The 72,089-nt window shown below is 45.3% G+C and overlaps 1 long non-coding RNA gene and 1 other non-coding gene across 2 annotated transcripts; one reads left to right on the forward strand and one right to left on the reverse strand.

Moving 5' to 3' along the window:
- Positions 1-2,853: 2,853 nt before the first annotated feature.
- Positions 2,854-29,069, reverse strand: LOC121002070. Its single transcript, XR_005779209.1, has 5 exons — positions 29,058-29,069; positions 15,933-15,938; positions 15,442-15,449; positions 12,468-12,472; positions 2,854-2,986 (listed from the first exon to the last, which is right to left on the reverse strand). It is a non-coding gene; the product is annotated as an uncharacterized LOC121002070 (long non-coding RNA).
- A 6,323-nt stretch (positions 29,070-35,392) lies between these two features.
- Positions 35,393-35,498, forward strand: LOC121002963. Its single transcript, XR_005779365.1, has one exon. It is a non-coding gene; the product is annotated as a U6 spliceosomal RNA (small nuclear RNA).
- Positions 35,499-72,089: the final 36,591 nt, after the last annotated feature.

The following is a 72,089-nucleotide window of genomic DNA, read 5'->3' on the forward strand; positions in this document are numbered from 1 at the left end:
ATCATCGAAGGAAAAATGAATTCCCAATATTATCAAGACATTTTGCAGGAGAACTTAAGGCCATCTGTCCACCAGCTGAATATCAACAGAAGATGGGTGTTGCAATAAGACAATGACCCAAAGCATAGAAGTAAATCAACAACAGAATGGCTTAAACAGAAGAAAATACGCCTTCTGGAGTGGCCCAGTCAGAGTCCTGACCTCAACCCGATTGAGATGCTGTGGCATGACCCCAAGAAAGCGATTCATACCAGAGATCCCAAGAATATTGCTGAACTGAAACAGTTCTGTAAAGAGGAATGGTCAATAATTACTCCTGACCGTTGTGCACGTCTGATCTGCAACTACAAGAAACGTTTGGTTGAAGTTATTGCTGCCAAAGGAGGTTCAACCAGTTATTAAATCCATGGGTTCACATACTTTTTCCACCTGCACTGTGAATGTTTACATGGTGTGTTCAATAAAAACATGGTAACATTTAATTCTTTGTGTGTTATTAGTTTAAGCAGACTGTGATTGTCTATTGTTGTGACTTAGATGAAGATCAGATCACCTTTTATGACCAATTTGTGCAGAAATCCATATCGTTCCAAAGGGTTCACATACTTTTTCTTGCAACTGTATATATATGTATATATATATATATATATTTATATATATAAATATGTATCTTAGGGTGTGTCAAGTTGAGCTAAAAGGAAGGAAATTAGCTGAGGAGTAAGGAGAGAAGTAGTGATGTGTGAGGAGCAAGAGAAGCAAAGTCCAGTATGTAGCTGCTATCTTAGCCCCTTGGCCCTGGCCAAGCTGAGGGAGTAGGGAGAACATTCTTACAGCTACCTAACAAAGACTAGAGTAAACTGTGGATATAGAGAAAGTCTAGTGGAGATAGAAGTAGCATTATCTTTTGGACTCCAAAGCACCAGTGACCGGGAGAAGCCTAAAAGCACCTGGACACAGCCGGACGACTAGGCGCAAGGTTGTCCATTACCACAAGCCTCTATGGACATTGTGGACCAGTGTTTCTGAAAGCAACCAGTGCAAACAACGTAGCAGAGGATTCATGCCTGCCGTTAGGGAGACCGCCCTGTGGGTTGCCAAACCCAAGTAAGAGTCATTATTATATCCAGTATCTGGCGGCTAGAGTGTGGACAAAGTGAGGACAGTTAGAAGGGAACTCTCTCATACCAGCCAAATCTCAATGCACCTATTATCCAGCCTGTTACTAGGATTGCAGCTAAGCCAATTGTGTATGCATCATATGGGTTGTCACTGTTGCCATGTAAATGTACTGCACTAAGTTCCTTTGTTTACAACCATTGACTCCTCATCCTTTCTACCAGCTTCCTTTGCACCTAACAGGGTTGGCATCACGAACACCAGGGACCCTGCCTCCACAGCACCTTAAACCATTCCACCAAGGGCGCCTCAACAACCATCTGGCCGGAGTATCTAGACAACAGAGTGTGCCCCGAAGGAACTGTTGCTGTCCTTCCATTCACTGCACACCGGCCCGGGGAGCTCTACAGAAGTAGAGTATGCAACTACTACCCCCATCGGCCCACCAACACTCACATATAGCCCCTGCGGCCCGGTAGCTGCAAATGTTCCTACCAGGATATGAAAACACCTACTGGTCAGCAAGGTGCAATACAAAAAGGATTGTCGATACAAAGTGGTAGAGCATAGGCTTAACTGCAGAGCATGTAGCGGTAACAGCTGCACTCAGGTTCTGCGCCAAAAGAAGTCACCAGTATTATAAATGGTGCTTGGTAAGTGGGTGCCCTGTTTTGGATTTTGCATTGGGGCCCAGGAGCTTCAATTTATACTTCAATAATACACTGTGTCGTAGGAACATGTGTCCGGATACCATTCTTTTAAATTCTTATTTTCTACCCTACTTTTTCTTTGTACAAGTTTAAGGGCAATTTTTAGTGGGTTTTTTGTTGTGTGTTTTTAATGCCTCATGCAAACAGCGGGTCCGCAATATACGGCACCGGCCATGTGCACACCGTATAACAGATGCGGATCCATTCACTTGAATGGGTCCACATTCCGGAGGGAGCGGTGCGGAACGGAGGCAAGGAACGCCACGGAAGCACTACGGAGTGCCTCCATGAGTTTCCTCTCCTTGCCTACGCAAAAAAATAGAACATTTGTAGTGTCCCACTCCAGTTGGATGGGAACACTCCAAATTGCTATATGTCATTTCATGCCATTTTATGCATTTCCTTTGTCACAGCTGCTGAATTCCTATTTTAGGCTGGTGAATGTATTACATACATCCAACACTAGAGGTCTCTGTAACATCCTTTATTTAGGTCAGCCACAGGAAGTTAGTGAGATATTAGAGGTGAGGAGTTAGGAGGAGAGGAGAGGAGACAGACTTGGCTCTGTTCTCCTGGGCCTAGCCCAGGGGACCATACTACTGCAACCTTTGTAGTCCAAGACTAGGACTTATTGTTCCTTTACTGTAATATCCCTTCCAGGGATCCCTTCCAGGTATTAAGAGAATAATTGCGGTATCTTGTGCAACCTTTTCAAAGAATGGAGCAGAGAGTTTGCCTGCCATGAGGGAGACCGCCCTTGGGTTGCTGAATCACGGAAGAACAGAATATTGTTGAATTGCTAAGTGCTGAATATTTAGTTACATAGGATCCACACTATATTGAAAGGCTGAGTAATCAGAGCAAGATCAGGAACCAAGTTGTAATGGTGCAGAACCCCAAACAACCAGACAGAGTTTAAACAATGGTGGATTTATTAAATGACGGCAGTACAGTCCAGACCAGAAATCATATGCAGGTAATCAATCCAAATAATAACTTGTGCAGGAAAGCTCACAAGGGACAGCCAGACCAGGCCAAAGTTCATATGCACATAAATAGTCCGTGTAACGTAGTATCTAGGGACGAGACATTTCCAGGGTCCGATCCGAGGCCCAACACGAGACAAACTGTTCCGCATAGAAGTGTCCCACAGGCAGTCTCTACAGATGGATTGAGGGTGTCAGAGGTCAGGCACAGGTATTCTGGAAGAATGTGAACAGCAACATACAGCCGAGTTGTCAAAACAACAGAGGGCACTGACCAGCCAGGGAGATCACCGCTTTAACACCTGCTAGCCAATCACAGAGGGCCATGTGTCTATTCCTCATAGGCCATATAATGATCTTAATCCCTGACACTTGTGCGGCCTTGGCTGGTCATTGATCACTTAACCCATGCCTGCCCTCTAATCTACTACAGTTTATGTACAGGTATATTCCCCGTCAGCGGCCGGCGTAACGAATAAGATGCGTGTACGTTCGGCTGCGTAACCCATTGCGAACCTCCTCTCAAGCGTGCACACGAACGCTCAAGCGGCCCAGCATGGATACGCGTTGGCACGGACGCTGGAACCGTGTCCGCCCGCAAAGGAGTCAGAACCGAAGAATCCGCGGGCACATGCGTGACCTGTCCCGCTACTCCAATGGGGTCCCCCGCAGGCCGAGCCCCACGAGAATTCCTATACACAAGTATAGTAAGATCATCACTCCTACACAGTTGAGCTGGAAACCTACCTACACCACCTTACTGAGCCTGCTATTGGGATTTGCATTTCTACCATCTTGATGTATGACAAGGTGCTGCTATTGGAGGATACTTATTGCAAGATTACAATTTACAAGCAAAGTTCCTGTTTAATTCAACTACTGCCTCTTTAATCATTCCACTTCATCTCCTAATTGCACCTTATGGTGCTGGTGTCACGAACAGAAGGGCCCAGCCACCAAAGCACCCTAAACGTACCTATTACCATCAAGGGCACCTCAACTTCTATCTGGCTGGTGTTCCATGCAATAGAGAGTGCCCCAGAGGATTTAGTGCTGTCTTCCTCATCACTGCACGTCGACCCAGGCAGGCTCTGCTAACCGTGAGTAGATGAACTACTACCCCCATCGGCCCACTGTGCCTCACATGTTGCCCCTGCGGTCCGCTCCGCTGCACATTCCAAGTTGAATGGGTCTGGATCCGTCTGCGGCAACCACACGGATGGCACCCGTGCATCGGGGACTGAAAATTGCGGTCCCCAATGTACGGAATGGCGGGCACACATACGTGTGCATAAGGCTTAAATCACCATTATAGCTTGCATATATCAAGTGGAGAAAAACAGAACTGGATCGCACATCCACAATGCTTTGATTTAATTAAACTCACTTCTCAGCGCCATATGAAAGTGTACAGCCCCCCATACTGCATGCTGTACAAGAGGCATTAGTGTACTGTACGTTTTGATCAAAAGGCATAAGCCCACCCACCACGCCAAGGTCACATCTTTGAGTGGGACCTACTCTAACAAAAAGGCGCAGCACAATGCGGTGACAATGCGGCACTGTACTAGAAGGCGGCAGGACCCAGATGTCAAACAGCAACCCTGCTGTCTGACAATGCCACCCATGGCACCATTATAGCTTGGTTTGCTGGAGAGTTGGCCTAATGTGACTCATAGTACAACCGCCACAATTCTTCTTTCCTTTTCTTATCACACCTTTAAAGGGGTTGTCTCATTTCAGCAAGTAGCATTTATCATGTAGAGAAAGTTAATACAAGACACTTACTAATGTATTGTGATTGTCCATATTGCCTCCTTTGCTGGCTGGATTCATTCTTCCATCACATTATACACTGCTCGTTTCCATGGTTACGACCCCCCTACAATCCAGCAGTGATGGCCGTACTTGCACACTATAGGAAAAGTTTCCAGCCTCTCTGTTGGCCGGGACTGTGGGAGCGCACATAGGCTGGTGCTTTATCCTATAGTGTGCAAGCATGACCACCACTGATGGATTGCAGGGTGGTCATAACCATGGATACAAGCAGTGTATAATGTGATGGAAAAATGAATCCAGCCAGCAAAGGAAGCAATATGGACAATCACAATACAATAGTAAGTGCCTTGTATTAACTTTATCTACATGATAAAAGCCACTTACTGAAGTGAGACAAAGCCCTTAATGGCAGACTTTTGAGAGCCGACTATTAACATCGTCATTTTCATTATTTTTATGATATTTTATTGGCTTAAGGTCTGGAATTAAAACAAACCAGAATTAATTTTATACTTGACTATATCATAACTAAACTTTCTACTTGATTTATAAAATACAAAAATGATATTTTAGCTTATTGATCATGTATACTAATGAGACTTGGAAAAGACAATTACAGTATCATAAATACAAGAGGACGATCAGTAAAAAGACTTACAGAGAGAAGCATAGAAATGAGAAGGCAGTATTATAGTAGTTATATTCTTGTACATAGGAGCAGTATTATAGTAGTTATATCCTTGTACATAGGAGGCAGTATTATAGTAGCTATATTCTTATACATAGGAGCAGTATTATAGTAGTTATATTCTTGTACATAGGAGCAGTATTATAGTAGTTATATTCTTGTACATAGGAGCAGTATTATAGTAGTTATATTCTTGTACATAGGAGCAGTATTATAGTAGTTATATTCTTGTACATAGGAGGCAGTATTATAGTAGTTATATTCTTATACATAGGAGCAGTATTATAGAAGTTATACTCTTATACATAGGAGCAGTATTATAGTAGTTATATTCTTATACATAGGAGCAGTATTATAGTAGTTATATTCTTGTACATAGGAGGCAGTATTATAGTAGTTATATTCTTGTACATAGGAGCAGTATTATACTAGTTATATTCTTGCACATAGGAGGCAGTATTATAGTAGTTATATTCTTGTATATAGGAGCAGTATTATAGTAGTTATATTCTTGTATATAGGAGCAGTATTATAGTAGTTATATTCTTGTACATAGGAGCAGTATTATAGTAGTTATATTCTCATACATAGGAGCAGTATTATAGTAGTTATATTCTTGTACATAGGAGCAGTATTATAGTAGTTATATTCTCATACATAGGAGCAGTATTATAGTAGTTATATTCTTGTACATAGGAGGCAGTATTATAGTAGTTATATTCTTGTACATAGGAGGCAGTATTATAGTAGTTATATTCTTGTACATAGGAGCAGTATTATACTAGTTATATTCTTGCACATAGGAGGCAGTATTATAGTAGTTAGATTCTTGTATATAGGAGCAGTATTATAGTAGCTATATTCTTATACATAGGAGCAGTATTATAGTAGTTATATTCTTGTACATAAGAGCAGTATTATAGTAGTTATATTCTTGTACATAGGAGCAGTATTATAGTAGTTATATTCTTGTACACAGGAGCAGTATTATAGTAGTTATATTCTTGTACATAGGAGCAGTATTATAGTAGTTATATTCTTGTACATAGGAAGCAGTATTATAGTAGATATATTCTTGTACATAGGAGCAGTATTATAGTAGATATATTCTTGTACATAGGAGCAGTATTATAGTAGTTATATTCTTGTACATAGGAGCAGTATTATAGTAGTTATATTCTTGTACATAGGAGCAGTATTATAGTAGTTATATTCTTGTACATAGAAGCAGTATTATAGTAGTTATATTCTTGTACATAGGAGCAGTATTATAGTAGTTATATTCTTGTACATAGGAGCAGTATTATAGTAGTTATATTCTTGTACATAGAAGCAGTATTATAGTAGATATATTCTTGTACATAGGAGCAGTATTATAGTAGTTATATTCTTGTACATAGGAGCAGTATTATAGTAGTTATATTCTTGTACATAGGAGCAGTATTATAGTAGTTATATTCTTGTACATAGGAGCAGTATTATAGTAGTTATATTCTTGTACATAGGAGGCAGTATTATAGTAGTTATATTCTTATACATAGGAGCAGTATTATAGAAGTTATACTCTTATACATAGGAGCAGTATTATAGTAGTTATATTCTTATACATAGGAGCAGTATTATAGTAGTTATATTTTTGTACATAGGAGGCAGTATTATAGTAATTATATTCTTGTATATAGGAGCAGTATTATAGTAGCTATATTCTTATACATAGGAGCAGTATTATAGTAGTTATATTCTTGTACATAGGAACAGTATTATAGTAGTTATATTCTTGTACATAAGAGCAGTATTATAGTAGTTATATTCTTGTACATAGGAGCAGTATTATACTAGTTATATTCTTGCACATAGGAGGCAGTATTATAGTAGTTATATTCTTGTATATAGGAGCAGTATTATAGTAGCTATATTCTTATACATAGGAGCAGTATTATAGTAGTTATATTCTTGTACATAGGAGCAGTATTATAGTAGTTATATTCTTGTACATAGGAGCAGTATTATAGTAGTTATATTCTTGTACATAGGAGCAGTATTATAGTAGTTATATTCTTGTACATAGGAGGCAGTATTATAGTAGTTATATTCTTATACATAGGAGCAGTATTATAGAAGTTATACTCTTATACATAGGAGCAGTATTATAGTAGTTATATTCTTATACATAGGAGCAGTATTATAGTAGTTATATTCTTGTACATAGGAGGCAGTATTATAGTAGTTATATTCTTGTACATAGGAGCAGTATTATACTAGTTATATTCTTGCACATAGGAGGCAGTATTATAGTAGTTATATTCTTGTATATAGGAGCAGTATTATAGTAGCTATATTCTTATACATAGGAGCAGTATTATAGTAGTTATATTCTTGTACATAGGAGCAGTATTATAGTAGTTATATTCTTGTACATAGGAGCAGTATTATAGTAGTTATATTCTCATACATAGGAGCAGTATTATAGTAGTTATATTCTTGTACATAGGAGGCAGTATTATAGTAGTTATATTCTTGTACATAGGAGGCAGTATTATAGTAGTTATATTCTTGTACATAGGAGCAGTATTATACTAGTTATATTCTTGCACATAGGAGGCAGTATTATAGTAGTTATATTCTTGTATATAGGAGCAGTATTATAGTAGCTATATTCTTATACATAGGAGCAGTATTATAGTAGTTATATTCTTGTACATAGGAGCAGTGTATAATGTGATGGAAAAATGAATCCAGCCAGCAAAGGAAGCAATATGGACAATCACAATACAATAGTAAGTGCCTTGTATTAACTTTATCTACATGATAAAAGCCACTTACTCAAGTGAGACAAAGCCCTTAATGGCAGACTTTTGAGAGCCGACTATTAACATCGTCATTTTCATTATTTTTATGATATTTTATTGGCTTAAGGTCTGGAATTAAAACAAACCAGAATTAATTTTATACTTGACTATATCATAACTAAACTTTCTACTTGATTTATAAAATACAAAAATGATATTTTAGCTTATTGATCATGTATACTAATGAGACTTGGAAAAGACAATTACAGTATCATAAATACAAGAGGACGATCAGTAAAAAAACTTACAGAGAGAAGCATAGAAATGAGAAGGCAGTATTATAGTAGTTATATTCTTGTACATAGGAGCAGTATTATAGTAGTTATATCCTTGTACATAGGAGGCAGTATTATAGTAGTTATATTCTTGTACATAGGAGCAGTATTATAGTAGTTATATTCTTGTACATAGGAGCAGTATTATAGTAGTTATATTCTTGTACATAGGAGCAGTATTATAGTAGTTATATTCTTGTACACAGGAGCAGTATTATAGTAGTTATATTCTTGTACATAGGAGCAGTATTATAGTAGTTATATTCTTGTACATAGGAGGCAGTATTATAGTAGATATATTCTTGTACATAGGAGCAGTATTATAGTAGATATATTCTTGTACATAGGAGCAGTATTATAGTAGTTATATTCTTGTACATAGGAGCAGTATTATAGTAGTTATATTCTTGTACATAGGAGCAGTATTATAGTAGTTATATTCTTGTACATAGAAGCAGTATTATAGTAGTTATATTCTTGTACATAGGAGCAGTATTATAGTAGTTATATTCTTGTACATAGGAGCAGTATTATAGTAGTTATATTCTTGTACATAGAAGCAGTATTATAGTAGATATATTCTTGTACATAGGAGCAGTATTATAGTAGTTATATTCTTGTACATAGGAGCAGTATTATAGTAGTTATATTCTTGTACATAGGAGCAGTATTATAGTAGTTATATTCTTGTACATAGGAGCAGTATTATAGTAGTTATATTCTTGTACATAGGAGGCAGTATTATAGTAGTTATATTCTTATACATAGGAGCAGTATTATAGAAGTTATACTCTTATACATAGGAGCAGTATTATAGTAGCTATATTCTTATACATAGGAGCAGTATTATAGTAGTTATATTCTTGTACATAGGAACAGTATTATAGTAGTTATATTCTTGTACATAAGAGCAGTATTATAGTAGTTATATTCTTGTACATAGGAGCAGTATTATACTAGTTATATTCTTGCACATAGGAGGCAGTATTATAGTAGTTATATTCTTGTATATAGGAGCAGTATTATAGTAGCTATATTCTTATACATAGGAGCAGTATTATAGTAGTTATATTCTTGTACATAGGAGCAGTATTATAGTAGTTATATTCTTGTACATAGGAGCAGTATTATAGTAGTTATATTCTTGTACATAGGAGCAGTATTATAGTAGTTATATTCTTGTACATAGGAGCAGTATTATAGTAGTTATATTCTCATACATAGGAGCAGTATTATAGTAGTTATATTCTTGTACATAGGAGCAGTATTATAGTAGATATATTCTTGTACATAGGAGCAGTATTATAGTAGTTATATTCTTATACATAGGAGCAGTATTATAGTAGTTATATTCGTGTACATAGGAGCAGTATTATAGTAGTTATATTCTTATACATAGGAGCAGTATTATAGTAGTTATATTCTTGTACATAGGAGCAGTATTATAGTAGTTATATTATCGTACATAGGAGGCAGTATTATAGTAGTTATATTCTTGTACATAGGAGAAGTATTACAGTAGTTATATTCTTGTACATAGGAGCAGTATTATAGTAGTTATATTCTTGTACATAGGAGCAGTATTATAGCAGTTATATTCTTGCACATAGGAGGCAGTATTATAGTAGTTATATTCTTGTATATAGGAGCAGTATTATAGTAGCTATATTCTTATACATAGGAGCAGTATTATAGTAGTTATATTCTTGTACATAGGAGCAGTATTATAGTAGTTATATTCTTATACATAGGAGGCAGTATTATAGTAGTTATATTCTTATACATAGGAGCAGTATTATAGTAGTTATATTCTTGTACATAGGAGCAGTATTATAGTAGTTATATTCTTGTACATAGGAGGCAGTATTATAGTAGTTATATTCTTGTACATAGGAGCAGTATTATAGTAGTTATATTCCTGTACATAGGAGCAGTATTACAGTAGTTATATTCTTGTACATAGGAGCAGTATTATAGTAGTTATATTCCTGTACATAGGAGCAGTATTATAGTAGTTATATACCTCTACATAGGAGCAGTATTATAGCAGTTATATTCTTGTACATAGGAGCAGTATTATAGTAGTTATATTCTTGTACATAGGAGCAGTATTATAGTAGCTATATTCTTGTACATAGGAGGCAGTATTATAGTAGTTATATTCTTGTACATAGGAGCAGTATTATAGTAGTTATATTCTTGTACATAGGAGCAGTATTATAGTAGTTATATTCCTGTACATAGGAGCAGTATTATAGTAGTTATATTCTTGTACATAGGAGCAGTAATATAGTAGTTATATTCTTGTACATAGGAGCAGTATTATAGTAGTTATATTCTTGTACATAGGAGGCAGTATTATAGTAGTTATATTCTTATACATAGGAGCAGTATTATAGTAGTTATATTCCTGTACATAGGAGCAGTATTATAGTAGTTATATTCTTGTACATAGGAGCAGTAATATAGTAGTTATATTCTTGTACATAGGAGCAGTATTATAGCAGTTATATTCTTGTACATAGGAGCAGTATTATAGTAGTTATATTCTTGTACATAGGAGCAGTATTATAGCAGTTATATTCTTGTACATAGAGGCAGTATTATGGTTGTTATACTCTTGTACATAGGAGTCAGTATTATAGTAGTTATATTCTTGTACATAGGAGCAGTATTACAGTAGTTATATTCCTCTACATGGGAGCAGTATTATAGTAGTTATATTCCTCTACATGGGAGCAGTATTATAGTAGTTATAGTCTTGGAAATAGTAGACAGTATTATAGTTATAGTAGTTATATTATTGTACATAAGAGTAGTATTATAGTAGTTATATTCTTTGTACATAGGAGCAGTATTATAGCAGTTGTATTCTTGGGTATAGGCGGCAGTATTATAGTAGTTATATTTTTGTACAAAGGAACAGTATTACAGTAGTTATGTTCTTGTACCTAGGAGGCAGTAATGCTATTGTTATATTCTTTTGCATACAATGCAGTATTATAGTAGCTATATAGTAGCTTGTACATTTGTCATGCTCTTAATCAACTTATAGGTGCAAATTCATCATGAGTCTCATTTTGAAGTCAATTTATCTTCCGTCTGCATTGGCGTAATTTTTAACAAATTAATGAAATGCCACATGTTGTTTTTTAAATTTCACAAGTCTAAACCTACCTACGATTTTTCCAAATTGAGACACAAAGTCTCACAGCCATGTTTTGTAACTTTTTGAAACCAGACCTAGACTCCCAGCATACGATTTACATTTATCAGTAAGAACAGAAAATACAGCACGTCTGGGAGTAAATACTTTTTTTTCATGAAATCTGCTCAGTGCCGGGACCTGATGTCATTCATTTTCAGAATAAGAACATGTTTCAGATGACGATCAGTTTACTGTACAGATCTGAAAGATGAGTAAGTTACATCATTTTAGTGAAATACTGTATAACCGTGGCTCAACTAGCCCACACCACGTCTCCACTAGAGACAAATTTCTCTGTATAACTTGTAGCCTTTGCTCCCTAATTATGTGAATTACATGCATTAAGTGTCCGTGCCATGAGAGCCGGTCACAAAACAGATTAAATGGTTCAAAATTTGTTACGGATTTACTGGTTTGCCTTTACAATTTGTTTTCTTAACAATGTTAAAAATTTTTGCTCAGCAGTTCAATTTTATGGCATTTGATTTGACTTTTATATTTATTAAAGATATGCAACTTGACATCAGGGATCAAGAATACTTTTTCTGCAGTGGATTTCATTCCAAACCCTCAAGGAATTTAAGGCAAAATCAGCATGTTTTACATAAAAGTCTTCCGCATGCTCTTATTGTCTTCATTAGTTGTACTGTAAATTGTACTGTAAACCACCAGCTGCTGCTGCCTCCTGGAGTAGTCTCTGTATGATCGACAGCTAACTAGTGTTGAGCGAACTTGTTTTTTAAGTTCCTCGTCCAAAGTTCGGGTTTGGGTTATCGAAGAATCCCGTTATGGATTCCAAATTCCGTTATGGTCCGTGGTAGTGGAATCCATACCGGGATTCTTCGATAACCCAAACCCGAACTTTGGACCCATAGGGGTCAAAGAAACTGGTGCAGTGCACAGGAGATAAGGCGAAATTGTAGTCATGGACAGGCCGAGGTTAGGGCATTCAGAGTAGGAACAATCTGATAAACAGTCTGAGGTCATTGTAGGCAGCGAAGGGTTAGTATTAAAGGTTAGACACATGTCAGGTCAGGAAGCAGAAGGTCAATATCCAGGAAACAGGCATAGAGTTGGTACACAGGCAGACACTTGCTAGTTTGCAGAAACTAGCAAGCTTAGAACCTATTTCTCAGGTTGTACGCCAGAGGGAGCACTACTATTCTTACATCTATCTACTGTCTCTAATGGTGAGCAAATAATGTCATCTGTGTATCCTCTGATACTGGGCCTTTATAATATTGCTATATAACTGTTATGTAGTGTATTTCATGCACTGTGCCTGGTTGTCCAGCAGGTGGCAATGTATCTGGCAGAGTACCTTTAAATTGAATGGAACTAACCATTCCATTTTCCCTCCTTTTGGCCAGAAGTGGGCTAGTCATGCTTCCCACCAAGGGAGAGGTTGCAGGAAGCTTTATGGGGAATTGAGTTTTAGAGTCCAAAGGGACCAGACATGACGCAGTGAGGGGGAAGTTCTCCCCTCTTGCTGCAGTAGTCTTCCAGTGGGAGCAGCTTGGAAAGAACCCCAACTCCAGGCAGTTCATAGACTGAGTATTACGAGGGGGTCAACAGCTAAAGACAGCTCACTCAAGGGTACCAGAAACTCTAGAGGGTCCAGTAACCAGCCTGAAGCCAGAGATTAGCACCGTAGCAGAGAGATAAAGCAAAGTGTTTGAGTTTACCTGCCAGTTTACCCTTAGTCTGCGGGAGCCAAGAGAAAAATCAAGTATTGTTTGGATGACACAAGTTTATTGCAAGTTTATTTAAGTAATAACCATTGAACTCTACTTACTCCACCAACTGCAACTCCTTTGTTGCTACAAAGCCTAACCCCGGGGAGCGACAGTATCCAGGTAGGAGCATTGTGAAACTATTAGGGCTACAAATTACCAGCACTGGCAGGGGCACTAAATAACCGGCCTGGTGGCAACCCTACATGTGCAGTTCCAAGTTCCTGCACTACCTGCAGTTCCAAGTTCCACCACTAGAGGACACCAGAGGATCACAGATGAAACCTCTACTGGAATTACAGCTGCAGAGAACATAATAGCCTACGACGACAGCAATGAGGATTTCACACCTCCGGATCCAGTTGCTGCAAAAGAGGCCATGGGTTCTGACCAGGCCTATAGTTCTTCAGTAAAGCTGGAGACCAAGGAGCCCGTTGAGCTTCAGGAGGGTGAGATACCTGAGACTGGTCTCTGTTTGTTTGTTTTTAATGTTTGGGCCCTACAGAGCCACCCTCCTGCCTCTCACCTACAAAAGTCACTCCCATCCTCTGTTCCAACGTGGTATTTATTGCGCCTTCTCTTCTCAGGTTAAGCAAAGAAGACCCAACTGAGATCTGTTATGGAATGTTATAAGCCACAAACGCAAAGAATGAAGTGAAACGAGTACCTGAGTTCTTTGTGACCTCAACTGTGACAAGTTTTTGCAACGTTCAAGCACTTTCACCCATTGTATGGAATCTTTTTGTTTGGAGCAACAAACAAGATGATTTTTGATGCACTTTTTGAATGGACTTTGGTTAAATAGTACCGTTAGCTAGATAGTTAGCCACCTCTTGCTGCATTGCTCTCCCGGACTGCCTTTGAGGACTCAAAAGTATAAAATGGTCATTTTGACCTGTGTTAGTTTAGGAAGCCTAGGTACTATACTATGTTTGCATATTAACTGTTTTCTCTCCACAGACTTGGGAGGGGAAGGAGTCAGTATGTCCTGTGTCTTTGGGATCATGTGCTATTGCTACACAGGAGGAGGACCATGGCGTAGAGTCACAAGCAGTACCATTGCTATGAGCAGCACCACTTTAAAGGATAACCCTCCTGTCAAAAATAAGTGCGTTAAGCTATTTATTAGAGAGGCTCGCAGGAGCTAAGGATGGTAGGCTGGTTCCTCCTCCTGGTTCTAAGTGCCTTAAAGCACAATGCTCTACCCCAAGGAGAAAAGTGAAGATCTACCAGGTTTAGTCTTCAAGGTGACAAAGCGTAAAGCATAATTGGACCTTGATGCAGCATAGGGATTACAGGATAAAGCCACCCTTCGATTTGCAGGCCTTCATTGTATAGTGGTGGGATTACAGTTGCAGAAGACTGTTGTAAACACCAAGCTTGTTGCCTGACCTGAGTCAAGTAACGTTTGCCTTGATGATGTTTACACAGCTCGAACCTGTGAATCAAAGTGCACAGGGGCGCAGCAGTTCCAGAGAGAGCTGAGCCTCTAGGTGTAATGGTAACGCCCCCGTTGCTCCTAGAGGCTCATCTGCATATAATAAAATATAATTTTTCTCAGCAATGCGGGCACATATGAACATGGGGCCAACACAGATGCCTTCAGCTGCCAAGCGCACATGGAACAGGTCAGCGAGTGTCATAGGTACAAAACTGCAGTCACTATCCATAGACCAAAGCAGCTACTAGTCAAATCTCAAATAAAGTCTTTAAACAGGATTCAATGTATATGAACATGCAAAAGGCGACGCTTTGTATCCTAGCGTAAGTACAGTAAATGAGACCTGTGCACAATTTGGTGTACACTTCTACGGCTTATACTGCGGTTGAGTGCTATAAGCAGGTATAGATGTCGCACGTCATCACTTACAACATTAGCAACGGATGCTAAAATCTACCGTAAACTGCATCATGTGGGCCTGTGTGTCTAAAATAGGACCGGGACACCTAAACTCTCAGCAGGAGAAATGCATACTAGCCATGAATTACAAATCTGTAGCAGGTTCACCACCGGGTTCATCATGTGTGGCCCCCTGACCATCACATGCCCCATACAGTTTTTCTATCTTCTTATGAGGGACGGATCCCAGGTGCAACTTCTTCTCCTGTTTTGCTCCTGCAGACATGTAGACCTTCCTCAGGTTGAATGTACCAAGCACCAGTTTGACTTGGCCATGGTATTTACATATAGGTCTAGAATAGCAAATTGAATCTTTGTCCCAGGTGAAGAAAGCTGTACCAGAGGAAGGACCCTGGTCCAGCAGAAGCAAAACATTAACCTCTCAAAGACCTGGCCATTTTTGCACTGAAATGGATTTTTCACTGACAATAAGCAGATTACAAAGTCTACCGCTGCTGGACCTCTGGTGATCAGCTTTAATCTCTGGGGAAACCCCAACAGTAAGCGTTAATTTCCGCTGGAGCACCTCCGCAGGAGAAATGAGGTATCACACAAGACCCATTGACATCAATAAGTTGTCTGTGTAATGCAGAACAGGACGGGTCCTCCAAAGCAACGGATGCTCTTTGCAATCGCTCTCCACTCTGGCTAAGAGATGAGGGTCCTGAACAGAATATATGAAAAAGACACTATACTAGACCTCCCCTTTAAGGATCATAAGACTTGTTTTTCCTTTTTGGCATTTCGAGAATCCTAACTTTTCTCATTTTAGATTTCCTCACAGCCTGCTAAGCACAGCGCCGTCCATTGGATCGAGGCTGTATTTGGTATTGCAGGCCAGTCCAATTCACTCGAATAGAATCGAGCCGTGCCTAGGCCACTTGACCGATGAACGTGACATCACTAACCCACAAAGAGGCTGCAGTGCTCACCCCTTCTAAAAGTTGATCGATGAAGGTGCTGAAATTCGCACCCCACCCATCTGATACTGATAACCTGTCCTGGGGATCCATCATCAATACACTCGGACAAACCTTTTAACATTCATTTGATTTTATTGGACCATTTTATTTCTTTTTTTCTTGCTGTGAACTTTATGGGAGCAACGGGCTCACTACATGGCTATGACCACTAGATGGAGCTAATCCTCTAAAATAAATACTGTAGGTTCCTCTCGATGCCACAATTAATCCGAATGAATATGAAAACGGATTCAGGCTAAATTACACATTAAGCAGAATTTATATTTGTCACACAGTTACAAACACACAACAAAAGTATAGTAAAAGGCTTAATTCATGTGTGGGGCATTGCTACCTCTGAATACATTAATTGACGATTAGATATTTGGAAGCTCAAGTTATGGATTTAATAAAGTGAAGGCAGCTTCTCATGTACATAGATTTTCTGATGGTAGACGCTAATTCAGTTCTATGTAAGAGTAATAAAATTACTTTATGTTGACACGAAAATATTTACAAAAGGATCTCGAAACAAAGTAACATTTCCTCCCCAGGAAACATTAAGTCAGACCAATCAGAAGATGCCGCGTGCGATGTATCATTCTGAGGCTGATAATAAGGATACAAGATAAATTCTGCATAATTACCCATTGCTTTAATGTGCATTACACTGTAACAAGTGAAATAAACCCGTCCTATAGTTCCATCAGGCTCTGTGGGTATTTAACCCCTTAAAGGGGTAGGCCCATCTCACACATTGGTGGTAGGTAGCTAGGATATCCCACCATTATCAGAGGTGGGACCTGCACCTATCTCTAGAACAGAGCCCCCAAAGCGAAGGAGAGCGCACTGCGCATGCTCCGTCTGCTCTCAGTTCACTTCTATGGGAGTTCTGAAAAGAGCCGAGCAAGTGCTTGTCTATTGCTGGGACTCCCATAGAAGTGAATGGACAATGCACCGTGCAAGCGCAGCCACCTCTCCATTCACTTCTACAGGCGCCAGCACATGGCTATTTTTTCGGCACTCTCATAGAATGGAGGGTGGCAGCGCTTGCACGGTGAGCCCTCGTTAACTTTGAGGCCCCATTCTACAGATGTGCGAGTCCCAGGGACTATCTGACATTGGCGGCATATCCTAGAGATATGCCACCAATATGTGAGACGGGCCAACCCCTTTAAAAATGCAGCCTATTCCCTATTTTCTCGTCAACCTAGACGTATGCGGGCTTGCTTTTTGCAGGATGAGTTTTGTTTTTCATTGGCACCAGTTTGGGGTAAATATCATTTATTGATTAAAGGGGTTGTCCGGGTTCAGAGCTGAACCTGGACAAACCCATATTTTCACCCAGGCAGCCCCCCTGAGGCTAACATCGGAGCATCTCATGCTCCGACGCGCTCCCTTTCCCTGAGCTAAATTGCGCAGGACACGGGCTTTTCTGTTTACACTGCCGAAGCTTCCGCCCTGCAGTGTGTTCGGTGACGTCACCGGCTCTGATGGGCGTGCTTTAGCGCTGCCCTAGCCGTTTTACTGGCTAGGGCAGCGCTAAATCCCGCCCATCAGTGCCGGTGACGTCACCGGGGTTCCTGGCAGCCCCATGGAGAGCCCTGGTACATCACAGGAACTCCTGAAAATGCCTTTGCCCGGCACAATTTAGTGCAGGGCAAAGGGGAGAAAGCTCAAGTCAGGGGGGCTGTCTGGGTGAAAATGGAGGTATGTCCGGGTTCAGCTCTGAACCCAGACAACCCCTTTAACTTAACTCTTTCTTGAGGGGATGGGAAAAAAGAATGAGATGTCACGCTTATTTCATTGACGGTCATACTAAAGTTATATAGTTTTTTTAATTATGTTTTACTTATTATTACATAAATCACTGAAAAAAGGTGCACCACAATAATATGAGACTGATCATACTGGCTAGACCCTCACGCTGATGTTAAAAGCTTAACTTTAGCCAATATCATAGGTGTCGCTACAGGGGGACAAGGGGTTTATTCCTTGTCCCCCCCCCCGCGTGCCCCCCCCCCCACCTTGATTCCCCTTTAAAAAAAAACGCAGGCCGGCGGCCGCCCAGGCACCCACAAACTATGGAGGGGCACGGGAGCGCATAGTTCCCTGCCCAGCCGATCACCTGAAGCCTATGTGGTAGTAAAATCCCGGCACAGGCGGGCGTGATGACGTCATCGCGCGCCTGTGCCAGGACTTGCACGCCTGCCTAGTATCGAGTCGAGTGAGCGCCAGGAGTCTGGGACATAAGATAAGTATTAGCTTTATTTTTTTTGTGTGCCACTGCCAAGTGCCAACTTTTAGGGAACATTACTGGGGGGCACAGGAGGATCATATTATTGAAGGGACAGTGGGCAGCAAATTACTACATGGGGAGCAAATGTTCCATAACAGTGTCATCTACAGATCCCCCATAACAGTGTCATCTCCAGATCCCCCATAACAGTGTCATCCACAGATCCCCCCATAACAGTGTGTCATCCACAGATCCCTTATAACAGTGTGTCATCCACAGATCTCCATAACAGTGTCATCCACAGATCCCTTATAACAGTGTGTCATCCACAGATCTCCATAACAGTGACATCCACAGATCCCCATAACAGTGTCATCCACAGATGCCCTATAACAGTGTCATCAACAGATCTCCCATAACAGTGTCATCCACAGATCCCCCATAACAGTGTGTCCTGCACAGATCCCCCATAACAGTGTGTCATCCACAGATCCCCCATAACAGTGTCATCCACAGATCCCCCATAACAGTGTGTCCTGCACAGATCCCCCATAACAGTGTCATCCACAGATCCCCCATAACAGTGTGTCATCCACAGATCCCCTATAACAGTGTCATCCACAGATCCCCTATAACAGTGTCATCCACAGATCCCCCATAACAGTGTGTCCTGCACAGATCCCCCATAACAGTGTGTCATCCACAGATCCCCATAACAGTGTCATCCACAGATCCCCCATAACAGTGTGTCCTGCACAGATCCCCTATAACAGTGTCATCCACAGATCTCCCATAACAGTGTGTCCTGCACAGATCCCCCATAACAGTGTGTCATCCACAGATCCCCCATAACAGTGTCATCCACAGATCCCCCATAACAGTGTGTCCTGCACAGATCCCCTATAACAGTGTGTCATCCACAGATCCCCCATAACAGTGTGTCATCCACAGATCCCCCATAACAGTGTCATCCACAGATCCCCCATAACAGTGTGTCATCCACAGATCCCCCATAACAGTGTCATCCACAGATCCCCCATAACAGTGTGTCCTGCACAGATCCCCCATAACAGTGTGTCATCCACAGATCCCCCATAACAGTGTCATCCACAGATCCCCCATAACAGTGTCATCCACAGATCCCCCATAACAGTGTCATCCACAGATCCCCCATAACAGTGTCATCCACAGATCCCCCATAACAGTGTGTCCTGCACAGATCCCCTATAACAGTTTGTCATCCACAGATCCCCCATAACAGTGCCATCCACAGATCCCCTATAACAGTTTGTCATCCACAGATCCCCCATAACAGTGTGTCATCCACAGATCCCCCATAACAGTGCACCTGCGCACTGAGAAGAGACTGAAAGGAGGGGAAAGAATCCGCGGAAACAAGCAGAGGATGGCACAGCAGACGACTGAATAGCTTCTTCAGTAAATAAATTGTTTTATTATAAATGTAATTTAGTTTAATGGCTAATTTTAACTTTTAAGTACATGTAGGTAGGAAGTGGCCGGCTGTGTAAAATTGGTACATGGTAAGTAGTATTAGTTGCACACACCAACACCACCCACAGGGTTATATCACAAAAAAGTTAAGAATTTGGAGAAGTCAGGAGAAGTGAACAATATAGGACAACATGGCTGATTTGAAAAAAATTCTCCAATCCAGCTCACTTTCCTATTCAGTTATGTTGTCCTAGATTGTTCCCTTCTCCAAACTCTTCACCTTCTGTGAATAAGCCTGTGAGCGTCTGTCCATTGGTCTTCTTTAGTGACATGTTTAACATATGGGATTATTTACACAGCCCTGGTGTTTGCTGAAACTGCTTTAAACTATAAATAAAAGTTTTCGAGAGTGTTTCTCTCTTTCTCAGATCTGAAGCAATACCGAGGAAGAAAGGAAAACTCTTGAAAGTGGTGAAAATTATTAGTGCCCCCCCATTTTTGACTGTGGTATCTTCTGTGCCCCCACTATATATTGTTCCTAGAGTTGCCACTGGCCAATATATTGCAGTCAGGAATATATCGGAGCCCTGCGCACCCCGTCAAGTTATCTCAGTGTGGCGTGGGTCCTACCGCTAAACTACCTATTGTGTGTGAACACAGTCTGATAGGTGCTAAGGACCGACTCACAGCCAAACTACTACATACCTCCATAGTAAGACTTTATTCCTCCCATTTAGGCCACTTTATTCAGTGATTTTTCTTTACATGTATTGATTGTGCTAACGCTTGTCATTGGTAACATTCTGGTGCACCTGGTAGCCTGTGTCCCATGGCCTGTTATAGGTGGGGCTCGCAGCCTCCTCCTCCCTTCCACTGTATTAGTTTTTAATTTTTACAATGTTCAATGAATGGGTTAAATAATGAGATATTAATTATGTGAAACTTTTATTTTAATTTTTTGACATATGAAAGCATTTTTAACGATCTTGTAATCAGGCATCATAAATGTACGGACGGCTCTTGGGGCTGGGCTTTATTTGATTTACCTGTTTTCCGTCTGGATCCACTCTGTTACATTTCTAGCCTAGCTGTGCTCCAACTGCGTCTGATAGCCTGGCAGTGCTAAACTTCTTCCGATCCTGCCTATTTCATGTCCAGCCTGGCAGTGCCTATTACTTCTGACCTTGTCTGTTCCTTGTCTGTCCTGCAGTGCCTTACTGCTTCTGTTCCTGTGTTTGTCCTGCCTTCATGAGAGGGTCCCTGGGTTCTCCGGAGGGAGGATCTCTAGTCTGTGTGCAGCTCTGCCTGAAACCGCCATGCTTCCATTCTGCATGGGGTCCAGGCATCTGCTTCTGTGCTGGTTCCCGTTTGTCTTGTTGTCTGTTCCTTGTCCTATGTTTGCTTGGGTTCCAGTTCTGTTGCCTGTTCCGCTGGTGCTTGCACCAGTGTGGCTCTCTGCAGGTAGTGGCCAAGTGTACCGGAACCTTCCTGGAGGTGCGACCATTGAGCCCTTTGCCCAGTACATCCTCACTTCCAGGGGCTCTGTGAAGAACGTGGTTCACTGGCTCTTCGCCCTCTGGGTTTTGCTCTGGTCTGCCGGTGCACTTAGTTCTGTGGTAGTTCTACCACTATTGCCTAACCTGCATATCTTACTGTCATGTTATTTTATTACATGTGTAATAAAGTATTATGTTGGTCCCTGTTCTAAATCTTGCCTGTGCCCTGTTTGCATGACGTCCGAGAGGTCTGCCTTGGGCCTCCGGCACGTGACACTGTTTTCACCTTTAGTGGGGGAAAATGTAGTGTTTTCACATTGTAATCCCTGTAGCAGTTGAGTGATCTGCTTCCATTGAAGCAATGTTTTGGGGTATTGTTCTGAGTGGATGAAGGGCAACATGAAATAGTCATTGCTGGGGTACAAACTCAGACCCATAGCCAGGCAGTGGCTAGAAGATTTACCAAGGAACTGAAGATGAGAAGACCAGCTAAAGGCAGCGTTGTAACTATATTGTCCTGAACATGGGGAAGAGATTCAACTTGAAGTTATGGACATTTCGCTGAATGCCCTGGCCAAGACAGAATGGCTTGTTGATACTTTCCCTGGCACTCAGGACATAGAGCACATACTACACAGCCCCTCTCCAACTATAAAATTGCCTAAAAGACCAATGTGGAAATAGGAGCCAAGAACAAAGACTAGGCTGGAGTCAGTCAAGACACATTGAAGCTCAGCAGAACTTCATGTGGAATGGCCACCTGACACTAGAATTGACCATGAGTAGCATTTATTCTGGTGGAAGATGGTCATTATGGTTCATCTCCTGTACTAGTTCAGGTTCGGGTTCGGTGTTCGGGTGATTTTATTATTTTCCGTTATAACATGGTTATAACGGAAAATAACAGCATTCTTAAAAACAGAATGCTAAATAAAATGTCTACTGAGGGGGTAAAAAAAAAAACCTCACCTCATTCACTCGATCGCACAGCCGGTATCCTCTTCAGGACCTGCAAAATGGTGAGCGCGGTGAAGTCACCACAGGTCATGTTATAACGGAAAATAATAAAGTGAAGTTCGGGTTCCTATTGACTTAGATAGGGTCCTGAAGTTCTGCCAAACCCGACGAACCCAAACTTCCACGGGTTCGCTCAACCCTAGTCAGCACTGCCAGAACTTATTATGCCAGATCCTCCGAGCATCTTGGGCTCCTCTAGTATTTAGGTATCAAGTGTCTTAAGTCTCTTATGTTCTGTTGATTAACTGGACCTCAACAGGCCAAATTCCAAAAAGTAATGGGAAGTCTTCTTAGAAGACTGGAGACCATTGCTGCAGCAGGAGGGTGGTTAGGGTCCTCTGTTTTGAAACCTATGGATGTGATGTTGAAGCATGTGGTGTATATAGCATAGAACCTTTTGTCAAGGATAGCGTTCTCAGGATATGACATCATCAATATCTGACCGGCAAGGTTCCGACACCCCACAGGATAGGCCAGTTTTTGTCAACTAAATTTTATTGCTTAGCTTTTGACCCTACAATCTAAAATAGATAGTATGTTTTTCTATCTAGAATAAAGTCGAATCATGTGGAAAAATAAAAATATGATTAGGAGTAAATCTATTTAGTTATTTATACAGTATGTTATGTGCCCTGCTAAAAGGAATATGTTTGTGTAAAATGACATGAGGCTTTGATACGCCAGAAAAAAGGAGCAGGTGCGTCGCAATGAAGGTTTTTGATCAAAAATTTTATGTATTTCCATATTGCACTTGAAGCTTTAGATCAAATGGGAAAAATGTTTCCAGTTACTGTTCATCTCCAACTCATTTCTAATTAATTTCAATGTATCAAATACATAAATAAAAATGAAATAACACATCTACAACGCGCACATGCTGCACAGAAATTAGAATAGATTTGGCAAGGCTTTCATTCACTTCAAAGTGGAGAGAGAACTGCAGAACGTTCCATAGAAATATCTGTTATTGAGCATTGAATTGTTCCATCAGATCTTTAACATAAAATCAGAGACATATGGGATTCCACCTGGAACTTTGAACAACTTCTTCCTAGTCTCATCATGTAGATATCTGTTCTAGCTTGCACATTTGTCAGTCTTCCATGACGGACGACCAGCAGGATGCAAAGTATCACATACTTACCCATCTGTGCTCTAGTGACATCTCTTCTTTTATCTAGCCAGGGCCACAATGGAGTCTTGTGTTGGGACAGGCAGAGATATGAGACAATGTGTGAGCAATGGGTGCAGCTGTCCGACCAATATAGAGCCAGCACACTAGATTTGGTAAACCATTGCTTGCTAAAATTGTGGTGGCTCTTCAAAGGTGGAGTTTATCTCCATCTATGAGGACAATGGATTGGACCATACTGAACTGAGTTAAAGTGCTGACTCTTGCAAACCTCTCGACCCTTGTCAACTCTCTGTGTTTTCCAACAAAAGATTTTTAGATCTCATCCCACTGAATTTCTGGTGACTAAACAGACAAAGTCGTTGTCTGATTTGGACAATTCCTTTTTGTTGCAAGGGTTCGTAGAAAAGCAAATGATCACAGACTGCACCATTGATAGGACCTCTAGCAATTATCTGTGATGTAAGCATCAGTGGGTGTGGAGCCACTCTGTCAACCAACCATTTTGACTTTGAGCTAAACGTAAAGCCGTTGTCCTAGTAGTCCGCTGGCATCCACCTTTTAACCCTATATAGGAATCTGAACTTTGCTGGACTGCACTGGAGAAACCAGGCTGCTACCTCTTGGAGTAGTCCCTCTGTGGTGACAGCTGACCTACAGAGATTGGAGATACCAATATGGGGCACTGAGGGTTTAGGAAAAAATTCATAGTCAGTAACACGCCAAGGTCAGGGGAGGCAGAATTTGTGGACATCTGAGAAACAAGTCCGAACGTCAGGGCAGGCAGCTCAGAGGCAGTAGGTTGATCAGGCACAGGTCAGAACAAGCAGCAGAGGGTTAGAATCTGCACATGGCCAAACAAACAGATACGGCACATCTTCACAGAAACTTGCAAGCTATACAACCCATTACTCAGTCAAAGAAAGAGAGAAACAGCACATTATATATATATATATATATATATATATAGACGTAGAAAAAGGGCAGCACTCCAATAAATAAAATAGCAAAAAACTTTATTTACCCATAAGGCTGTAGCGACGTTTCGGCTCTAACACAGGAGCCTTCCTCAAGCAGTGTGTACAGATCAAGATCCAAACATATATAGTGTTATAGCTAGCCATAGCCAATTACATGTTAAGTGAACATAATTAATAAATAAAACAAAATACAAAATACATCATACATGTGAATACAGATAAAATCAGCAATGCAATGTGGTTCAATCGTGGTGCACCTGATTGCTTAAAAACTATTACCATAAATATAAAACTTAGTGAGATATTTCTATAATTACATAGTTGATAATATGATCAGTGTCAACTGTAGATGATTAAATAAAGTGTCACGTGCTTACTATTACAGGTGGTGCATACTGAGGATGCAGGATGAGGGTCGGTTGTGGTCGCTGCTGACATGTGCGGTCCGGCGTGCCTAGGTCCCCACTGCGCATGCCAATACGACGTGTAATACATGTTGCCGGCCAGTATCAATACGACGTGTAATACATGCTGCCGGCCAGTATCAATCTCGTCACCTGACGCATATGCTCCTACGTCACCGCACCAAGACGGCCATTATGGATAAGGGCAAACAGCCCATTCTGTCGCCCTGACGATCATGCTGACAATTTAGTCCGATGCAGTGTGGAATCGGGATGGTACTGGCATGGGACAATGCCAGAGTGTCAAAAGTGGCTAAGTGGGCTCGGCTAAGGGATACCACAACAATGAAGAGTGGATCCGCCAGCCGTGACCACAGAGCGGCCGCGCATCTGTGCGCAAATACAGAGTCGCGGCCGCTCCGATCCAACCCACCTGTCGCCACAACCTGTCGCCACAACATTCAGAGGGCTCTCCTCTTGACCCCTACCACACATGTAACGGAAAATAACAAAAACAAAAACAGTCTTCTGGAGGGAACACGGAAGTCGTTTTTCGCATAGACAATGGTATCCAGGCATCACGATCGCACTGTCAGCATGGAGGCCACACCGCCCATCATCACCCCAAACTCGCAGCATAACACCTGTAAATATAAAGATAAAGTGTGAGCATAAGTGCACGGAAGGGAATACAAAACATACAATATTAAAAGACTATTAGAATAAACGAAGATTTATGTATAGTACACACAAGTCACATAATCAACACTGGGACAATCGACAATAAAAAATACAAAGATAGAGGGCAAGACACGCCACTAACCGACCCCAACCTTGTAATCCACATTGAGACCATGTGGATGGAGGGAGTCCAACGTGTAGATCCATTTTAATTCTCGCTTTTTTAAAAGGCTAGTCCTGTTGCCACCTCTCCTAGGTATTGGTACATGATCAATGATGCAAAATCTTAGGTCTTTCTCAGTGTGTTTCTGGTTGGCAAAGTGTTTAGATACTGGTAAATCCAGTCTTTTTTTCCTGACACTAAGTCGGTGATTATTGAATCGTGTCTTAAAATCAGTTGTCGTTTCACCGACGTACAACAGATTACAAGGACAAACGATAACATACACAACAAAACTGGAGTCACAGGTCAGATAATGTCTCATCTGATATGAAACCCCAGTCCGTGGGTGCATGAAAGCTCTACCCTTAAGAATGAATTTACAGTTTACGCAGGACAAACAGGGAAAACAGCCGACACTGGCACCTGTCAAGGTCAGCTGTCTCGCTGTCTTCAGGGTTCCCACGTCTGCCCTTACCAATTGGTCCTTGAGACTCTTGGACCTGCGGTAGGACATGATCGGAGGAGAGTGGAATTCCTTGACTGTGTTTAGACAACCGCCCAATATACCCCAGTGACGCCGAATAATGTTACTTATGTCGGCGCTCTGTTCACAGTGGGTGGAGATAAATGGAATCCTAGTCATCTGTTTTTGTTTTGCCTTCCTTTTTAGAGTGTCATCCCTGTTCAATTGACTGACCAATTTCTTTTGTTCCTGTAATAGCTTAATTGGATACCCTCGTTTCTCAAATTTATGTACCAGTGTATCCAAGGTATTGTTGGATGCCACAGGGTCAGAAACGATACGTTTAACCCTCAAGAACTGGGAGTATGGGAGGGATTTAACCATGGACCTAGGGTGATTGCTGCTGTAGGTCAGTAGCGTGTTCCTGTCGGTTGACTTAGTAAATAATTCTGTCTGCAATTTACCATCCGATATATATATCAGAAGCTGATTAGCACATAACTTAGCAGCTGTACACAGATCCAAAAGAGGATTTTAACCCTTGCAGTACTGCAGAATAAGGTGAGATTCAATGAAGAATATCCTTAATAGACACACAATTCTTGGGTCCGCTGCTCAAGTGCTTGAACTGTAACAGACACAGGGTCAGTGGAGATATGCAGCAGTGGGCATGGGTTGTCAGTGTAACATGTGATCTGTGGTTGAACTTTGCAACATGTGTTCAGTTTCCCTGCAGCACTCCTAGAGGTGAAATTAAGTATTGCATGGTACCCATTAAAATGAGTCGGCTATCCAAGTAATGTGTGACAGGTTGGGTCCTCTAGAGGGAGATGCTCTTTGTAGCCACTTGTTTTACTATCTTTGAGATCAGAGAAAGGTTGAACTTGATAGACAACCATATAACATTGTTACTACTAGGTCTGAGTCATTTTGAGTTTCTTCCTCGACTTCTAATGGCAGTAACACAATACTTAGGAATAGCATTATCCATAAGATGCCTGGATTTGTTGGTTTCTTAAGAAAATCTGAAGTTTTTTGTAGTCTTTTTTTGCTAGAAAACTTCGGGTAAATGTAACTTTTAGGACTCAGTATTAAATTGCTATGGATAAAAAACACTGTAAATAAAAAGTACAATTCTGACCTGTAATACTCCCGCTCAAGCACTGATAAGGGATTGTATAAAATAGCGAAATCATGGGGTTAAGAGAAGTCTGTGTGATTCAATGACTACATTTAAGCAATGAAAGTACAGAGCATTTCTGAAAACCCTGCATTACTCTGTGATTTAATCAGAGGATAGAGCAGGGACAATATATCTGTATAAAGACTTTATGCCTCGGAATGCAGTGCAGCTTCAGGAGTACAGAGCAGGGGCCATGCATTTCCATAAAGCCTCAGAGACTATGTGACTCCATTATCATTCTAGGAGGGACTACTCCATTAAAGCTCCAGATTTTGCCTTCCTGATAAATGTTGGGTGATTATGTAAGTACATTTACAACTTCAACAGTACAGATCAGGGGCTATTCATATCTATGAAGCCTGGGTGGCTATGTGACTACATTACAGCTCCAAAGGTAAAGAACAGAAGCAATCCAAACTATTCTTTAGCTCCAGGAATAGAGATCAGCAATTCTGCATTTCCAAAAAATGCTGGGCGACTTGGTGACGACTAGGGATGAGCGAATCGTCTTCGAATGAAACATCCGAAGTCGATTCGCATAATACTTTGTTTGAATACTGTACGGAGCGAGCCCCCCGTGCAGTATTAGAATGTATTGGCTCCTATGAGCCAAAGTTATTACTTCGCAAAGTCTCGCGCATAATAACTTCATAAATCAATTTCTACTGTAAAAACCATTTCCCGAACTCAGGTTCGGTTTCAAGGTACCACTTGCTCCGAAGTCGATTCGCTCATCCCTAGTGACAACATTGCATATCTGGGAGTAGATAGCAGGCGCTATGTATTTTCCTTAAGCTTGCATCACATGGTAACCACATTACAACCCCGAGAGTAAAGAGCGGTGGCTATTTATTACTATGAAGTCGGTGTGATGTAGCAACTTTATTACTATTCCAGAAGTTTGAACCAAGGTCTGTGTCTTTCGATGAAGACTGGGTGACTCTAGAACTATATTACTGTTCTGTAGCCGCTAAAAATGTGTGCTTGAACTATTTTCTACACTCATTTAGGGCTGTACAGAGAAGGCACACTGGGCCAGTTCTGGCCACTCTGAAAACGAGGATCTAAAAGCATGGCTATCCAGTAATCATTAGTTTGCTTGATGCTAATGATACGCCTGTCAGTACATAAGCAAACATACATACAGCTTGCCATACTTGCCAGTGTGCCCGAGGACCCAGTGATTTCCAAATATGCCCCCACTTAAAATGATTGGTCTCCATAGCCAGTGTTGTCATCATGATCATCATCAGCAGCAGCCTCGTCCTCCTCCACCACCAACTCCTTCTCCTCCTACTCTTCCTTCTGCTCCAGTGGTAGCTCCTTATTCTACTCCACTTCCTCCAACATGGAACTTTGTCTGTTTGGGTCCCAAACAGCTGCAGGTTGGCCAGCAAAATGTGGAAGATGTTCTTCTTCCACAATCCCTTGTTGAATCACCGTAAGCGTTTGTTCTAATATAAATATCAAGGGATGACATTGTTGATGCCGGCATTGTCCCTAATGACAAATCTGGTAACCTCTTCGAAGGGCACGACACGTGTCCCTGATGAGCTGCCACTGCCTGGTCTCAATCACATGCTCCCTGCTGTGGTGCTCTGGTGCATGACGTAATCATTGATCACATTCTGCTGCTTGTACAGACGCTCCTGCATATATAAGATAGAATTCCAGGGAATTGGAATATCACGAATGAAGCAGTGCAATGGCATACCGTTCTGTTGCTGCAAGTCCAGGAGGACGTTCGTAGCCACATAAGAATGGCTGAAATGCACATGACTGTACACAGCCAGCACCTTCTGCAAGCTGTGATACTTTTACTAAAAGCATTGTACCACTAAATTTATCACACGCTCCACGCTCCCCCAAATGTAGTATGGCCATGATGTTCCTGCCATCATCACTCACCACCTTGCTTAGGGCTTATGCACACAAACATATTTTTAGTCTGCACCCGATGTGCACTTTTTGCGGGTCAGATGCATTTTTTGCGGGATCCATTCACTTCAATGGGGCCGCAAAAGATGTGGACAACACACCCGTCTGCTGTCCGCATCTGTAACACTCCCGAGTGGCATTACCACTCCTACACCCTGCTTCTGTCTGTATATGCAATAACCATGTCATCTTATGCTTCTATTCCACGTCTTCCATGTAGTGTGCATTTCTTCCTATGCATTTGTATTGTTCATGCAATAACCTGGTTCCCCAGCGGGTGGCAGCAGACTTGGCAGTTCTACTTTACAGAGGGTGGAACCTGGCTTTCCAGCTCTCTTATACTCTCCTCCAAGGAGGAAGTATGATCTAGTCAGAACTAGTTAGTTCCTGTTCTCCATGCTATAGGGAAAGAAAGCAGATGCTCGTCCCTCTGGGACAGAGCTCTCCCTCAAAGCCAACCAGGACAAGAAGTTCCTAGGATCACAGTAAGAGACAGACTCAGAACAACAGCATCAAGCAAGAAGGAAAGCATTCCTATTTAATATTGCTGACATAGCAGAGCTGAGAGAGTACACCACAGATTCAGTAGAGAGAAGTTTGTTGTCTAGAAGTTGTTTGCCTGTCAAAGTCCTGCTAAAACCTGTTGGGAACCAAGACAAGTTCTGTGGATTGTTTGGATTATCGTTTATGCAAAGAAAAGCAACTGTTGAACTTCCACACAACTAAGTCTGGACTCAACTTTATTTCTACACTATCCAAGTTAACTACCGCTTTTACACTACCTCGGTCGACCATGTCTTGGATCCACTCGTATTCAGGTAGGAGCACCGTGACAAAGTGCTACACAACATCTCCAGGGATATTGCGGCCTATTTAACACTAGAGATGTCCCGAACTTTTCGCCGGCGAACATAGCTTGTTCGCGTTCGCCGCGGCGGGCGAACATATGCAATGTTCGGTCCGCCCCTATAGATCATCATTGAGCAAACTTTGACCCTGTACCTCACAGTCAGCAGACACATTCCAGCCAATCAGCAGCAGACCCTCCCTCCCAGACCCTCCCACCTCCTATCAAAAAGCAAGGACAGCATCCATCTTCGATTCATTCTGAAGCTGCAGTGTCACAAATTTGACTAAGTTGTAATCGCAATTAATACAGGTTATATTAATCGCATTGCAAATTCAACTTAGAGCTGGGTTCCTAATGGTTGTATTGCTAGAATATAACGAAGATTGAGAATATAGTGCTATATTCGTTATATTCATCAATTCTAGCAATACAACCATTAGGAACTCAGATCTAAGTTGTAATCGCAATGCGATTAATACAGGTTATATTAATCGCATTGCAAATTCAACTTAGAGCTGGGTTCCTAATGGTTGGCATTGCTATGGCTGGTGTCACCCAGTGCGGTAGAAAATGGTGTCACCCCTGCCCCCCCCCCCCCCCCCGAAGCCATAATAAAGAGATAAAGAGAAAAAAAAAGAAGTCACTAAGTCAGCTCCAATCAGATATCTGCATAGACCCAGAGTCTTGGTCTATGTGCAGATAACTGATTGGAGCTGACTTCTTATTTTCTCTTTTGCACATAAACGTTTAAACTATATTCCTTAGTAAAAATGACCAGTCCACACCATGTGGAGCAAAGATTAGTAAATGTGGCTGGGTGGCCCCAGCCCACAGTTCAACCCAACCCCTTATGTCTCCTGGCCTGGGGCCGTCTCTATAATAATCCACAGTAATTTATGAATGGGGTTAGGTTATTAACTTATTATTATTGGGGTATTATTAAAATAATTTGGTCTATAAAGTCAGAGCCGCTCTACCTACCTCCTCCTCCCGGCACCAGAGACTCCTGCAGGGCAGCTGCCGCGGCGCCCCACCACTCACCAGGCTGCAGTGAGTCACACCCCCGTCCCCCTTTACCACGTGACGGCGCGACGTGCTTGCTTGCGAAGTTTAGAAGTTGAACTTGTGAGTGAGAACTCCTGCGCCGGCGGGCCGCGGGTGACACCCCATCAGACTGGTGTCACCCGCGGCATCAGACTGGTGTCACCCACCTCACCCCCCTCGCAACACCACTGGATCTAAAGTTGTAATCGCAATGCGATTAATACAGGTTATATTAATCGCATTGCGATTACAACTTAGATGTGAGTTCCTAATGGTTGTATTGCTGGGAATTGACGAATATAGCACTATATTCTCAATCTTCGTTATATTCTAGCAATACAACCATTAGGAACTCAGATCTAAGTTGTAATCGCAATGCGATTAATACAGGTTATATTAAATCGCATTGCGAATTTAACCCGACTCAGCGTCAACTACATAATTTTCCATGGGAGTTTTGCCATGGATCCCCCTCCGGCATGCCACAGTCCAGGTGTTAGTCCCCTTGAAACAACTTTTCCATCACTATTGTGGCCAGAAAGAGTCCCTGTGGGTTTAAAAATTCACCTGTCTATTGAAGTCTATGGCGGTTCGCCCGGTTCGCCCGTTCGCGAACATTTGCGGAAATTCGCATTCGCCTTTCGCAAACGGAAAATTTTATGTTCGCGACATCTCTATTTAACACCACTCTGGCCTTCCTACACTGGGTACCAACACTACCATCTACAAAGGGGACTCCATGTCCTCGTTGCTTAACTGCAACTGGCGTCACGTTTACTTGCTCTTTAAGAGGGACATATTTTATAGAAACCTCCCAAGGGGCAAGGGACAGTCCAAAGGGGAAGCGGCTGCTTCAGGGCCCGGGCTGACAAGGGGCCCCTCCGTCCGGGATCAGTGTCTCAGTGTCAGACAACATGATGATCATCTCAGGCCGGGCCCTTCACTTACAGTGCGGTCACATCACCATCAGTCCCTGACCGCCGACAGCCAATCCCCCCTGCTGCTTTTCCTTACTGCCTGTCTCTGCCAGCATAGCATGCAGCACCGTCCACTAGCGCGCTATGCTAATTAAGCACGCCTACTAAGTTCTTTTCCTGACTGGAGAGTGTGGCAGGAGAGAGAGGAAGTGCGGCAGGCAAGAGGAGCAGCATGGCAGCGGCACAGCAGCAAGCGCACATCACTCACTCCTCACTGCCTGTGCCCCCCCTGGCCCTTTCAGTGCAGCCCCTGGCCCTTATCTGTGCCCCCCTGGCCTGTGCTCCCCTGGCCCTTGTCTGTGCCTCCCCAGCCCTATCTGCACCTCCTTGGCCCTGGCCTGTGCCCCCCTGGCCCCTGTCTGCACCCCCTGGCCCCTGTCTGTGCCCCCTTGGCCCTTATCTGCACCCTCTTGGCCCCTGTCTGTGCCCCCCTCCCCGGCCCCTGTCTGCATCTCCCTGGTTCTTGTCTGTGCCCCCTCTGGCCATTATCTGCACCCCCCTGGCCCCCGTCTGTGCCCCACTTGACCCTTATCTGCACCCCCCTGGTCCCTGTATGCATCTCCCTGGCCCTTGTCTGTGCCCCCCCTGGCCCTGTCTGCACCTCCCTGGCCTCTGCCCCTGTCTGCACCCCCCTGGCCCCTGTCTGTGCCCCCTTGGCCCTTATCTGCACCCCCTGACCCTGGCCTGTCCCCCCATGGCCCCTGTCTGCATCTCCCTAGCCCTTGTTTGTGCTCCCCCTGGCCCTTATCTGCACCCCCCTGGCCTGTGCCCCCCCTGGCCCTGGCCTGTGACCTCCTGGCCCCTGTCTGCACCTCCCTGGCCCTTCTCTGTGCCCCCTCTGGCCCTTGTCTGCGCCCCTTTCCCTTGTCTGCACCCCTGGCCCTTTTTTGTGCCCCTGGCTCTTATCTACACCCCCCTGATCCTGGCATGTGCCCCCCTGGCCCCTGTCTGCACCTTCCTGGCCCTTGTATGTGCCCTCCCTGGCTCTTGTATGTGCCCCATCTGACCCTTGTTTGTGCCCCTGGCCCTTGTCTGCACCCCCCTGGCCTTTGCCTGCACCCCCCGGCCCCTGTCTGCACCCCCTGGGCCTGGCCCCTGTCTGCGATCTTGACTAGCCAAAAGAGTGGGGTTTGCATGGGAGGATGGAGTTGCGAAGTCCGGCGGGGGTTGGGGGGGCATACAAAAATTTGCTGTGGGGCCCAGTCACTTCTAGCTATGCCCCTGGTACCTATGTTTGTGTTTGAATGATCAGGGCTTATTTTAATCCTGTAGATCTTGCAGACTCCAGTGGTGTTGTCTTCCGGCACTGTGGAAAAAAGTCTGCCATGAGGGACATAACTCTCATGTGCACTGCACAGAGCAAGAGGCAGCCAAGCTTAGCCTAGATCAGCAGCATCACCAACTCCCGAGCTGACCACAATAGAAGCAGATCTGGCCCTGGCAGTTTTTGGATGTTTTTGGCTGTATGTTAACTCAGCTATCACCCTCCTTCTCTGATGTTACTTCCTCCTATCAAGCAATTTTGCCCCCCGATTCCCTCTTCTATGTTTGTTCTAAGTGCCACTATCACCAACGTTACCTCTGTCTCTACCACCATCACCAGGGCTACAAGTGTCTCTAACTTGCACTTGAACCTTCTCTTCATGGCAGTCCAAACACTGGATGCAACTGAAAAGCTTCCTTGGGAATCAAGGAAAAGGAGCAGGAGGAATGTGCTGAGCCTTGGCTTCAAGGCACAGTGTCATACTCAGAGGTTACAATGACATCGCTATGCAGTGACTGAGAGGAGAAGTCAACCATCTAGCCCACAATCTCATCCTCTTTGTCCTCAATAATATTCTGGTGCCTACCAGAAGTGAGGGAGAACTAAAGCCTCCTGCTACTAATTGTTATGCAAACGGGTGTGGACCCACTGCACCACTGACCGGCTATACTCTGGTGGGGCGTAACAAAGCAACTACCTGGTCTTCACTAGAGCCTCTGATGGTGAGGATAGGCTTGAGCCATTAGGGTAGTTGCCAGGTGCCACTCCAAAGCAGTCCCTGAGTCAGTGGCAGCTGACCATGGGGTCAGAGATACCTGTGAAAGCACCAAGGGGAAGTACGTGGTCAGAAAGTCTGAAGTCAGGGCAGGCAGCGATCAAGCAAAGTCTGTAAACGAAGTCCAAGGTCAGAGGCAGGCGGCAAACAAGCAAAATCCAATAAATCCAAAAGCAGTGTCCGGTACACAGCAAAGCAGAAACTCCAGAAACACCTTCACACGAGGAACTCAACAAATTAGTAACGATGAGTTGCTCAGGCATCTTCCTGGGGCAGGAAGCACCTTTAAATACTTCCTGCATTTTGACTAATATATACAGGAAAAATTCTAAATTCTGTGGTACGAACTCACTGTACACTGGAATTGACGCACTAAAAGGCACCGAATTGTGCACATGGGAAATAAAAAGTCATACTTGCGCATTGTATGCAACAAAATATATGCTGCTGGGGGTGCTGGAACTATGCCTATAAAACACTTTCGAACTGTAGAAGCTTTCAATCAACTTTTTTAGAAAAACATCTGGCATGGCACAGAAAAAAAGAGTACTGGTAAAATGATGTTTGTGCAAGATTTTTGTGCAGGTAGTGCAAGACATGAACAGCTACAGCAGCTGCAATCACTGTAAGACACCCAATCCCAACACACTAACTGCCCCTATGCTCTAGTAATTCAATCTACCTAACTAAATACTGTATGTCCCTATAATGTCCCTGCAATAACCTATTATGTCTGGCTTGTGTCTGTAATTGGTGTCTGCCAAAAACATGGCAGACACATCCTTCCACAACAGTGGATGAGAGCCTCACAGACCAGACAGTATACTCCCTCCTCATTGGCTGCCTGCAAAGTATTCTGCGCAAGCCCGCCAGCTGGGGATTCCAATGTCATGTGATCCTCTGTCTTCATCCTCCCTGCCCTGTCTCCCTCACTAGTGTACTGAAAATGGTTGGCATCGTTTTACATGTTTTGTCCAAAGCGAATCGCCAAAATTTCGGATTCATTTGGCAGAAGAATTTTTGTGAAATTGGTGACAAATCCGATTTGTTTAGAATTTATTCGCTCATCTTCACTCCGCTGCCATTCACTGTTTTTCAGTCCGCAAATCGCTCATCTTCAAAATACAGATACTCGCTTGGCAGCACATAGACTAAAATTGGAACGATACAGAGAAGATTAGCATGGCCCCTGCGCAAGGATGACACGTAAATTCGTGAAGTGTTCCATATTTTTTCTTTGTGGCATGGCTCGGAGAAAAGGTACCTGACCTTCTCGGAACTGTGTAGCAAATTTGTGTTGGCTCTATCACAATTTCTGGCATACCTCCAAATAATGGGATTTCTAAAACCAAGGCTCCTAGATATTTCAAAGGAATTTGCCCCTACGCAAGTGTAACATCCTGAAGTATGTCACTAAACTTCTGGTCACCCTGCTATGTGATGTTAAAGTGTTAATGTGTTTCCATCTGATGTAATATAACTGTGCATTGTCATTTCTATGTCTGTATTGTATATATTTGCTGTAATTCTTAATGTACACCAGCAGGTGGCAGCAATATGTAGGCAGAACATAGTTAGTTAATAGCTTCTAGACTGGAACAGACCATTCCAGGCTAGCTTCCCCTATCTGAGGAGGAGTGGAATGTTCCCACATCTTACTTCAGAGAGAGGAAAGAAAGTTCTAGCAGTGTACCAGCCACCCCCTGTTGGGGTAGGCTGTGTGAATAGAAGCTCCCAGAAATAGGGACCCCTACCAGGGATCCAAGCCTCCCTGAGGCCCAAGATCAAACTCTTCCCAGCCTGAGTCCCTTACCTCAGCTGGTGGACAAGAAAGCATCCATCTTCAGAACTATCAGATCTCCAGGACGAAATCACCATACCCTGCGAGCAGTCCTGTAAGTACAGATTCGAGAACAAGGAGAAGATAAGTACCTCCACAGCTAGTCAGGCCCAAACAAAGCAGATCACAGACAGAGCAGAAGATAGATACCTGCCAGATCAATAGGCGTATGATCAGATACAGAATATATATAAATTCCTGTCACATATTGCCAAAACCTGCTGGGATCCTAGACTATTGCTGTAAATTGTATGGATCTAAAGCTACATATTGTCACGGGGTTCCGAAGGTGCACTCGGTCCCCCATTGCCCGCAGACTTGTTGCTTAGCTTTGGGAATGAGGATCTGTGTTTGACCTCATTCCCAGGGCGGCTTTACTAGCTGGGTGGCTCCCTGCTCCTAGTCTGCCTTGAGCGCCGAGCTGATCACTCGGTGCTCGACTGGTTGGTCTGTCGGTCATGTGACGCTGGCCACGTCACATGACCCTCACTCTCCACTATAAATACAGGCAGCCTGCTGGCTACAGGTTGCCTGTTAATTTCTAGGTTCCTGGCTATTTGTTGGACTGCTGAATACTTACCTGATCCTGTTCCCTGACCATCCTTTTGCCTGCTCCTCCTGTACTGCGCATCCGTCCTGGTATTGTGACCTCGGCTCCCACCTGACTACTCTCTTAGGACTCCTCTTGTACTTCTCTGCTCTCCTGGTATTTGACCCCGGCTTCTCCTGACCATTCTTTGCTTAATCCTTTGTACTGCGTAGCTCTCTTGGTATTGACTCGGTCCATTCACGTTCTGTTGTTTGTCTGTCTGTCATCCCTGCACTTATTCCAAGTTAGGGATTGCCGTCCAGTTGTCCCCTGTCATTAGGACTCGCGAGGCAAGTAGGCAGGGCCAGGGATAAGGGTGGAGCGCAGTGGTCACTTCCCTTCCTCCTGTGCAGAGGCGGCTCTAGACTTTGTGAGGCCTTAGGCGAAACTCGAACATGAGGCCCCCACAAAGATTGTTGGGATGCTCGTGATCTCCTGTACGGCGCCCCGCCTCAATCCTCAAGAAATAAGCTGTGTCAACCACCGCACGGAGCGGTGGTGTGGTCAACACTCCCCCCTCCATGTATCTCTATGGAGGACTCGGAGATACACAAGTGTTGTTTCTGCGGCTCTCCCATAGATACATGGAGAGGGAGTGTTGACCACCGCTTTGGGCACAAGGAGATCCGGAGTACCATACAGGAGATCGTGGGGGATCCCAACGGCCAGACCCCCCTGATCAGACACTTGTCTCCTATCCTTTGGATAGGGGATTTATTTTCCTATCCCGGAGTACCCCTTTAATATGCAGTGACATCACAGTAAAGGGTTAATATGCACAGTGACAACACAGTACAGGGCTTATAGTCACAGTGCATATTAACACTTTGCATTAACCCTGGCCCAGTTCTCTAAATCGACCCTCCCCCCACACACCGCATTGTGCTGTACTTGCTATACAGCAGCACATACCGGTCACATCCAGGGCCTCCAGGTGACGTCTCCTCCGATGTAGATCTTCTCTGTCATCATCTTCTCCATTCGGTCCCGGACACTTCTCTCAGCCGCCTCGTCTCTGCAGAGTGTGACACACGGACATCTTAGCTTCCTCACATTTCTATCATCATCCCCCAACCTGGAGCCCCCACAGTGTTATCCTGCTGCTCGCTGTGCCCCCAAATACTATCCTGAAGAAATATTAGTGCCCCCCATAGTAATAGTACTCCTCATAGTCCCACCAATAGTAATTCCCTTCTAGAATGCTCTCATTAGTAATACTGTCCCCCACATTGCCCCCATTAAGTAAATTGCCCCCCACACAGCCCCCATTAAGTAATTTGTCCCCCCACACTGCCCCCATTAAGTAATTTGTCCCCCCACACTGCCCCCATTAAGTAATTTGCCCCCCACACTGCCCCCATTAAGTAATTTGTCCCCCCACACTGCCCCCATTAAGTAATTTGTCCCCCCACACTGCCCCCATTAAGTAATTTGCCCCCCACACTGCCCCCATTAAGTAATTTGTCCCCCCACACTGCCCCCATTAAGTAATTTGTCCCCCCACACTGCCCCCATTAAGTAATTTGTTCCCCCACACTGCCCCCATTAAGTAATTTGTCCCCCCACACTGCCCCCATTAAGTAATTTGCCCCCCACACTGCCCCATTAAGTAATTTGTCCCCCCACACTGCCCCCATTAAGTAATTTGTCCCCCCACACTGCCCCCATTAAGTAGTTTGTCCCCCCACACTGCCCCCATTAAGTAATTTGTCCCCCACACTGCCCCCATTAAGTAATTTGTCCCCCCACACTGCCCCCATTAAGTAATTTGTCCCCCCACACTGCCCCCATTAAGTAATTTGTCCCCCCACACTGCCCCCATTAAGTAATTTGTCCCCCCACACTGCCCCCATTAAGTAATTTGCCCCCCACACTGCCCCATTAAGTAATTTGTCCCCCCACACTGCCCCCATTAAGTAATTTGTCCCCCCACACTGCCCCATTAAGTAATTTGTCCCCCCACACTGCCCCCATTAAGTAATTTGTCCCCCCACACTGCCCCCATTAAGTAGTTTGTCCCCCCACACTGCCCCCATTAAGTAATTTGTCCCCCACACTGCCCCCATTAAGTAATTTGTCCCCCCACACTGCCCCCATTAAGTAATTTGTCCCCCCACACTGCCCCCATTAAGTAATTTGCCCCCCACACTGCTCCATTAAGTAATTTGTCCCCCCACACTGCCCCATTAAGTAATTTGTCCCCCCACACTGCCTCACAAATTTGCCCACACACTGCTTCATATTATGAAATTTCCCCCCCACCTTGTACTTGTCCGCTGATCTGCTAGGCTGCTGCGCTGCGCGGGCATGAGTTCAACTTCAGTCACTAGAGAGCGCAACCCCATCCTGTGGCGCGTAATCCTGCAAGACCTGTGACCTCCCGCCGGTCTCGCGAGATTACGCACGTAACGCACCGCACGACTGGATCGCCTTGTCAAGTGACTGAATTCATGACCGCGCAGCGCAGCAGCCTAGCAGATTAGTGGACAGACAAGTACAAGGGGCGTGGGGAATAGCATTCGGGGCCTGGAATGTTTTGACCTAAGGACGCTCCCACCCGACACTGCCGCAAGTACTTGTGGCGGTGTCGGGTGGGAGCCAGAGCGAGGCCCCCACCAGCGCGAGGCCTTAGGCGGTGGCCTAAGTGGCCTAATGGAAGAGCCGCCTCTGCTCCTGTGTGTGTGTGTACGCGACCGTTACAGATTAACAGGCCCAATAACCACTGTATTATGAATCCTCTGGTGACCCTGACTGACCATGTCTCTAATCTGACGCAGAGGGTGCAGAAGATAGGGGAAAAACTCAGTTCTTTTGAGTTAGGGCAAGGTTCTTCCACTCCTCAGGCCTCCAGTCCACATTTTGAGCCCCAGATTAAGCTCCCAGAACCCTTTTCTGGAGACCGGAAGAGGTTTCTCTCTTTTAAGGAGAATTGTAAACTTTACTTCCGTTTGCACCCCGTGTCCTCTGGCCCCGAGAGTCAACGCGTGGGCATTATCATTTCCCGATTACAGGGTGATCCCCAGGACTGGGCGTTCTCTTTACCTGCTGGCGCCAGTTGTTTATATTCTGTGGAGGGGTTCTTTCAGGCCCTGGGTACCCTCTATGATGAACCAGACAGGGCTCTAGTAGCCGATACGGCTCTAAAGGCACTGGTTCAGGGCAATCTACCAGCGGAGGATTATTGCACCCAATTTAGAAGGTGGTGTGCCCCCTCAGGATGGAACGAACCAGCCCTGAAGAGTCAGTTCACGTCAGGTCTGTCTGATAAATTAAAGGATCTTCTGGTCAGTTATCAACTTCCAGAGATCTTAGAGGAGATGATGACCCTTGTTGTCCGACTCGACCGACAGGTTAGAGAGAGACGACAGGAACAACAGTTCTCTTCCCAGATGGTGGTCCAGTCAGAGGCCTATCCCAGAGACAATGCTGAGGTCTCCACCGAGGAACCCATGCAGGTTGGCATGACCCGAGGGAATCTTCGCCGCAGACGTGGAGAATGCTTTTACTGTGGAGATCCTGACCATTGGATCAACCAGTGTCCTAAGAAGGTCCACTCTGTCAAGTCTCCTAAGGCAAGGCAACCTAAAGACCAGGTACACCCTGAATTTTCTAAATGTAAGCTTTCGGTACCCATTACGATTTCTCTGGGAGTAGATAAATGGCCGGGTAAGGCCTTTATTGATTCTGGCTCAGCGGCTAGCTTTATTGACTCTGAGTATGCCGTAAGATTGGGTATTCCTATGTTTGCCTTACCAACTCCTATCCATGTCATGGCTATTGATGCTACTCCTCTTATTGGTGGTACGGTGAGCTTATGTACCTCAGAGATTTCTCTAACCGTGGGTGTGTGCCACTCAGAGAGATGTTCGCTTTTAGTCCTGGAGAACCTACCGGCTGAGGTGGTACTAGGGTTGCCTTGGCTCCGACTACATAACCCCACTATAGATTGGTCCAATGGGGAGTTGGTGAGATGGGGGCCTAAGTGTGACTCGTGCTTGTCCGTGGTACAGGCTGGGGTCTCAGTAAAGTCTGATACTTTACCCTCTGTTGTTAGAGAATATTCTGATGTATTCTCATCACCAACTCCGGAGGTTCTACCCCCCCATAGACCTTATGATTGTACCATAGAGCTAGTAGAGGGGGCTAAGTTTCCTAAAGGATGAATTTATAATCTTTCTATGCCCGAACGCAAGGCCATGGAAGATTATATTAAGGAGAGCCTTGGTAAAGGGCATATTAGACCTTCTGTCTCTCCCATGGGGGCGGGGTTTTTCTTCGTTAAGAAAAAAGATGGTGGTCTTAGGCCATGTATCGATTACCGGAGATTAAATAAAATCAATGTCCAGAATAGATACTCCCTCCCATTGATTCCAGATTTATTTAACCAGGTTCTGGGGGCAACCTGGTTTTCCAAAATTGACCTGAAAGGGGCATACAATCTAATCCGAATCAAGGAGGGAGACGAATGGAAGACGGCGTTCAATACTCCGGTAGGACACTTTGAATATCAGGTGATGCCTTTTGGACTCAGCAATGCCCCAGCTGTGTTCCAAAACTTCATGAATGACATTCTTAGGGAGTTCTTAGGTAAATTTGTTATTGTCTATCTTGACGACATTTTGATATTCTCTCCTGACTTCGAATCCCATGTGTCTCATGTTAAACAAGTATTAGAGGTGTTGAGGGAGAATCAGCTATCCGCTAAACAAGAGAAATGTGTCTTTGGTGTACAGGAGATTCTGTTTCTAGGGCATGTTCTGACTCCTCACGCCTTCAAGATGGATCCTGGTAAGGTACTAGCAATTAAGGAATGGGTAAGACCTTCATCCTTAAAGGCCTTACAACGGTTCTTAGGTTTCGCCAATTACTATCGTAAATTTATTATGAATTTTTCCGTAATTGCTAAACCGTTGACCGACCTTACTAAGAAAGGGGCGGATTTGGAGAATTAGTCTACTGAGGCCATTTCTTCATTTGAAAAATTAAAAAAGGCATTCAGTAGCGCTCCCATTCTGATCCAGCCTGATCAGGAGAAACCTTTTATTGTGGAGGTGGATGCGTCCGAGGACGGCGCAGGAGCAGTCCTTTCACAAGGTCCTGCTAGCCTCACTAATCTGAGACCATGTGCCTTCTTCTCCAGGAAATTCTCTCCCACGGAGAGAAACTACGACATAGGGAATAGGGAGCTGCTGGCCATTAAATGGGCATTTGAGGAGTGGAGGCATTTTCTGGAGGGGGCAAGGCATTGTGTAACTGTTGTCACTGACCATAAAAACCTTATGTTTCTCGAGTCTGCTAAGAGGTTGAATCCCCGTCAAGCCAGATGGGCTCTGTTTTTTACTCATTTTGATTTTTCCATTACGTTCAGGCCGGGAAGTAAAAATGTGAAGGCGGACGCATTATCTCGGAGCTTCCAGGCTTTTCAACCTACTGAGGTACCACGTGAATCCATCCTGCCAGCAAAAATCTTCTTAGCAGCTCTTACCCAGGATATCTCGGCTCGCATTAGGTCTGAACAACATCTGGCACCGGTATCCACCCCAACAGATAATTTGTTTGTTCCCGTACAATTTCGTCTCCAGCTGTTGGGTGAGTGTCACGATTCTGCCTTTTGTGGACATCCGGGTGTTGAGAGCACTAAGGATCTGGTTTCTAGATCTTATTGGTGGCCCACTCTAACTAGGGATGTCAAGTCCTACGTGTCAGCCTGTGAGGTTTGTGCCAGATCCAAGACACCTAGGACTCGCCCTGCTGGTAACCTTCGACCCCTACCCATTCCTAGTAGACCCTGGTCCCATATCTCGATGGACTTTATAACTGACCTACCGCCGGCGGAGGGTAGGACTGTAGTTTGGGTAGTGGTCGATAGGTTTAGCAAGATGGTCCATTTCATTCCCCTGTCTAAACTCCCGAATGCCAAAACCTTGGCGTCTATTTTTGTGAAAGAAATTGTTCGATTGCATGGTATCCCGGAAAATATTGTTTCTGACAGGGGTGTGCAGTTTGTGTCCAAATTCTGGAGGGCCTTCTGTCAAAAATGTAAAATTTCATTGTCTTTTTCCTCTGCCTACCACCCTGAGAGTAATGGGCAGACTGAACGCCTTAATCAGTCTGTCGAACAATTCTTGAGGTCGAATGTTGCTGATGACCAGCAATTATGGGTGAAATATCTTCCATTGGCTGAATTTGCTTTGAATAACCGTGTCAATTCTTCTGCTGGGGTTTCACCTTTCTTTTGTAAGCATGGTTTCCATCCCCGTTTTCATTCTGGGTCATCCGTCTCCTCCTCTAACCCTGAGGCGGATAGGCTCTCCTCTGAACTGTGCACAGTTTGGGCCCGGGTTCAATCGAACTTAGAAAAGGCTCAAAGTTCTCAGAAACTCAAGGCCGATAGGAGACGTTCAAGGGGGGTCAATTTTCAGGTTGGGGATAAGGTATGGTTGTCCTCCAAGAATCTCTCTCTTAAAGTAGATTCTAAAAAGTTTGCTCCTCGTTTTATTGGACCATATAAGATCACGGAAGTGATTAACCCAGTATCTTTTAGGTTGGAGCTGCCCGAGTCATTCCACATTCATAATGTGTACCATAAATCTCTGCTTAAAAAATATTTTGAACCGGTAGTACCATCAAGCCTCGCCTCCGCCGGTTCTTGTTAATGATGCTGTCGAGTATGTGGTGTCTAAAATAGTGGATGTCAGGAAGGTGCGTAATTCCCTGCAGTACCTGATTCACTGGAAGGGGTATGAACCTGAAGAGAGATCCTGGGTACCTGCCAGGGAGGTTCATGCTCCTAGACTTGTTCGTAAATTTCATTTAGAACACCCTGAAAAGCCATCGCCTGAAGTCTTGGGTCCGGTGGCCCCTCGTAGAAGGGGGGGGGTACTGTCACGGGGTTCCGAAGGTGCACTCGGTCCCCCATTGCCCGCAGACCTGTTGCTTAGCTTTGGGAATGAGGATCTTTGTTTGACCTCATTCCCAGGGCGGCTTTACTAGCTGGGTGGCTCCCTGCTCCTAGTCTGCCTTGAGCGCCGAGCTGATCACTCGGTGCTCGACTGGTTGGTCTGTCGGTCATGTGACGCTGGCCACGTCACATGACCCTCACTCCCCACTATAAATACAGGCAGCCTGCTGGCTACAGGTTGCCTGTTAATTTCTAGGTTCCTGGCAATTTGTTGGACTGCTGAATACTTACCTGATCCTGTTCCCTGACCATCCTTTTGCCTGCTCCTCCTGTACTGCGCATCCGTCCTGGTATTGTGACCTCGGCTCCCACCTGACTACTCTCTTAGGACTCCTCTTGTACTTCTCTGCTCTCCTGGTATTTGACCCCGGCTTCTCCTGACCATTCTTTGCTTAATCCTTTGTACTGCGTAGCTCTCTTGGTATTGACTCGGTCCGTTCACGTCCTGTTGTTTGTCTGTCTGTCATCCCTGCACTTATTCCAAGTTAGGGATTGCCGTCCAGTTGTCCCCTGTCATTAGGACTCGCGAGGCAAGTAGGCAGGGCCAGGGGTAAGGGTGGAGCGCAGTGGTCACTTCCCTTCCTCCTGCGTGTGTGTGTACGCGACCGTTACACATATAATAACATCAAGTAAAGACAAGTTGGACCCTATTTTTTTGTGTGCAATTCCATCATTCCTCAGTTACTCCTATTGACAACACTCAATTTTGTTGCATGTGAGCCAGGATACGGGAGTCCAGTTGTACTACAGGTAGGAGACACCGTTGACACAATACAGAGACAATATCCCCCTCTGGCATATTTAACCTGGTACATGAGCTATACCATCTTAAAATTAAAATTCTCAGGGTTGGGGAAGAGTTAGGAAGGCAATACCTAACGAAGTATGGAGAGAAACCCAATTTAAAATAATGCATAGGGCAATCTACGGATTTTATGAATCTCGCCATCTACCTAAGGCAAACAGAATTACTAGCTGTCCCAAATGTCATCACCCAAACTCCGACTTATTACATGGTCTATGGTTATGGGCAAACTCGAAGACATATTGGGAAGGAGTAAAAGCCTTAGCCGTCAATCTTATGAATATAGACATCCCATTGTCCCAGGAATTGGTTTTATTCCATTGGCAACCTGAGGGGCAGTCTGCCTCCCAAATAATACTTGTGGCAGGGGCTGAGGTGTACATTGGCGTGGAGTCGGGAGGGATGCCTATCACCCTCCATGATCCATCTGGCTGAACTGTGCCCGGAGCCAGTGCGGGGTAGGCCTGAATAAGTGGGCCACCCAAAAGAGTGGAATGAAAGAAAGAAGGGTCGGGAGGGTGGGGCATGAAGCGACCGTCCTCAGGGTGAGGTCGCGTGGAAAGATATAGCCAGCAGCCCCGCCCACAAATACAGGCTGTAACCAGCCTTAATACTTGTGGCAGGGGCTGAGGTGTACATTGGCGTGGAGTCGGGAGGGATGCCTATCACCCTCCATGATCCATCTGGCTGAACTGTGCCCGGAGCCAGTGCGGGGTAGGCCTGAATAAGTGGGCAAAAAGACTACCCACGCTGTAGGAGGGAAATAGTTAATTGAACCGACCGACACGGGAGGTAACAAGGGCCTGAGTGATTCAGGCAGAAGCTGGGCTGTTAAATGACCTGAGCGATTCGGGAAGGCACTGGGTAGTTAGTAAAGTGACGGTCCAGGATGACAGCGGAAGAGCAAGCTTGGGTGATCCAGGATGAGAGAGGCAACGTGGGCCTGGGCGATCCAGGATGAGAGAGGCAACGTGGGCCTGGGCGATCCAGGATGAGAGAGGCAACGTGGGCCTGGGCGATCCAGGATGAGAGAGGCAACGTGGGCCTGGGCGATCCAGGATGAGAGAGGCAACATGGGCCTGGGCGATCCAGGATAAGAGAGGCAACGTGGGCCTGGGCGATCCAGGATGAGAGAGGCAGAGTGAGCCTGGGCAATGCCGAATGACAGAGAAAGGGCGAGCCTGGGCGATCCAGGATGACAGGAGCAGAGCGAGCCTGGGCGATCCAGGATGACAGGAGCAGAGCGAGCCTGGGCGATCCAGGATGACAGGAGCAGAGCGAGCCTGGGCGATCCCGGATGACAGGAGCAGAGCGAGCCTGGGCGATCCCGGATGACAGGAGCAGAGCGAGCCTGGGCGATCCCGGATGACAGGAGCAGAGCGAGCCTGGGCGATCCAGAATGACAGGAGCGGAGCGAGCCTGGGCGATCCAGAATGACAGGAGCGGAGCGAGCCTGGGCGATCCAGGATGACAGGGGCGGAGCGAGCCTGGGCGATCCAGGATGACAGGAGCTGAGCGAGCCTGGGCGATCCAGGATGACAGGAGCTGAGCGAGCCTGGGCGAACCAGGATGACAGGAGCTGAGCGAGCCTGGGCGAACCAGGATGACAGGAGCAGAGCGAGCCTGGGCGATCCAGGATGGCAGAGACAGAGCGAGCCTGGGCGGTCCAGGATGACAGGCGCAGAGCAAGCCTGGGCGACCCAGGACGACAGAACGAGCCAGGGCGATCCTGGATGACAGGGGTAGAGCGAGCCTGGGCGTACCCGGATGATAGAGACAGAGCGAGCCTGGGCCAGCCAGGATAACCGAAACAGAGAGAGCCTGGGCGATCCAGGAAGACAGAGGCAGGGCGAGCCTGGGCGATCCAGGATGACAGAGACCGGGCGAGCCAGGGGACCTCGGATGACGTGAGAGTGTGTCAAGAAGCAGGGAAGACAGACAGAAGAGGTATGCATGATACCTGAAGAGTTCGGGAAGCTGATGAGCGGCTACTTGGCTGATCGGGAGGACTGAATATCAGACAGTACCGCAGCCCTGTTTGTTTTAAGAAAAGAGTGCCCAAAATGGTACATTAGGAAACTGGAAAATAGCACGGCAACAAAACCCCACTACTAAGACAACATTCATGGAGTTAGCTACACTAGAGGGGATAACTTGTGTTACATCTGGTAGCAGCAGTGGAAGGTGCAGTTTCTGGCCCCAATCGAGGAGGCATAGAGCGATTGTGCAGCAATTGATTGGCACCCGTGGGTATAGGGGTCCACTGGAGGTTCCAACTTAAACTTAACCTGGGCTAGTGGCAGCATAGGTGATGGGAATCAGAGCAGCAGTCCCTGACCCCGCAGCAGTGTCCGCAAGGCAGCACCTCACCGATCACACCGGTGTCTGGTCTCTCTGCTGCGTTCTTGAAGCTTTTTTATTTTTATTTTTTATGTTCTGTTCCCAGGAATAGAAGCTCTGGCATACGCTCCCTGCCCTCTCTGTCTCCATACTTGAACTCCCCCCCTAGCAGAAGCAGGACCAGCCCACTCCCACCGGAATGGAGAAACAGGCCGGCCAGCCCCGTGCCTGCCAACTGATGCCAACCATGGCTCCTCGGCTGAAATGCACTGTGAAATAAATGAAAATAGAAAACAATACATGCAATTATACCTAATTACAGTTGTAGATACCCCCAGGTCCGGTGTACTGAAGAAGTACTTGTACCAATTAGATTTTATTATTATTTTAATAAACACAGCTTTAGGAGAGCCAGGAAGAGAAGGAAGATGAGGGAACGGAGGTCCGTGGACGGGGAGCATGGAAGGATGACAGAGGCAGCGTGGGCCTGGGCGATCCAGGATGACAGAGGCAGTGTGGGCCTGGGCGATCCAGGATGACAGAGGCAGCGTGGGCCTGGGCGATCCAGGATGACAGAGGCAGCGTGGGCCTGGGCGATCCAGGAAGACAGAGGCAGCGTGGGCCTGGGCGATCCAGGATGACAGAGGCAGCGTGGGCCTGGGCGATCCGGGATGACAGAGGCAGCGTGGGCCTGGGCGATCCGGGATGACAGAGGCAGCGAGGGCCTGGGCGATCCGGGATGACAGAGGCAGAACGGGCCTGGGCGATCCGGGATGACAGAGGCAGAACGGGCCTGGGCGATCCGGGATGACAGAGGCAGAACGGGCCTGGGCGATCCGGGATGACAGAGGCAGAACGGGCCTGGGCTATCCGGGATGACAGAGGCAGAACGGGCCTGGGCTATCCGGGATGACAGAGGCAGAACGGGCCTGGGCGATCCGGGATGACAGAGGCAGAACGGGCCTGGGCGATCCAGGACGACAGAGGCAGAACGGGCCTGGGCGATCCAGGACGACAGAGGCAGAACGGGCCTGGGCGATCCAGGACGACAGAGGCAGAACAAGCCTGGGCGATCCAGGATGACAGAGACAATGTGTACCAGAGACAGCGTGTACCTGGGAGATCCAGGATGACAGAGACGGAACGAGCCTGGGTGATCCAGGGAGACTACAGATGAAGTGTGAGAGTGAGACAAGAAGCATGGAAAACAGACAAAATGACGTGTGCGTGATACCTGAAGAAGTTCGGGAAGCTGAGCAGCAACTTGGCCGAACCGGAAGACTGGATATCAGACGGTACTGCAGCCCTGTTCATTTTGGAAAAATTTATCAGCACCTAGGTAAAGACAACAAGCTCATAAAGACAGCCCTGAGCCCGAAATGGCACATAAGACAACCGGAAAACAGCCGCTGCACCTGAGAAAGGAAGGGCCCGTTTAAGGGTTATCGCGCCCTCCCCCATACACGCGGCAGGGCGGTAAAACACGGCAGTGCCACACGCATGTGCACAGGAGGGCGGCACGAGACAGCTGTGCCAGGTACCCGAGCATGGAGGGTGGCACAACACCGCTAAGCCGTGTAATGTGCCCAGAAGGGTGGCACAAGATAGGGGTGCCGAACACGTGTGCACAGGAGCGCGGCATCACACCACTGCGCTATAACCAAGTGCACAGGAGGGTGGAATGACCTGCGGTGTGATGTATATGTGCACAGGAGGGCGGCACAACAGGTGTCACAGACATGTGCATAGGAGGCGGAAAAAAGAGCAGTAAAAACAAGCGGTGTGAAGCACATGCCTGCTGGTAGAACACTAAATCATACAGAGGCAGGAGAGCTGGGCATGCTGTTTTTTTTTTTTTGGTTAACATTTCCAGCTCTGCTAACCCAAACAAGCCGGTTTGTTAAGGAACTGTGGCGCAGGCTGAGCCCAGCGGAACGGTCCGCCCCACCTGAAGCGCCGTGGGTGCCGGTCCCGCCGAACCCCCACTGCGGACAAGAAAACACACCTGTAGCGAGGAGGCTCCCCCGGAGCTAGAGGGGCGAGGAAGACTGGCCGGGCCCGGCCGGGCGGCTGACGAACGCTGCCCCCAGCTGAGGAAGCCTAGAGAGCCGAGACTTACCCGGAAGTGACGTGCCCGTGAACCGGAAGTGACGGAACGGACAGAGAAAGAGCAGCATGAAGCAACCGTCCTCAGGGTAAGGTCGTGTGGAAAGATATAGCCAGCAGCCCTGCCCACAAATACAGGCTGTAACCAGCCTTAATACATGCGAGTCTTCTTGCAGCTAAAAGGTGTTTGTTGCAATGGTGGCTAATACCCACAACCCCTCCGTCCAAGACACCGTGACTGAACTGAAGACATCCTGATGCATCCTGAACGGAATGCTCTCCATTCAGAATGCATGGGGATAAAACTGATCAGTTCTTTTCCGGTATTGAGCCCCTAGGACGGAACTCAGTACCGGAAAAGAAAAATATGCCAGATATTTTATTTTACCGTGTACGGAATAACGCAGAGATCTAACGAGTTGACTTATGTATGTACCTGCTTCCCCCTACTTCAAATAAAAATGTTTTTTAAAAAAATACAGACACTTTCTGTGGGCCTTTAATTTGCGGAACGGTCCCATGGATGTGGTCAGCATACAAACGGCATTATTCACGTCAACACCATAGAATAGAAAAAATGTGGATTGGACGTGGACCAAAATATATGGTCATGTGAATGTGGTCTTACACTGGAGCTTGGTTTTATTAAATTTGGAGCAAGTGTGAAGTGGTTTCGCCACTGTCCGTTAAAGTATGCCAGGGGATTGCATAAAACATGATCTGTAATCCAGACCAATTTTTCACTCCACTTTTGAAGGTGGCAAAGCTCATGAAATGTTGCAACATTTCACCAAAAGTTGCAAAAAAATTACACAGTATGTAGCATGCGACACTGCTTACAACATTTTTACGCCAAAAAACTAGCCTAGAAGATTTGATAAATGTCCCTCTAGGTGTTTTGCAACCGAGTCCATAATGCCTGGCCGAGCGGTGAATAAATACCAGGGTCTCCCATGGAGCACTGACCTCACCTTCACAGCGATGCTAGAAGCTGCATTAACATCTGTTCGTTGCTGCCAGGGCGGATTGCCTGTGACGAGCAGATAGCCTTGATTTAAAGCACTCTGCCTCATGGACAAGTGAAGTACATTAAGATGTTTGATCATGAAATGTTTGCTCCATGACTACTCAGGAATGAACGAGTAAAAACTAACTGAATCAGCATTCATTCTACCCAATGCCGGAGATCAAAGGAGACGGTGCTTACCATGAGTGCCGCCTCGCCCCTGCCTGATCATTAGGCCATTCACAGTCATTAACACTACATCAACTATATTGACAAAGTGGTAATAAAATCAACAGCTTCTAATTCTTAGATTGAATCACAGCCAAAGCACATTTGGTCCTGTCACCACATATCACCGCCGACGATGCTTATCAACAGAAACCTCTACCGAACACTACAATGATCTATGCAAACCGAGGAAAAAATGTTATGATAGGGCGGGCGAGAGTGCCCATCCATCAGAAGGTGGGAGCGGTAAATAATGACTGGGACTAAATCAAGGGTAAAGTCATAGGATTCTTCTGAAACAAAATGTAACAAGTATGATTCCTACTCACTTCTTCCAAAAAATATTTATCTCCACAGGGAGGAGCATTATAGCAGTTATATTCATTTAACTAGGGAGTAGTATTACAGTCGATATATTTTACTATATTTTTGTACAGGGGCAGTATTATAGTAGGTATTTTCTTGTACATACGAGCAGTATTATAGTAGTTATATTGTTGTACATAGGAGGCAGTATTATAGTAGATACAGTATATTCTTGTACATAGGAGCAGTATTATAGTAGATACAGTATATTCTTGTACATAGGAGCAGTATTATAGTAGTTATATTCTTGTACATAGGAGCATTATTATAGTAGTTATATCCTTGTACATAGGAGCAGTATTATAGTAGTTATATTCTTGTACATAGGAGGCAGTATTATAGTAGTTATATTCCTGTACATAGGAGGCAGTATTATAGTAGTTATATTCTTGTACATAGGAGCAGTATTATAGTAGTTATATTCTTGTACATAGGAGCAGTATTATAGTAGTTATATTCCTGTACATAGGAGCAGTATTATAGTAGTTATATTCTTGTACATAGGAGGAAGTATTTTAGTAGTTATAATCCTGTACATAAGAGGCAGTATTATAGTAGTTATAATCTTGTAGATAGGTGGCAGGACTTTATATCTCCCTAACAGCACACTGGGTAAATGCAGTAACGGTTGGGCCTGAGGCGGATAGCAGTTTGGCACATGTCCTTCCACCACCGAGGATTGCAGGGCTCTTTAGTTTGCCTCCTGTTGCTTCCTCCTCCTACTCTGCTTCCTCATCCTCTACCAGCTCCACATCCGGTCAGCGTAACACCTTCACCACTAACTTCAGCACAGCCAGGGGGAAACGACAGTAGGCTGTTTTGAAACTCATCTGTTTGGGGGAAAAAGCCCACAATGCGCAGAAGCTGTGGAGGGGCATGGAACAACAGACCGATGAGTAGTTGGTGCCGCTGAGCCTCAAGCCCGGCCTGGTGGTGTGCGATAACGGGCGAAATCTCGTAGCAGCTCTGGGACTAGCCGGTTTGACGCACATCCCTTGCCTGGCGCATGTGCTGAATTTGGTGGTGCAGAGGTTCCTGAAAAATTACCCCAATATGTCAGAGCTGCTGCAAAAAGTTTGGGCCGTCTGTGCGGGCTTTCAGCGTTCTCTCCCTGCCGCTGCTCGCCTGTCAGCGCTGCAGCATAACTTCGGCCTTCCCGCTCACCGCCTCATATGCGACGTACCCACAAGATAGAACTCCACCTTGCACATGCTGGACAGACTGTGCGAGCAGCAGCAGGCCATAGTGGAGTTTCAGCTGCAGCACGCACGAGTCGCTCTGTGGAACAGCACCACTTCAACCACCAACGACTGGGCCTCCATGCGAGACGTGTGTGCCATATTGCTCTGTTTCGAGCACTCCACCAACATGGCCAGTGCGAATGACACAATCCTCAGTGTTACTATACCACTGCTATGTCTCCTTGAAAATACACTTCGGGCGATGATGGAAGAGGATGTGGCACAGGAGGAAGAGGAGGAAGAGGGATCACGTCCACGGTTATCAGGCCAGTCATTCACAAGTGGCTCGGAGGGTGGGTTCCTGCACCAACAGAGGGGGGATAGCATGGCCGAAATGTGGAAAAGCTTTGTCAGCACGCCACAACAACCAGCACCACCAGCTGATATGGAACGTCTTAGCAGGAGGCAGCATTTCACCAACATGGTGGAGCAGTATGTGTGCACACGACTACACGTTCTGAATGACGGGTCTGCCCCCTTCAACTTCTGGGTCTCCAAATTGTCCACATGGCCTGAGCTTGCCCTTTACCCCTTGGAGGTGCTGGCCTGCCCTGCAGCCAGTGTATTATCTGAACGTGTATTTAGCACGGCAGGAGGCGTCATCACAGACAAGCGCAACCGCCTGTCCACAGCCAATGTGGACAAGCTCACGTTCATTAAAATGAACCAGGCCTGGATCACACAGGACTTGTCCGTACCTTGTGCAGAATAGACATGTATACCGGCTGCACCCAGCCATTGCTATATACCGCAGCACACTTTCTCTTTGCATTCTTTATTCTATTTCCCAATGTTTTGGGGTCTTCCCAAATTTATAAAAAAAATAATAAAAAATTAAAAAATTAAAAAAACAACAAAAACTGTGTTGGCTACCTCCTCCTCCTCCACCGCCGCTTCCACCTACACCGCTACATCCACCGCCTCCTCAACCTCCTACACCAGTTTGACCTCCGCCTCCTAGTTCAAGATTATTATTTGTATTTTTTTCTATTCTATGTTATTTTAAGTCATTTCCCTATCCACATTTGCTTGCAGCGCAATTGTCCTGCCCTTACCCCCATGTTGCTTCCTTTTGCAGCCCTCTAGCCCTTACTATATCTTTTTTACAGCCATTTTAGTCCCTATTGATTTCAATGAGGTTCAGGTTTGGGTTCGAGTTCATGTCAAGTTCGGGTTCCGAACCCAAACTTTGACCCGTAGTTTGGTCGAACCCGGCAAACCACGGGTCCACTCATTCCTACTGGTGACTCCTGAACAATCTAAAAAAGACTCCATCATCCCACTTACAGTACAAATGCTGCCTTCTTGAAGACTGAGTCCTCGCATCCACAGGTCGAGCAATTGATGATGCAGCAGTGAGTCATAATTTTCTTGCTCTCAAACTATAAAACATTTAAGAAAACATGTTATTGTACATTAAAACCAAGACCTTTTGAACTGTGCTTATGCTTTCCATTCATTATGTGCATAGACGATGGAATGTCAGCCTTTTCAGTACTTTGTGTTTTTCACCATTAATATACTTTTACGGCTGCAGAATATTGTGTATTTAGCTCTTAATCTGCAAACATAGGAGGCATTTCTATTTTCAAAGGATAATAATGGCTTTTTGTTCCTACATGCATTTTGAATACATTAGGCAATTAGGCTGGTATAATTACCAGAGACTTGGCGACAGCATGTCTTGATTATGTTTAGGGTATTCCCGTATATTTTCCAATGTCATATTTTCCTATGTACATACAGGCAGAAACAAAGAACAAATGTCTATCTATCTATCTATCTACCTATTAATATATCTAATAATTCCAAAAATAATTCCAAAAAACGAGGCAGCACACCGACATCAAGTGAAACAGGCAACGTTTCAGCCCACTCAATGAGGCTTTGTCAAGCCTTTTTTTTGTTATTTATCTATCTATCTATCTATCTATCTATCTATCTACAGTGGATATAAAAAGTCTACACACCCCTGTTAAGATGTCAGGTTTCTGTGATGTAAAAAAATGAGACAAAGATAAATCATTTCAGAACTTTTCCCACCTTTAATGTGACCTATAAACTGTACAACTCAATTGAAAAACAAACTGAAATCTTTTAGGTGGAGGAAAGAAACCTAAAATAATGTGGTTGCATAAGTGTGCACACCCTCTTATAACTGGGGATGGAGCTGTGTTCAGAATTAAGCAATCACATTCAGAATCCTGTTACATAGGAGTCAGCATACACCTGCCATCATGTAAAGTGCCTCTGATTAACCCCAAATAAAGTTCAGCTGCTCTAGTTGGTCTTTCCTGAAATTTTCTTAGTCGCATCCCACAGCAAAAGCCATGGTCCACAGAGAGCTTCCAAAGCATCAGAGGGACCTCATTGTTAGAAGGTATCAGTCAGGAGAAGGGTACAAAAGAATTCCCAAGGCATTAGATATACCATGGAACACAGTGAAGACAGTCATCATTAAGTGGAGAACATATGGCACAACAGTGACATTACCAAGAACTGGACGTCCCTCCAAAATTGATGAAAAGACAAGAAGAAAACTGGTCTGGGAGGCTACCAAGAGGCCTACAGCAACAATAAAGGAGCTGCAGGAATATCTGGCAAGTCCTGGCTGTGTGGTACATGTGACAACAATCTCCCGTATTCTTCATATGTCTGGGCTATGGGGTAGAGTGGCAAGACGAAAGCCTTTTATTACGAAGAAAAACATCCAAGCCAGGCTACATTTAGCAAAACCACATCTGAAGTCTCCCAAAAGCATGTGGGAAAAGGTGTTATGGTCTGATGAAACCAAGGTTGAACTTTTTGGCCCTAATGCCAAAAGATATGTTTGGCCCAAAAACAACACTGCGCCTGCGCGGGATTTGGGATGCCGGTGAGAGGAGGATCGGGGTGTTTGCCGCAGAGCGCGGCGCTGAGGAGGGGGGGTGTTGAGCACTTAGCCGCGCCTCTGGGAGGCGATTTAGATGAACTTGGAGGCGTTATTAGTTTTCAAATTTCGGCGGGCACGGCACTTCAGAGGGGCGTTCCTGGGCACTGTGGAGAAAGAAGAACGCCCCTCTGGGCTCCTTACAGCGTCATTTACATATCATAAGAATCGATTTTTTGAAGAAATGACAAGACGGACAATCAAAAGAACAAGACCGATGGAACAAAGGTACTCTGTTAAACATGGATTCATGAAAAAAAAATTGGGGTAAATTGCTAGTGACAGATTCCCTTTAAGCTAGAGTGAATTATGAACAGTTCCAAATACCAGTCAATATTGGCACAAAACCTTCAGGCTTCTGCTAGAAAGCTGAACATGAAGAGGAACTTCATCTTTCAGCATGACAACGACCCAAAGCATACATCCAAATCACCAAAGGAATGGCTTCACCAGAAGAAGATTAAAGTTTTGGAATGGCCCAGCCAGAGCCCAGACCTGAATCCGATTGAAAATCTGTGGGGAGATGCCCTCGCAATCTGACAGATTTGGAGTGTTTTTGCAAAGAAGAGTGGGCAAATCTTGCCAAGTCAAAATGTGCCATGCTGATAGAATCATACCCAAAAAGACTGAGTGCTGGAAAAAAAATAAAAAGTTGCTTCAGCAAAGTATTAGTTTAAGGGTGTGCACACTTATGCAACCATATTATTTTATTTTTATATTTTTTCTTCCCTCTATCCTAAAAGATTTCAGTTTGTTTTTCAATTGAGTTGTACAGTTTATAGGTCACATTAAAGGTGGAAAAAGTTTTGAAATGATTTATCTTTGTCTCATTTTTTTACATCACAGAAACCTGACATTTTAACAGGGGCGTGTAGACGTTTTATATCCACTATCTATCTATCTATCTATCTATCTATCTATCTATCTATCTATCTATCTATCTATCTATCTATCGCTGGTATTAATTGTTCAGGAGTCAGGACTATATTATTTCAGCATAGGACTTTAGAAGAAGACCATTGTTGTCTTCCCACTACCGCACCCCTCATACTCAGTATAATATTTCTTAGAGGAACTGTTTTGAGGGTCTACCTTCCATCTATACAGAACATGTTCCTATCCACTTGTAATTTCATTGTAAGCTCCCTCGTACACCCAGGATATACCATCAGTAAGCTGTAATCGGTTACTGGAGAATCATCCTATAAGAAATAGACCCTAGTGGCAAGTGGTTGGCACCAAAGTCAACTCCAAATGTTTTTTGTCTTCTTTTAGACCTTTGGGGTCCTTTTGAATCAGGTTTTCATTATTGTGTCAGAACCTCTACTCTCCAGAAGATCCTTCAGCATTGTAGACAGAAGGGGAAAATAACTCCCATTTGTTCTAATTTTTCCCAGTGTTCCTGTCTAGGGTATTGTCTTCCTTTCTTCTCTGCCTGACATGTCTTCCCAGCCCACCACAGCTCTTCTCAGTCCTCGCTCCTCAGATTCTTATTTGTGGCTCCTTACTGATTATGTGCCATGTGCACTGACCTCTGCCCGCCTTCCATTGTTGACTGTACACTGGCTGACGTGACCCCTTTTCCAGTTGACATTGACTTCTGCCTTGATATCTCATCTTGTCATCATCTCCAGGTCCAGATCCTTGTATAGACATTTAAGGGTGCGTGCCAGGGAGGCAGGTACAGGATCCATTAATGTTTTTGAAAGGTAGTTGCTAACCTTGGCATTCGACAGGCTTGTTCACATTCCCATTGCCATTCATTGGACCTGATATCAATCTGGTGGTCCAGAGAGATTAGTTCTTCTAGAGTAGGGGTCAGCAACTTCCGGCACTCCAGCTGTTGTGAAACTACAATCCCAGCATGCTCCATTCACTACTATGGGAGTTTTGACAACAGCCAAGCAAGTGTGCATGCTGGGAGTCGTAGTTCCACCACAGCTGGAGTGCCGAAAGTTGCTGATCCCTCTTCTAGAGGTACAGGTAAGTCATGGCCCGCTCATCTACTTAGTCCTTACCAGAATGTAGTCTCATTATTCCAATTTAGTTCTAAGGACACAATTTGGATTAGGATAATGTAATGGTCCATAGTAGAGGCAGCTAGGCTCAAGCACATACCTAAAAAAGAAAAAAATAAGAAAAAACACTGCACCCCTTGTTTATATAGAGTAGGGTTGTGCTCGCCCAGATGGGAGCTAAGTCCAATTAGACGAAAAAGTTAATTTCAGCCTCCAGATAAAACAATGGAATCCATTATTGAAAAATAGTCATAAAATCCAGATATGCCAAGCACATCGGGGGTCATTTATTATTGGATATGCGTCAATCTGTCACTGATTCAGTGTCAAAGGGGATTTGCATCGAATCTGAGACATTTTTCCCCCTCATGCCAGGTCTAAAGAAGGGGGCTAGATGTGGGCGAGGCCAGTCAGTCTCATTTATCATTTTTTACACCTGTTTTAGGCGTAGAATGATCTAAATTTATGCCAGCAAGGGACCTGACATAGATTTAGACAGGCAGTGAATGTGTCTAAGTTATGTAGAGGCTGTCGTCTCAACATAGATTCGTCGCATCCACCGCCAGTGCAAGGGGTATTAAGACCGGCGTCTAGAACGTCGGTCTCAATAAATAATCACAATAGTGAACAAGAAAATGCACCTCCTGTGCTTTTTTTTTGGGAACTATGGTGATCATTTATTAATAACCACTATAGCTGGCGGTGGATCCTTGCTCATTTGTTGGTCGCCGAACAGGCGAACATATGGCGATGTCCGCCGCCACCATATTCTTTGCATTGTGCAGAACTTTGACCCATGACACATCCATCAGGTGGTACAGGACAGCCAATTGAGACGTTTCAGCACATGAACATACCCCCTACCCTATAAATAAACCTGATCTGGCCGCCATTTTATATTCAGTCTTTTGCCAGTGTAGGGAGAGGTTGCTGTGTGGAGCAGGGACAGGCTGTTAGGGACACCAAACGCTAGCTAATAGGGCCACAAAAGTCCTTTTAAGGACTGGTGTAGGTGTGATATACTGAGGGGTGTGATATACTTATAATATACTTTTTAACTTAGAAAGTATATTATAGTGCAATTGTATTGTGCAGCAGTTGTGTGCGGTTCTGCTGCGATACCGCAGCTACAGATAGTAACATACGCTATTGGAACAAATAATTTCTACTGGTGTGATATACCTGTTGCCCCCCAAAAAATCTGATTGAGGCAGAGGTGTGATATACCTAGAATGTAATTTCTATATAGTGCATTTGTATTGTGCAGCATTTGTGTGCGGTTCTGCTAAGATACCGCAGCTATACAGAGGGACAAATGACATTGGAACAACTAATTGCAACTGGTGTGATATACCAGTTGCCCCCCAAAAAAACTGATTATACCTGCTTCCACAAATACTGCTCTTCTATAGGGACTTTGTCGCAGGGTCATTTTGAAAATGACAGGCAGAGGAAGAGGCAGGCCATTCCGCAGGGGTGGTAGGGGTCGGGCAGGTGCTTCAGGCCAGAGCCTAAGTGGGAAGTTGGAGAAGGTGCGTGCGATTACGTCAAAGAACGCACCAGAGTTGGTTGAGTGGCTTACTCAGCCTTCTGCTTCTGCACCCTCCTCATCCTCTGTATCTGCACCCTCCTCACGCTCTGCTGTGTGCACCCCCAAATATACCACCACCACCACCATAGCCACCACCATAGAGGAATTATTTTCCCATCAATTTCCAGACCTTACCGATGCGCAGCCATTCTTGGCATCGGATGAGGAAGAGGTAGAACGGCTGCCACCCAGCGGTCTGACGACAGTACCCAGATCAGCCCAAGGAGGGTGGTCCCCTTTGTTGCTGCCTATTCCAAGATCTCTAATGTCAATGTTGGTGAAGGTAACGATGATGGCGTGTCGATGGACGTCACGTGGGTACCCACAAAAGAGGAAGAGGAGGGGAGTTCAGAGGGAGAGATGGAGTAGCAGATAGGGAGGAGAAGCAGGCAGACCTCGCAGTGCACAGGAGGCAAAAAGCAGACTGCAAATGTATCTGGAGCGAGCCATCCATCATGCACGGTCACATCTTGCGCTCCCAGGACGCTGTCACATGGCTCCGCAGTGTGGGCTTTTTTCAACGTCTCAGCTGCTGACAATAGTGCTGCCATCTGCAGCCTGTGCTGTCAACGCATAAGTCGCGGTAAGCTCAACACTCACCCAGGGACGACCTCCTTAAGAAGGCACCTGGCCTCCCATCACCGAGCCCAGTGGGAGCAACGCCGTCAGAACCCACAAAGCCACACTCTTGGTGATCCACGTTCTGCCTCTTCTCCTTCTCCTCCCATTTTTCCTTCACTCTACCTTCCACCGTGCCATCATCGCGTTCATCTGGCAAAAGGCAGGCTTCCGTGGCCCAAATGTTCGAGCGTAAAAAAAAATGATGACGCCGGATAATAATCTTGCCCAACGGCTGTCCACTGGCTTGTCGGAACTGCTAGCCCGCCAAATACTGCCATATAAATTGGTGGACTCGGAGGCCTTTAGTAAATTTGTGGCCATTGGCACACCGCAATGGAAGGTACCTGGAAGCTAATATTTCTCCCAGAAGAGCCTCCCAGAGCTATATGGCCACGTTCAGCGGCAAGTGAATATATCTCTGGCACACAGTGTCGGTGCCAAGATACATCTGACCACAGACACGTGGTCTAGGAAACACGGGCAGGGAGGTAACATAACTTTTACTGCCCACTGGGTAAATCTTCTGACGGCCGTGGCACCCATGTGGATTTGGTGTTACCTCCACGGATTGCATGCAGGCCTGCCTCTTCTTCTCCTACTCCATCCTTCGTCTTCTCCTCGGCTGACTCCTCCTTTTCCACTGCTACCGCCTCTTCCGCTGCACCCCCCAAGATCCCCAGAACCTATTCGATATGCCAGGTGAGACGTTGCCATGCTGTGCTGCGGCTGTTGTGCCTGGAAGCCAAGAGCCTCACCGGTCCTGCTCTGCTTTCAGTTCTGCAGTCACAGGCCGATCAGTGGCTAACCCTGCTCAATTTGACAGTTGGTAAAGTGGTGTGCGACTACGGTGCCAATCTGCTGAGCTCGCTGAAACAGGGCAAAATGACACACATGGCGCTCATGGCACACGTCCTGAACTTAGTCGTGCGGCGATTCGTTGCCAAATAACCTGGGTCCTGGACGTCTTGCAGCATGCCAGGAAAAGATCTTACACGGCCATGGTTAGCCTTGCTGATGTTCAGCGGCGACACCACTTGCCCGTCTGATTTGTGACTGCCCAATGTGCTGGAACTCCACCTTGTATATGCTTGATAGGCTGCTCCAGCAGAAACGTGCCGTTAACGACTACCTGTACGAACTCTGCGGCAGGACAGGTTCTGGGGAGCTCGGTTTCCTTTCACAGCGCCAGTGGCTGCTCATGCGCGACGCATGCAAATTTCTGCGGCCATTTGATGAGATCACCAATCTGGTCAGTCGTAGCTAGGGCGCCATCAGTGACATCGTACCTTACGCCTTCTTTTTGGAGCGTGCATTGTGTCGTGTCATTGATCAAGCCATCGAGGAGCAGGAAGGTGAGGAAGTCGCAATGCTGGATGAATTCCCAGGGGGGCTACTCCATCTGAAACAAGTCAGCAGGAATCCGAAGAGGAGTCAGAGGAGGATGGTGCCTGGGGGAGGAGGAGCAAGAAGAGCAGGCTTTAAACTTTTCTAGGATCCCTGGTGTTGGATGGGGGAGGAGACCGAGGATGACATTCTCCTGGGCGATGAGCAGGAGCAAGGCCGCTCCACCACTTCCAATTTAGTGCAAATGGGGGCCTTCATGCTCCAGTGTTAGAAGAGGGACCCCCGTATAAAAAGAATAAAGGGAAATGACCAGTACTGGGTGGCATCGTACTTAGACCCCCGATACAAACACAAAATGGCGGACATGTTACCAGCATCACAGAGGGCCTTGATGCGAGAGATGCTGCATTCTGCTGTTGCAGGTGCTGGCAGAGGAATTGCTACCCACTGAGAAAACAGTTGCGAGTACCAATCCTACCGCGCCTGCAAGAAGAGGGCGGTTTGAAGATGTTTTGGTCACTTCGGATATGAGATCCTTCTTGCAGCCAACCCATCAATAGCCGCCCTCCTGATCCAGCCTCAGGGAACGCCTAGACCAACAGGTGTCCGAGGAACCCCTGGACTACTGCTGGGTGTGCAGGCTTGACCTGTGGCCAGATCTGGCACAATTTGCCATGGAACTCTTGGCTTGCCCCTCGTTGAGTGTCCTGTCCGAAAGGACGTTCAGTGCAGCAGGGGGGATCGTGACTGATAAGCGCACTCGCCTAGCTCACGACAGTGTGGACTACCTCACATTTCTAAAAATGAATGAGGCATGGATCTCGGAGGAATTCAACACCTTGAACGACCAAGTTTAATTTAATTTGCTCATGACAGCCCACAAATATCCGCCACCACCAAGAACAAATAATGGTCCCTGTCTTATTTAAATACAGCGGCATAAAATGCCTTTTCTGTCCAGTGAATGCCTAATGTTTGGGACCTCGGAGGAATTTAATACCTGTGACAGCCACGTGTTTTCGAATTTCAACTATTATCATTTGGTTTTTTTTCAAGAGGGGGGATTTCGTTAGCCATGTTTTTGATCCAATTTTTTTTTTGTTCTTTTAAACATATGTATTTGACATCTATTTGTACTGGCCTGCAGTGAAATTGATATCTAATGACCTTCTAATATACCTCCAGCCACATAATTACTTGTTCTTTTCTGTCTGGTGAATGCCTAATGTTTGGGACCTCGGAGGAATTCAACACCTGTTGACGAGGACCACGTGTTATCGAATTTCAACTTTTATCATTTGGGCTTTTTTCAAGAGGGGGGATTTTGTTAGCTATGTTTTTAATCCAATTTTTTTTGTTCTTTTAAACATATGTATTTGACATCTATTTGTACTGCAGTAAAATTGATATGCAATGACCGTCTAATATACCTCAGGCCACATAATCACTTGATGTTTTCTGTCAGGTGAATGCCTCATTTTTGGGACCTGTACTCCAGTGGCCTAAAATAAAAATTTTCTAGGCTCCAGCAGGCCACATTTTTGACAGTTTCCCTTTAAGAGGCATAAAAATGGCCTCTGATTAAAATACATATTTTTTGGTGGGAATTTTTGCCATTGATCCCCCTCTGGTATGTCACTGTCCATGTTGTGGGACGATTTGTGCACTTCTTTTAAGTATTTGGTGACTGCAATAATGACCTGAAGGTTTTTCAGATTTCACCTGTCATTAAAGTGAATGGGGACCGCCGCGAACTTGCGTTTGTGAACATTTGATTGCGTTTGCGCAATCGCGTTCATGAATCGTCCCGGCCGATGTTCGTCCATCACTATTCTCCGTCCACGCCACGTCCACTTTTTAAGACCTGGCGTCAGCAGGGAAGAAGTCGTAAATAACCTTTATGACACAATCTGCGCCAGAAATACATCTTACAGTTGCAAGAAAAAGTATGTGAACCCTTTGGAATGATATGGATTTCTGCACAAATTGGTCATTAAAATGTGATCTGATCTTCATCTAAGTCGCAACAATAGACAATCACAGTCTGCTTAAACTAATAACACACAAAGAATTAAATGTTACCATGTTTTTATTGAACACACCATGTAAACATTCACAGTGCAGGTGGAAAAAGTATGTGAACCCCTAGACTAATGACATCTCCAAGCGCTAATTGGAGTGAGGTGTCCAATCAATGAGATGAGATTAGAGGTGTTGGTTACAGCTGTCCTGCCCTATAAAAAACACACACCAGTTCTGGGTTTGCTTTTCACAAGAAGCATTGCCTGATGTGAATGATGCCTCGCACAAAAGAGCTCTCAGAAGACCTACAATTAAGAATTGTTGACTTGCATAAAGCTGGAAAGGGTTATAAAAGTATCTCCAAAAGCCTTGCTGTTCATCAGTCAACGGTAAGACAAATTGTCTATAAATGAAAAAAGTTTAGCACTGCTGCTACTCTCCCTAGGAGTGGCTGTCCTGTAAACATGGCTGCAAGAGCACAGCGCAGACTGCTCAATGAGGTGAAGAAGAATCCTAGAGTGTCATCTAAAGACTTACAAAAGTCTCTGGCATATGCTAACATCTCTGTTAGCGAATCTACGATATGTAAAACACTAAACAAGAATGGATTTCATGGGAAGATACCACAGAGGAAGCCACTGCTGTCCAAAAAAAACATTGCTGCACGTTTACAGTTTACACAAGAGCACCTGGATGTTTCACAGCAGTACTGGCAAAATATTCTGTGGACAGATAAAACCAAAGTTGAGTTGTTTGGAAGAAACACACAACACTATGTGTGGAGAAAAAGAGGCACAGCACACCAACATCAAAACCTCATCCCAACTGTGAAGTATGGTGGTGGGGGCATCATGGTTTGGGGCTGCTTTGCTGCGTTAGGGCCTGGACGGATTGCTATCATCGAAGGAAAAATTAATTCCCAAGTTTATCAAGACATTTTGCAGGAGAACTTAAGTCCATCTGTCCACCAGCTGAAGCTCAACAGAAGATGGGTGTTGCAACAGGACAACAACCCAAAGCATAGAAGCAAATCAACAACAGAATGGCTTAACCACCTCAGGACCGCCGTACGCAGGATTGCGTCTTTGCGGCGGTCCTGTTGTTCTGGGTGGACGCGCCGGTGCGTCCTCTCGCGAGACGCGAGATTTCCTGTGAACGCGCGCACACAGGCGCGCGCGTTCACAGGATCGGAAGGTAAGCGAGTGGATCTCCAGCCTGCCAGCGGCGATCGTTCGCTGGCAGGCTGGAGATGTGATTTTTTTAACCCCTAACAGGTATATTAGACGCTGTTTTGATAACAGCGTCTAATATACCTGCTACCTGGTCCTCTGGTGGTCCCCTTTGTTTGGATCGACCACCAGAGGACACAGGCAGCTCAGTAATATGTTGCACCAAGCACCACTACACTACACCCCCCCCCCCGTCACTTATTAACCCCTTATTAGCCCTTGATCACCCCTGATCACCCCATATAGACTCCCTGATCACCCCCCTGTCATTGATTACCCCCCTGTCATTGATCACCCCCCTGTAAAGCTCCATTCAGATGTCCGCATGATTTTTACGGATCCACTGATAGACTGATCGGATCCGTAAAAATCATACGGACGTCTGAATGCAGCCTTACAGGGGAGTGATAAATGACGGAGGTGATCACCCCATATAGACTCCCTGATCACCCCCCTGTCATTGATCACCCCCCTGTAAAGCTCCATTCAGATGTCCGCATGATTTTTACGGATCCACTGATAGACTGATCGGATCCGTAAAAATCATACGGACGTCTGAATGCAGCCTTACAGGGGAGTGATCAATGACTGTGGTGATCACCCCATATAGACTCCCTGATCACCCCCCTGTCATTGATTACCCCTCTGTCATTGATCACCCCCCTGTAAAGCTCCATTCAGATGTCCGCATGATTTTTACGGATCCACTGATAGACTGATCGGATCCGTAAAAATCATACGGACGTCTGAATGCAGCCTTACAGGGGGGTGATCAATGACAGTTGGGTGATCACCCCATATAGACTCCCTGATCACCCCCCTGTCATTGATCACCCCCCCTGTCATTGATCACCCCCCTGTCATTGATCCCCCCCCCCCTCTGTAAGGCTGCATTCAGTCTTTTTTTTGGCCCAAGTTAGCGGAATTTTATTTTTTTTCTTACAAAGTCACATATTCCACTAACTTGTGACAAAAAATAAAATCTCACATGAACTCACCATACCCCTCACGGAATCCAAATGCGTAAAATTTTTTAGACATTTATATTCCAGACTTCTTCTCACGCTTTAGGGCCCCTAGAATGCCAGGGCAGTATAAATACCCCACATGTGACCCCATTTCGGAAAGAAGACACCCCCAGGTATTCCGTGAGGGGCATATTGAGTCCATGAAAGATTGAAATTTTTGTCCCAAGTTAGCGGAACGGGAGACTTTGTGAGAAAAAAATAAAAAATATCAATTTCCGCTAACTTGTGCCAAAAAAAAAAAATTTCTATGAACTCGCCATGCCCCTCATTGAATACCTTGGGGTGTCTTCTTTCCAAAATGGGGTCACATGTGGGGTATTTATACTGCCCTGGCATTCTAGGGGCCCCAAAGCGTGAGAAGAAGTCTGGTATCCAAATGTCTAAAAATGCCCTCCTAAAAGGAATTTGGGCCCCTTTGCGCATCTAGGCTGCAAAAAAGTGTCACACATCTGGTATCGCCGTACTCAGGAGAAGTTGGGGAATGTGTTTTGGGGTGTCATTTTACATATACCCATGCTGGGTGAGATAAATATCTTGGTCAAATGCCAACTTTGTATAAAAAAATGGAAAAAGTTGTCTTTTGCCAAGATATTTCTCTCACCCAGCATGGGTATATGTAAAAAGACACCCCAAAACACATTCCCCAACGTCTCCTGAATACGGCGATACCAGATGTGTGACACTTTTTTGCAGCCTAGGTGGGCAAAGGGGCCCACATTCCAAAGAGCACCTTTCGGATTTCACTGGTCATTTACCTACTTACCACACATTAGGGCCCCTGGAAAATGCCAGGGCAGTATAACTACCCCACAAGTGACCCCATTTTGGAAAGAAGACACCCCAAGGTATTCCGTGGGGGGCATGGCGAGTTCCTAGAATTTTTTATTTTTTGTCACAAGTTAGTGGAAAATGATGATTTTTTTTTTTTCATACAAAGTCTCATATTCCACTAACTTGTGACAAAAAATAAAAACTTCCATGAACTCACTATGCCCATCAGCGAATACCCTGGGGTCTCTTCTTTCCAAAATGGTGTCACTTGTGGGGTAGTTATACTGCCCTGGCATTCTAGGGGCCCAAATGTGTGGTAAGGAGTTTGAAATCAAATTCTGTAAAAAATGACGAGTGAAATCCGAAAGGTGCTCTTTGGAATATGGGCCCCTTTGCCCACCTAGGCTGCAAAAAAGTGTCACACATCTGGTATCTCCGTACTCAGGAGAAGGTGGAGAATGTGTTTTGGGGTGTCATTTTACATATACCCATGCTGGGTGAGAGAAATATCTTGGCAAAAGACAACTTTTCCCATTTTTTTATACAAAGTTGGCATTTGACCAAGATATTTATCTCACCCAGCATGGGTATATGTAAAAAGACACCCCAAAACACATTCCCCAACGTCTCCTGAATACGGCGATACCAGATGTGTGACACTTTTTTGCAGCCTAGGTGGGCAAAGGGGCCCACATTCCAAAGAGCACCTTTCGGATTCCACTGGTCATTTACCTACTTACCACACATTAGGGCCCCTGGAAAATGCCAGGGCAGTATAACTACCCCACAAGTGACCCCATTTTGGAAAGAAGACACCCCAAGGTATTCCGTGAGGGGCATGGCGAGTTCCTAGAATTTTTTATTTTTTGTCACAAGTTAGTGGAAAATGATGATTTTTTTTTTTTTTTTTTTTTTCATACAAAGTCTCATATTCCACTAACTTGTGACAAAAAATAAAAACTTCCATGAACTCACTATGCCCATCAGCGAATACCCTGGGGTCTCTTCTTTCCAAAATGGGGTCACTTGTGGGGTAGTTATACTGCCCTGGCATTCTAGGGGCCCAAATGTGTGGTAAGGAGTTTGAAATCAAATTCTGTAAAAAATGACGAGTGAAATTCGAAAGGTGCTCTTTGGAATGTGGGCCCCTTTGCCCATCTAGGCTGCAAAAAAGTGTCACACATCTGGTATCTCCGTACTCAGGAGAAGGTGGGGAATGTGTTTTGGGGTGTCTTTTTACATATACCCATGCTGGGTGAGAGAAATATCTTGGCAAAAGACAACTTTTCCCATTTTTTTATACAAAGTTGGCATTTGACCAAGATATTTATCTCACCCAGCATGGGTATATGTAAAAAGACACCCCAAAACACATTCCCCAACTTCTACTGAATACGGAGATACCAGATGTGTGACACTTTTTTGCAGCCTAGGTGGGCAAAGGGGCCCACATTCCAAAGAGCACCTTTCGGATTTCACTCGTCATTTTTTACAGAATTTGATTTCAAACTCCTTACCACACATTTGGGCCTCTAGAATGCCAGGGCAGTATAACTACCCCACAAGTGACCCCATTTTGGAAAGAAGAGACCCCAAGGTATTTCGTGATGGGCATAGTGAGTTCATGGAAGTTTTTATTTTTTGTCACAAGTTAGTGGAATATGAGACTTTGTAAGAAAAAAAAAAAAAAAGAAAAAAATCATCATTTTCCGCTAACTTGTGACAAAAAATAAAAAGTTCTATGAACTCACTATGCCCATCAGCGAATACCTTAGGGTGTGTATTTTCCGAAATGGGGTCATTTGTGGGGTGTTTGTACTGTCTGGCCATTGTAGAACCTCAGGAAACATGACAGGTGCTCAGAAAGTCAGAGCTGCTTCAAAAAGCGGAAATTCACATTTTTGTACCATAGTTTGTAAACGCTATAACTTTTACCCAAACCATTTTTTTTTTACCCAAACATTTTTTTTTAATCAAAGACATGTAGAACAATAAATTTAGAGCAAAATTTATATATGGATGTCGTTTTTTTTTGCAAAATTTTACAACTGAAAGTGAAAAATGTCATTTTTTTGCAAAAAAATCGTTAAATTTCGATTAATAACAAAAAAAGTAAAAATGTCAGCAGCAATGAAATACCACCAAATGAAAGCTCTATTAGTGAGAAGAAAAGGAGGTAAAATTCATTTGGGTGGTAAGTTGCATGACCGAGCAATAAACGGTGAAAGTAGTGTAGGTCAGAAGTGTAAAAAGTGGCCTGGTCTTTCAGGGTGTTTAAGCACTGGGGGCTGAGGTGGTTAAACAGAAGAAAATACGCCTTCTGGAGTGGCCCAGTCAGAGTCCTGACCTCAACCCGATTGAGATGCTGTGGCATGACCTCAAGAAAGCGATTCACACCAGACATCCCAAGAATATTGCTGAACTGAAACAGTTCTGTAAAGAGGAATGGTCAAGAATTACTCCTGACCGTTGTGCACGTCTGATCTGCAACTGCAGGAAACATTTGGTTGAAGTTATTGCTGCCAAAGGAGGTTCAACCAGTTATTAAATCCAAGGGTTCACATACTTTTTCCACCTGCACTTGAATGTTTACATGATGTGTTCAATAAAAACATGGTAACATTTAATTCTTTGTGTGTTATTAGTTTAAGCAGACTGTAATTGTCTATTGTTGTCACTTATGATGAAGATCAGATCACATTTTATGACCACTTTGTGCAGAAATCCATATCATTCCAAAGGGTTCACATACTTTTTCTTGCAACTTGGTGTGTATTAGTGGAAAAAAAGGGCTTATTAGCCATTGTGTGGTGAAGTGAGAAAATTACAAACTTTTTTTGGGTGTTTTAATTTCTTTTTTATTTATTTATTTTGATCTAACAATATGTCAGACAGAGAAGTGACAGGCCCTGCACAGGGGAGGGGCAGAGGCCTAAATGTTTCTAGCGCAAGCGCAGGTCGCAGGAAAGTAAGGGTGCGTGGCAGCAGGAGTCGCAGAGAGAGGCCTGAGCTCCCAGTGTCATCTAGCGGTCGTGTCTTGACAAGCAACGCAGCGGTTCTTGAATGGTTGACTCAGTCATCCACTTCATCCCAAGTGACATCAGACACCCCCAGCCAAGAGTCGGTGGGTTCGTCAGACACAACCCTTAGTTGGCATGGCCCAGGAGCAGGCTCTGTGCCCTCACCTGTCCTCAACCTGCCTCTGTTCTTTTCTGTTCCCTCAGCAAAATAAGTATTATATGCTGTGGGTTCAGCTCCACTATACAGCGAGGACGAGCTACAAGAGGACAGTCAGCAGCTACTGGCCAGCCAAGATGTGGAGGAGACATCCGCCGCTTCCTCCGCTAGGCGGGCAAGTAGTGATGAGGAGAGTGGCGTGGGAGCTGGTGTTGCGAGCGGTGAGGCTTCTGACCCAGAGACCATTGACGAGGACATCAGTGAGGTGCAGACAGTACTCGATAATGATAATGTAGCTGATCGCACTTGGGAGCCAGGTGAATTAGGGGCTTCATCATCATCGGGAAAGAAGGGTGGCAGCTTTCCCGTGAGGCAGCGGCAGAGCCAGCAAGTCGCTAGCATGGCCGGGAGTCAGCAGGATGGCAGCAGTGGGAGATTGGTAGCCAAACGTGCCCAGGGTAGACCACCTGCTTTGCAGGAGCCTACCTGCCCGGAAAGTAGTGGTGCACGGGTTAACGAAAGCAGCAGCGGAAGCAGACAGTCAGTACATAGTGTTGGGGGTAAAATTACCTACTCTGCAGTTTGCCAGTTTTTTGTTAAGCCCTGGAGGAGGTGAACATGGCCCTATGTAGAATCTGTGGGCAGAAGGTGAAGCGTGGCCAGGGTGCCAATGATGGCACCATGGCCCTACATCAACATATGCAGCATCACCATAAAGTGGCCTGGGAGAACCATGGCTCCGATGTGATGGTCCAGCCTGCCGCAGTAACCGCTGCATCACCCAGTGGCACGCACCCGGTATCAGGCATTCAAGGCTCCTCCACTTCAGCCGAAGGGAGCTTTCTGTCCTTCCCATCATCTGCTGGTCCTGATGCTCCCGCTCCTCCTCATCAGTCATTCCATCAGCAATCGATTACCGAAGCGATTGCCAAGAAACAACCGTATCCAACGGAGCAGAAGCTGAATGTGCTCCTGTTCAAGTTGCTGGTGCTGCAGTCCCTCCCTTTCAAATGGTGGACTCTGCGCCTTTCAGAGAACTGATGGCTTGCTTGTGCTGAGCCAAGGTGGAGAGTCCAAAGCGTTTATTTCTTTGCCAAAAAGGCAGGACCAGCCCAGCACTCACATGTAGAACAGAAGGTGGGCCAGTCCTTGATCCTGTCGTTGTCTGCCAAAGTGCACGGCAGCGCCAACATGTGCAGCTGTACCTACGGTCAGGGACAATACATGTCCTTTACGGCCCACTGGGTGAATGTGGTTCCTGCACAGCCACACCAGCAACTTGGCCAGGTGATGCCGCTTCCACCTCCACGTTGTCATACCGTTGGTCCTGCGACAATATCCGCCTCTGCATCCTCATTCTCCACCGTGTCCTCAACCTCCATTGCAGGGACAATTCACAGTGCCCCTCCAGCATACCATATGTGCAGGGAACGGTGGTGCTACGCTGTTCTGCACCTCGTTTGCCTGGGCGAGTCACACAGGGGAGGAACTGCTCCGTGTCCTTCATCAAGAAATCGAATCCTGGCTTTCTCCGCAACAACCCAAAATTGGAACCATTGTGACCGACAACGTGAAGCACATGATGTCGGCGCTGCATCAAGGAGGGCTGAGCCATGTGCCCTACATGGCACACGTGTTCAATGAGTTTGTCAAGCGGTTCCTGAAGTCTTCCACCCATCTTCAAGTCATCCTAAAAATGGCCAAGAAACTTTGCATGCATTTCAGCCACTTGTACAAAGAAAAGCACACCCTCCTTAAGCTGCAGTGGCAGAACGGCATCCTCCAACGTAGGCTGATATGCAACGTTTCCACCCGTTGAAATTTCACCCGACTATACGAACAGAGAAAGGCCATGAACGATTTTTTGATGATCCAAGCTGACAGGAGTACTCCTCTGTGTAACTTCAATATCAGCCAGTAGCAGCTCATGCGTGACACCTGCCGTTTGCTCAGGCCCTTTGAGAAGGCCACATTATTTGTCAGTCGCCAGGACTACAGGATGAACAACGTCATTTCACTGCTTCATGTCCTGGAACACATGCTGGTAAATCTGGCTGGTCAGCGGACTGGAGACGTGATGCCTAGATCTCACGGCCAATGAGCCCTGTGGGGGCTGAAGTGGAGGAGGAGGAGGACATTGGAGCACAAGCAATGTGTAGCGAAATGGGTGGTTTTTACACACAGTTGACAGGAGAGGAAGAGCAGGAGCAGCCAGACAATCTACGGGGCGATGAGGAAGACGAACAGAGGACCCAGACACACCGTGGCAGTATGCAGTGAAGATGGAGGTACGGAGTCCCTCCGAGTCACTTGCACAAATGGCCTGATACATGCTCACTTGCTTGCGTATTGACTGCCGAATTGTCAGCACCCGGCAGAGGGATGACTTCTGGCTTTCTACCTTGTTGGACCCTCAATACCGGTCCAAAATGGTGGCCCTTTTCACACCCGCTGAGAGGGTGGACAAACTGAACTAATATAGAGACATCTTATGTAGTGAGTTGGCCGCTGCCTATCTGCGCCATCGTCCATCCTCTCGCAGGTCTGACCAGGCGGGCCCTCTGCGCTTACGTTCCTCTGGTACGTTCCTCTGGCTGCTGTGGAATGGTGGGGGGGGGGGGGGGGTAGGAGCAGTTCCAGCTTCATCAGCAGCAACTTGACCTGATGAGCAGCTCTATTTACCCACCTAGTGATGAAACTACTCACCAGCAGCAGCAGCTAGACCTAGAGCAGGACCTGAACCAGCAGGTGGTGGCATACTTGGACAGTACCCTGCCACCCCACATTGAAGATTCGCTGGACTAATGGGCAGCCAAACTTGATTTGTGGCCACAACTAGCAGAGTTGGCCCTGGAAAATCTGTCCTGCCCAGCCAGTAGTGTGGCATCAGAGCGGGTGTTTAATGCGGCAGGGGCCATACTTACCCCAAGAAGAACTCGTCTGTCCACCCAAAATGTGGAGAGACTGACCTTTGTCAAGATGAATCAGACGTGGTTAAGCCAGGATTTCCACACACCAATGCCTGATGCATCAGACTAGATCATCCATTGCACCACACCAACATTTTGACAAAAGAGACCGGTTTCTTCTGGCTACCTGCTTCAGCTCCTATTCTTATGCGGCCACCCACCTGATTCCACACATCTGATGCCAAGTGTTCTTTCTTTCACCCACTATCTTCAGCTGGTACTCATATTGCCACCCACCTCCTCACTCTGTTACCGGGTCACTCTTTGGTCTCCTGATGCTGCTGATACCTCCTCACTATGTCACCTTGCCAATCTGTGGTCTCTTGATGCTGCTGCCACCTCCCCACTCTGTCACTGGGTCACTCTGTGGTCTCGTGATGCTGCTGCCACCACCACACTTCATCACCTTGCCACTCTGTGGTCTCCCAATGCTGCTGTCCCCTCCACACTATGTCACCTTGCCACTCTGTGGTCTCCTGATGCTTCATCACCTCCACACTATGTCACCTTTCCACTCTGTGGCCTCCTCATGCTGCTGCTGCCACCTCCACAGTGTCATTGTGCCACTCTTTGGCCTCCTCCTGATGCTGCTGCTGCAGCCACCTCCACAATCTGACATTGTGCCATTCTGTGGCCTCCTGATG

The sequence above is a fragment of the Bufo bufo genome, chromosome 5, assembly GCF_905171765.1.
Source record: "Bufo bufo chromosome 5, aBufBuf1.1, whole genome shotgun sequence".
Taxonomy (NCBI): Eukaryota; Metazoa; Chordata; class Amphibia; order Anura; family Bufonidae; genus Bufo; species Bufo bufo.